The sequence below is a fragment of the Brachycentrus maculatus genome, unplaced genomic scaffold (assembly GCF_059751285.1).
Source record: "Brachycentrus maculatus isolate JH-2025_06_01 unplaced genomic scaffold, ASM5975128v1 h1tg000400l, whole genome shotgun sequence".
NCBI classification, from domain to species: Eukaryota; Metazoa; Arthropoda; class Insecta; order Trichoptera; family Brachycentridae; genus Brachycentrus; species Brachycentrus maculatus.
This window is the reverse complement of record NW_028281149.1, coordinates 150,143-202,500: the sequence shown is the minus strand read 5'-3', so window position 1 is coordinate 202,500 and position 52,358 is coordinate 150,143. Positions and strand designations below refer to the sequence as shown.

General features: G+C 37.2%; 3 protein-coding genes across 3 annotated transcripts in view; 2 read left to right on the top strand and 1 right to left on the bottom strand.

Moving 5' to 3' along the window:
- Positions 1–342, bottom strand: part of LOC148302886 (uncharacterized) — a 10,690-nt gene extending 10,348 nt beyond the window's left edge. Inside the window, exon 1 of the mRNA XM_088270900.1 lies at positions 82–342. Coding sequence (XP_088127026.1) covers positions 82–171 — 90 coding nt within the window. The 5' untranslated portion in view covers positions 172–342. The remainder of the gene's footprint in view (positions 1–81) is intronic.
- Positions 343–1,608: 1,266 nt separating this feature from the next.
- Positions 1,609–20,256, top strand: gkt (tyrosyl-DNA phosphodiesterase glaikit). Its single transcript, XM_088270886.1, has 12 exons — positions 1,609–1,769; positions 1,851–1,952; positions 2,272–2,577; positions 4,083–4,262; positions 5,943–6,045; positions 6,939–7,061; positions 8,777–8,872; positions 11,904–12,074; positions 14,715–14,883; positions 16,831–17,033; positions 18,293–18,503; positions 19,551–20,256. Exons 1-12 carry the CDS (start codon positions 1,745–1,747, stop codon positions 19,671–19,673), a joined length of 1,812 nt encoding a protein of 603 aa, XP_088127012.1. The 5' UTR covers positions 1,609–1,744; the 3' UTR covers positions 19,674–20,256.
- Positions 20,257–24,286: 4,030 nt separating this feature from the next.
- Positions 24,287–44,410, top strand: LOC148302884 (calpain-D-like). The gene is made up of 13 exons (XM_088270894.1): positions 24,287–24,377; positions 25,368–25,468; positions 26,456–26,734; positions 29,465–29,557; positions 29,681–29,740; positions 33,585–33,707; positions 35,010–35,119; positions 36,263–36,446; positions 37,188–37,387; positions 38,305–38,401; positions 38,478–39,433; positions 39,514–39,656; positions 41,809–44,410. Exons 2-13 carry the CDS (start codon positions 25,378–25,380, stop codon positions 41,969–41,971), a joined length of 2,499 nt encoding a protein of 832 aa, XP_088127020.1. The 5' UTR covers positions 24,287–24,377; positions 25,368–25,377; the 3' UTR covers positions 41,972–44,410.
- The last annotated feature ends 7,948 nt before the right edge of the window (positions 44,411–52,358 follow it).

The following is a 52,358-nucleotide window of genomic DNA, read 5'->3' as shown; positions in this document are numbered from 1 at the left end:
GTTGAGTAAGAAGACATTTCGTGAACACATTTAAAAAAGACACACATATTAGAATGTTAAAAAAAATATTTATTGACTTACTGAAGAAATTAAGAGATGCGGCTCACTATCACAGGACGGAATTTCAATACTTTTATCCGCCGACATAATATATTCATTCACATGATCCATTCTTTTTTTTTAAAATAGAAGCGCAATTATAATGTTCAACTTTTTTATTATTTAGAATTTAATAAAATAATTTTTGTCATAATATTATATATATTTTTATTATTATTGTGAACACCGGCTTTATTGTTTATAGGTTTTCAGTTTGTAAAGATTTTGGAATAAAATTCGTTTGACGTTTTTGACAGAACAAAATACAATCTGGTTCGCGTTCATTTATTAACCCTGGCTTATGATCGGACATTACCAGTACGTAGGTGCTTATCTATACTATCCTCACCCAATGGTGCATAAAGCTTCGCATCAGAATAACAAGATATAAATTTATTTTTTAAAAAGTTGTGTAAAGAAGCTCAGGATGAAAGACTGAGGAGGAATTGTAGGTATGAGAATTGTAATACCGCAAACAAGCACCTTGTGTCATTTTTAGAGGTGTATATGTACTAAATTAAAAATAAAGGAATATTCAAAGTAAGGTGAGTAGGTCGGATAAAAAAATGGGTAATAAAGTAAGGTTTGAAGTGGGAGGGGATGGAAGCGTGGAGTTTTATTATTATTATCTATTGGAATAGTTAAAATATTTCAAATATGACTATTTAAAAAATTTATTTCGTTATTTTAAGTTATTAATTTCCAAAAATCTCTTAATTATGCAATGAGTATACTTTTTTATAAATGCAATATTATTACACCATTTTCAAAATAAAAAGAATGATCATTAAAACGTGTTGAGAAAATTTGGAAAAAATATTATCAACATCTCATACGTTATTTTATTCTTATGTTTCAATTACGCGTTGTCTTACCTATATAGAAATCAAAATAACCATAACAAAAAAGTTAAAGATTTCTAATTGGTATAGAACATTATCTTTTTCTTTGGAATTAAAACATGGCCAAAATCGTTTCCAATAAAGACCACTAGTTTAATATCATATGGTTGATCCTTTATAATTTTGTTTGAAATATTGTTTGTAAATAAAAAATTTTTCCACCTTACATTATACAAATAATCATTTTCAAGTTTTTTGTTGTTGTTTATTGTTAGCAATTATTTTAATTTTTTTAAATTCAGTTTGATTTTAATTTTCGTCATTTGTTAAAGTAACCACCAAAACCCGTGTTTTTTTAATTACCTAACTCCAAGTGACTAAAATCTAGCTAGGCTTATGCCCCTTATCATAACTTTACTTTTTTACTCTTTATGTTTAAAGTTACTAAAATTTTATGTAATTCATGAGTGAAAATTTTAAGCAAAATCACTCGCTGTCTCGCTAGAGTCCAAAATCCGTGAGTAACATCAATAAATATTCGGGATAAAGTGGTATTGCTTGTCGGTTATCCCCGCTTGGCTGAAGTGATCATTTGATCATAGCCATAATCTTTGATCATCCCTTTACTCAATTCACGCATCCCAAACTTCAAGGTATAATAATCTTTGGTAAAGTTGGGGCTGTCAAGCTGACAGCTGACTTTTTTCACGTTCGCTCTCTTTTTCGGATTTCATTTGCTCTGAAAAATTCAAATTGACGTATGCAGTTTCCGATCCGATTAAACATTATAATTTATTTTTATTATGAAGAAACATCAACTTAAAAGGAGTAGGTTTTCAATCTATTTGCTTTTATTGTATGTTCCTTAAATAATATGCATTGAGTAACACGAATTATCCTATTTTTCAGGCGAGGATAAAATGAATAAAAGACAAAAAACCGAATGTAATTATGCTGAAAATTGTTATAGAAAGAACCCAGATCACTTTAGAGACTATGCTCACCCACATTGTAAGTTGATTTTTGATATTTTGGGTCGCAATCTGCGAAATCGGCAAAAATAACGATGGGATGGTTTATCATACGTTTCCTTTATTTGACGCGCGCACTTTTTTTGATACTTAAATTTGTGTCGAGAAATGTCCGCTTTCTTAGTTTTCATTATTTTTTGCGCTATTGGATGCGTAGATAATTGGCGTATCTCGTGTGAACACATGATGGCAATTTCGTACGTTTCAATATGGACGACTCGACATAATTCCTGCGCTTGTATGGACGGGCCTCGTAGTCGTGATCGAAGTTCCGAAAATGTTTTTTTTTTTTATTTCAGTGGAAAAAATCTTGTTAGAATACAAGGGATACGGGCCTTTCGATATACCGGCCAGCTTGGAGTTCCAAAAGCACATTGTGGAACAGCAGCTCAGCCTCATGGTGGACAGCAGCGCCGGCGGGGCGTCCGGCCAGCGCGAGGAAGCGAAGTCCGCCGAGGGGGGGGCCAAACAACCTCCCGTCGAGAAACAGAATCTGTCTCCTGCCAAAAAACAGTCAGTCGCTGACAGCCGACAAGGAACCAGCAGTGCTCAACGTCTACCAAATAAACCCGAGAATGCGGATTCTCCGAAAGTGCCAAAACCGGGTAACTTTCCTTGAACTTAATATTACCACAGTTCGCCATCGTAGTGTAGTGATTATCGCATTCGACTGCCACGCACGAGTTCCTGGGTTCGATTTCCGGGAGCCACCTGCCCGGACCTAAGAAGGGGATTTGAAATCCCCCTAAAACAATATCTCACTCAATAACATGAGAATCATTTGATCCATATTTTTTTAAAATCTTTATAATAATACTTGGGCATTTCTTGTTTAGATATACTTAAAACGTGGAATATTGAATTTATTCTTTCGATAAATATTCCCGCAATCTATAGCCAAATTCATTGATACCTGATCTGATGGTCGAATGGTCCGTGTCACCGTGTGTTATTTATGTTTACCCGAAATATTTGATTTGTTTCGCTCTGACTACTGCGCGCCACAACGGTGTGGAAGTGAGACAGCAATTACGAAGTGCATTCTTCCGATTTAGGGTCTTACAAATACCCCCATTGGGAGCTTGCGTAATTTTTAGATACTTAAATTATTATTATTTTTAAAACCCTTATCCGCACCCCAATGGTGCATAGGGCACTGTGTCTTATAAACGCAGTGTTATCATGATCGTTTTACACATGAAGGAAAGGTGATCAGCCCTCCGCATCAGGTACCAGTCCATGGTAACATTGAATAAATATTACAGTGAAAAAATTACTTATATTTGTTTTACCCCCCTTGGGAATCGAACCCGGGACCTCCAGAACGGTAGCCGAAGCGTGCTGACCATTACACTACGGAGGCGGACAAATACTTAAATAATAATAATAATAATAATCTTGGATGAAATATAGCGCCATTTTCGTAAAATACTACTTCAAGGGCGCTTATACAGATATGTACATATTATGATATGAAAATAATAATGAGAGATAAAAAAATATTGAAGGAAATGTTGTCATTCGGTTGAGTCTGAAGGGGGGAATGTGGACTTCTTCTCGGTCTTCTTGGGCTGGATGTTGGGCAGGACGCCGCCCTGTGCAATACTTGGGGCGAGGAAGGGTATAAATCCTCTTAATTTGAAGCGCAGATAACTGGAGAGCAGCCGGACTGGTGACAGGCCTTCCTGCAAGGATGCTGCACTGCGCTTTGCTTTTCACTTCTTTTCACCAACAAACCTGGCGGGTATGTCAAGCCCTTCGGAACTCAAATCGATTGCTGATTGAGACTTCTCTATTTCAGATGCTTGTCCGTAGCTAGGAAAGTAAGGTAAATGTGAAAAATACATCACGAACACCCAGACCAATTGAAAATAAATCTTTCTTGAATTCACATTGCAATTGGCGGGAATCGAACCCGCGACGCCAGTTTCGCAGTCGAGGGTCTTATCCAACTATGCTACGGCGCATGTCAAATCAAAAGATTATAGGTGTGTTTCTACACTTTGTTGTTAAAGCGTTACCTTTTCACCATAATCCGAGCCGCGGATTCTTTTAATTAATTAGTAAGTCTCGATGTATGTATAAATATGTATGTATTTTATTTTCACAGAAACTAGTCAACAGTCTTCTAATAATGAAAAGAAAAAAATAGAAGATTTCTTTGCGGTGGTAGCTCCCAAGGGACAGATGGCAGAGAAACACCGCCTCGCCGCTCCGTACTACATGTTCTTCACCACCATCACCTCGGCCCCCCTCACGCACACCCAGCCGCTGTCCATCACCTTCCAAGGTCGGCACGCCATCATCAAAACGGGTGGTCGCTCCAGCGCGGCCAATCACAAGCAACTCTCATACAACTGATGCGTCCACACCAGTATCTGCTATTTTGCAAATACAGAATTTGTGCACAAATTTTGCTTTGCAATTAGTTATTCATATCAAGATTTTGATTGATGTGGATGAAAAAGTCTAGTGAGATGCGAATTTTAACCCATTCTTTGCCGCGCTTACGCGCTCTCCAATGCCAGGCTTGCGATGCGGCCATACAAAATCAGCGTGTAAACGCACTCTGTGTGCTTGATTCTCCCTATGCCAAACACTTATTTTAATCATTCAAATTATGTAACACATATCGCTCACTCCTTTCAAGAACGTCATAAATCAAAAAACTTGATTTTTCAGGAGAACGTTTTTAAAGTTGAAAAATATAATACAATGGATTAAAAATAAATATGAAGCCACTTACTGAACTTTTTACAATGCAACAGATCTTTTTAGGTAAAACCTGAAGGTTTTTTCTCCATTTGAAAAATATTTATTATATTAAAAAAAAAAAAATAAACAATACCTTTTCATCAAAATGCAAAAACAACATTTTCTGCCCTGTAGCGGGTAAATATTAAGTTTAAAATATGCCTCTTTTGCTGGGATATAATACATTTTCTGGGCATTCCGAAAACATGCCCAACTCAAAATTCACGATTTTTTATTTATGACGTTCTTGAAAGGAGTGAGCGATACGTACATATTTTTTTATATTTGTTAGTTGCCTTTGAATATTTTCCTTTCCTATTATGTACAAGGATTGAAAGCATATTTGGTATTTGAAAATGATGCGGAACGCATCGAGACACGTGCCACAATAGATTTTAAGAAATAGCAGTATTTTAATTTATATATTAAATGTTAAAATCAAACACGGATTTTTTTAGTAAATTGTATTTTATTGTTAAAAAACACATCAAAATAAATTTTGTGACAGTTGTTTCTCCTTGTTATGGCATTTTCAAACATATCGCTCACTCCTTTCAAGAACGTCATAAATCAAAAAACTTGATTTTTCAGGAGAACGTTTTTAAAGTTTAAAAATATAATACAATGTATTAAAAATAAATATCAAGCCACTTATTGAACTTTTTACTGTGCAACAGATCTTTTTAGATAAAACCTGAAGGTTTTTTCTCCATTTGAAAAATATTTAGTTTATTTGAAATAATAATTAAACAATACCTTTTCTTCAAAATGCAAATACAACAATTTCTGCCCTGTAGCGGGTAAATATTAAGTAAAAAATATGCCTCTTTTTCTGGGATATAGTACATTTTCTGGGCATTCTGAAAACATGCACAACTGAAAATTGACGATTTTTGATTTATGACGTTCTTGAAAGGAGTGAGCGATATGTGTTCAAACGACATTCGTTTATAAATGCAATAACAAGGTGAAACAGTTGCCACAAAATGTATTTTTATGTGTTTTTTTTATATAATAAAATACAATTTAGTAGACTCAAAAAATCAGTGTTTGATTTTAACATTCAATATATAAATCAAAATGGAGTTCTACAAATTGAACGTCAAATCTATAAATAAATAATAATATTTACCGAGTAAAATTTAAATTAAAAATGGATAGATATCAACGCAAAGTGACTGCCGAATCAATTAAGGAAATATAATTCTTGTTCCAGAACTATTGGACCGTAGCCTGGGAGTTATTCAGAGTTCTTTGCAAATAAATTTTATGGTGGATTTGGGATGGCTTTTGGCTCACTACTACTTTGCGGGTTACAAGTAAGAATAATTTGTTCATTTTCTTTTTTTATTGAATCACTCCACGGTGAAGGTAGACAGCTAAACAATGACTTGCAACATTTTGAGTGTGTTTATTGTAACTGCAGACAGTTGGTAGAATTCCATATTGAATTGTTGGGTAATATTACATATCCAAAATTAAACACGGTTATTGGATTAAATTCTACTTTTATTTACATATATATGATGATATGTGACGCGTTTCCTCTTATTAAGACATTATCAAACACCTTGATAAGACGAAACGCGTCACATATTATCATAAATATGTTAATAAAAGTAAAATTCAATCCAATAACCTTGTTTAATTTTGAATATATATATATGTATATCACCCAAAAATTTTGAGTTTTTCCAAATACTTGTTAACAAATCTGAATTATCTCCAATTATAGGAGTTATTTTTCACATTATTTTTTCGACATCTGAATATAGATGAGGAAGAATATGGAAGTCTGGGCATTTACGGGGCTTACGACCGTCATAGGCTGGTTTGTGATCATAAGTGATCACTTAACCAGCCTATGACGGTTTTCAGCCCCGTAAATGCCCAGACTTCCATAAACTTCTTCATCTTTGATGAGATGTCAAAAAATAATATACCAACTAATTATTTTACAGTACTTGTACTTAAATATTTCTTTAAACCCATATCCGCACCCTATGGTGCACCCTGTGCTGCATCTCATATAAACGCAGTGTTATCTTGATCTTAACATCGTCATAGGCTGGTTCAAGTGATCACTTTACACACGTGTGATATTCACTAATTCTACCCCTGATTGACAACCAGACGGTTGTTATTTGAGTGGGTAATATAAATATGCACGTTTTTATATCTTTGTTTGTTAATTGATTTTGATTACTTTCAGCGATAAACCACTGACCATACTGTACGGAGAAGATTCTAGCGATTTGAGAACAATCAGTGCAAAGAAGCCAAATATAAAAGCTCACATGGTCCCCATGAAGAATGCCTTCGGAAAACATCACACGTAAATCTATTTTTCTATTACCTATTCAACACTTGGCCTTCCCTCGTGTATCGTTTTCTCCCATAATTATTATTATGTTAAGACTAACAATTAATTAAGTACCGAGAATTATAATAGAAGGACCCTCAGTCCATTTGAAAGTTTGAAAATGCCATAACAAGGCAAAATAATTGTCACAATTTTAATTTTAATTTTGATGGTTTTTTTAATAGTAAAATACAATTTGGCAGACTCTAAAAATCAATGAATGATTTTAGTATTTAATATGTAAATTAAAATGAAGTTCCACGAATTAAAACACCAAATCTATAAATAAATTATATAGTCATGTTGCATTTCTGACTGCAAGGTGGTTTTCATTTATATTCTCGTAATAAACTAGCGTTAACCCTTCCTTCCCGGTTATGTGTAACTAGTACACATTGCTTTTAATAACTTTTAACTTTTTAACTCAATAAATGTAATAAATGATAATTTAAGATTTTAGGTATTCCTCCGTAATACATTTACGCATTGGATGAAAACAATTTGTTACAATTACACATTGCACATTATAAATATATTTTTTGAGTATTCCGAAAAAAAATTACATTACGATCAAACGTATATCGTAGGTATATTCATGCTAAAAAAACTGCTACGCGTCGCTATTCATATCCCACTCTTGCTTTACTTGGTTATATCGGAACGCGAGACATGCCATCTCAGTTCTCAGTCGTGTTTCTAGTAATTAGGCAGTAGCTTTCGGGCAGCCATCCGTGGTGGTTGTCACGCTCGTTTGTAAGTGTGAGAATGATTTTTTTCATGTTTTCAGTTTTTAAACTTCATTAAACATACAACATTTTTAGTGTGTCCAAATACTTGTTTACAAAATCAGGATTATCCGCAATTACGGGAGTTATTTTCATATTATTTTTTGACATCTCATCAAAGATGAAGAAGAATATGGAAGTCTGAGTATTTACAGGGCTGACGACCATCATGGAACTGAATGTTACGCGTGTGTAAATTGATCACTTAAACCAGCCTATGACGGTCGTCAGCCCCGTAAATGCCCAGACTTCCATATTCTTCTTCATCTTTGATGAGATGTCAAAAAATAATATTCAATAAACATTACTTTTGACTTTGAATATAATAAATTTAGGCGATTATCTGTGAATGTTATTTTTTCAGATTTTACATAGTTCATTTTTACATGTGTAATGACTTCACAGCACCGGGACGCGTGGATTTTTTGGCACAGTAAGGGGAAGGTTAAAAGAACGTTTTAGGATTGGATGAATATTTGAAACTGTCCCGCCGCATGCCCAGATCTGATACAGAAGCATCTAGGCTTCCTGACAGATCTGCTCTTGTAAAGCAATTTTATTTTATTTTTTTTAACTAAGTTGCGAAATTTATTAAAAATGTGAAACAATATAAAATTGTATCCCGATTTTACTGTGAATTAAAATATACATTTAAAAGCTTTCAATATTCCTGTCACTGCCAATCTAAATAAATACAAGATTGTAAGTCCATCACCAAATTTTCTAGAAGTACCCCAGTGTAGGCAGTGAAAGGGATTAGTGTTTAGTTCAATTAGTCGGCTAGATCCGATTCCGACTCGACGTTGGCCGGTACACAGACGCCCACAACCCCGACCAGCACAGCAGACAGACACGGAACAGATCGGATGAATAAAGTAAGGCAGAATTTTGGTGTGTTTTCAGAAAGATGGCGTTGTTAGTTTACGAAGACGGATCTGTCAGGGTTGTCGTTTCAACAGCCAACTTGTACTTGGATGATTGGGAAAACAGAACGCAAGGGTGAGTTTCATTTATTTTTTCCTCAAGCTCAATGCACAGCAAGAACGTGCGGTGTGTTTAACCCTTCGCTGCATCGTGTATCAAATTTGTTACATATATCAATATCTCATAAGGATAATAGAAATTACTCATCGGGAATATTATGTATATGGCTTCATCATATCAGCCCGTTGAGGTCCACTGCTGGACAAAGGCCTCCCCCTTCCGCCTCCACTCCTCCCGATCCTGCGCCGTCCCCATCCACTGTCTTCCAGCAAACTTCCTGATGTCGTCCACCCATCTCATCGGTGGACGTCCTCGAGGCCTCTGGTTCCTCGGTCTCCACACCAGAACGCGTTTCGTCCATCTATCATCGGTCATTCTGGCTATGTGACCGGCCCATTTCCACTTCAGCCAAGCAATTCGCTCTACCACGTCACAGACCTGTGTCTGGCGTCGGATCCAATCGTTCCTTTTTTTGTCTCTTAATTCCTTTCCTCTCATTCCAAGCATAATTCGCTCCATGCTCCTCTGTGCAACTTGCATTTTATGGGAGGATTGCTTGGTCAGAGTCATTGTTTCCGCGCCATAGGTTAGGACGGGTAGAACGCATTGGTTAAACACTCTTGTCTTGAGTGAGTTGGGAATGGGGCTTCGGAATGTGGAATTAAGCTTTCCAAAAGGTATATGGCTTATGTATGTAATATGTTTTGAAGAAAAAAAATAACCATTGCATGGTGTTGCTAAGTTGATAAGTATTTTCTTGAATTTTCTTTGTTAAAAGTTTTAAATTCTTTTTAATCTATTATTCATCTAATGTTTAGAGTAAGATACTATAGAATTTTTATTATTATTTCAAATGAAAAAATCATGCAACGAAGGGTTTATCACTGTTTTACTATTGCTGTTACTATTATGAGGAGATGCATGAATGTGGAAGAGGCGAAGAGTGTTTGCAAAGACAGATTGGTGTGGCACTCTATTTTCTCTGCATACCCCTGCGGAGAAGCGGCTTGATGGTAAGTTATAAATATCTTTTAATTCACAACAAGTGATTCATTACAATATATACAATATATATTACCCTTATACATACATAATACACTTCGACAAGCTCTTTGTTATCTTCGGGGATGGGAGTACATATCCATCCCTGAAGATGACAAGGTGCATAAAAAATAAGAGTGGGTAAAAACAAAGTTAGAGTTTTATTTTGTAACGTTTATAAAATGTGCCTCAAAGTACAGTGCAACCGCTCAAAACGAGCACCTCTCATAATGTGTAATTCGCATAGCGAGTAAAAAAAAAGTGAAATAGTTGCTTCCAACAAGGGTTGTGTCGGGTTGCGGTCCCGTGGTTAATGTCGCAAACTCTTAAGTCAAGAGTTTCTGGGTTCGAACCCACTCTACCACAATTTGATAAGTATTTGTAATAATGAGCCGCTTAGGCTCTCAGAAATAGAATGAAATTGAAATATTTGTGTGAATAATAATAATAAAACCCTTATCCGCACCCCAATGGTGCATAGGGCACTGCGTCATATAAACGCAGTGTTATCTTGATCGTTTACACATGAAGGAAAGGTGATCAGCCCTCCGCTTCAGGTACCAGTCAAGGGTAATATTGAATAAATATGACAGTGAAAAAATCACTTATATTTATTTTACCCCCCTTGGGAATCGAACCCGGGACCTCCAGAACGGTAGCCGAGCGTGCTGACCATTACACTACGGAGGCGGACATAATAAACACAAAAATATTTCTCTTTTATTAAAAAAAAAATCAACAAATGTTCAGACAAAGGGCGAGTCTCTTTTTTATGACATTCGAAAACAAAAACAATTTTTTTTGCTTACCGATTAAAATTCTAGAAGGAATTATGTTCGTTATGAGAGGTTGCACTGTACTTTGAGGCACATTTTATATACTTTACAAAATAAAACTTTATTTTTACCCGCTCTTATTTTTTTTTCTTTGTCCGCCTCCGTAGTGTAATGGTCAGCACGCTCGGCTACCGTTCTGGAGGTCCCGGGTTCGATTCCCAAGGGGGGTAAAATAAATATTAGTGATTTTTTCACTGTAATATATTTATTCAAAATTACCATGGACTGGTACCTGAAGCGGAGGGCTGATCACCTTTCCTTCATGTATAAAAACGATCAAGATAACACTGCGTTTATATGACACAGTGCCCTATGCACCATTTGGGTGCGGATAAGGGTTTTATATATATATACTTATTTTTTATGCATTTTTCAATCGGTTTCAACAAGCACCTTGTCATTTTCAGGGATGGATATGTACTCCCATCCCCGAAGATGACAAGAAGCTTGTCGAAACTAGTTGAACTTATGCAAAAGTGAGTTATCATATAAGAAAGTACATATTGTATATACTGTAATGAATCACATGTTGCGAATTAAAAGATATTTATAACTAACCATCAAGCCGCTTCTCCGCAGGGGTATGCAGAGAAAGTAGAGTGCCACACCAATCTGTCTTTGCAAACACTCTTCGCCTCTTCCACATTCATGCATCTCCTCATACATACCTGCCGATATTCCTCGACTCCTAACCTAAAGGGCAAGTCTATTTTTTATGACATATAATAATAATAATAAAACCCTTATCCGCACCCAATGGTGCATAGGGCACTGCGTCATATAAACGCAGTGTTATTTCGATGGTTTACACATGAAGGAAAGGTGATCAGCCCTCCGCTTCAGGTACCAGTCCAGGGTAATATTAAATAAATATTACAGTGAAAAAATCACTTATATTTATTTTACCCCCCTTGGGAATCGAACCCGGGACCTCCAGAACGGTAGCCGAGCGTGCTGACCATTACACTACGGAGGCGGACATGACATTCAAAAAAAAAAACAAAATATTTTTTTGCTTAATGATTAAGATTCTGGAAGGAATTATGCTCGTAATGAAAGGTTCCACTGTATAAGCAAAAAACAAAATTGATTTTAGTGTGTATATAGTTAGTTTGTTGGGTTATGTTCTTCTCCAGTACATTTGTGTTATTATTGCTCTTTTCTTTCAGACTCTGGCTGAGTCCGAGCTGTCCCAAGCTGGCGGACCAATCGGACCCCCAGAAAGGGGAGTCCCCCACGGGCTTCAAGCGCTCCCTCGTCAGCTACCTGAGCTCCTACTCCATGGCCTGCCTGTCTCCGTACATAGAGCGTGTCAAGCAGGCTGACTTCTCCCACATCAAGTGAGTAGCGCTGGAACAGCTCAAATGAGGTATTGTCAGCTCATTTGTGATGAATAAATATTTTTAAATTTTTTTTTAACCCTTATCCGCACCCCAAAGGTGCATAGGGCACTGCATCATATAAACGCAGTGTTATCTTGATCGTTAACATAGGAAGGAAAGGTGATCAGCCCTCCGCTTCAGGTACCAGTCCAGGTTAATATTGAATAAATATAAGAGTGAAAAAATCACTTATATTTATTTGACCCCCCCTGGGAATCGAACCCGGGACCCCCAGAACGGTAGCCGAGCGTTCTGACCATTACACTACCGAGGCAGACAATAAGTAATTAAAGTAATGTAATTTATATTTGCAGCAATAACTTTGTGATTTTGCGTTTTATAATTAAAATATAACTTTGTTTTAAAACCACTATAAGTATTAATTAGTCTTGAAAAAGAAGCGGTTAGATTCAAAACCGGTACACATTATACTTTAGTTATGATAAAATATTTATGGTGATTTTAAAACAAAGTTATATTTTAATCAAAATTAAAGTACTAGGCTCAGGAATAACCAAAGAAAATTGAAACACCACTCCGTTACGCAAGATTCTAACAAGCATAGCATCTGTTCTTGAATAACAAGCATATCTCAGGTTTATGAGTTTCTAACAAGCAGTCCTTCTGTTCTTGAGTTTCTAGCAAGCATATCTCGTCTAACAAACAAACATAGCATCTGTTCTTGAGTTTCTAACAAGCATATCTCAGGTATATGAGTTTCTAACAAGCAGTCCTTCTGTTCTTGAGTTTCTAGCAAGCATATCTCATCTAACAAACAAACATAGCATCTGTTCTTGAGTTTCTAACAAGCATATCTCAGGTTTATGAGTTTCTAACAAGCAGTCCTTCTGTTCTTGAGTTTCTAGCAAGCATATCTCGTCTGACAAACAAACATAGCATCTGTTCTTGAGCTTCTAACAAGCATATCGCTCACTCCTTTCAAGAACGTCATAAATAAAAAATCGTCAATTTTCAGTTAAGCGTGTTTTCGTAATGCCCAGAAAATGTACTATATCCCAGCTAAAATGGTATATTTTTAACTTAATATTTACCCGCTACAGGGCAGAAAGTGTTGTTTTTGCATTTTGAAGAAAAGGTACTGTTTAATTATTTTTTTAAATATACTCAACATTTTTCAAATGGAGAAAAAACCTTCAGGTTTAACCTTAAAAGATCTGTTGCACAGTAAAAAGTTCAATAAGTGGCTTGATATTTATTTTTATCACATTGTATTATATGTTTAAACTTTAAAAACGTTCTCCTGAAAAATCAAATTTTTTGATTTATGACGTTCTTGAAAGGAGTGAGCGATATATTCTATTATTTATTTATTCACCAGTAACCCATCAGCATACCGGCCGCCATATCTTGGCGGCTAAGAATATTTAACATTAGCATATCAGCTGCGGTTTAAACCACGCCTCCGTCTGTGGTAGTTCATATTATAAAAATATTTTAGTGTGATATCTACAAATCAGTAAAGAAAGCTTTTTGTAATGCATTATTTCTTTATTTTTTTTTACAAATTTATTGACGACACTTGATTAAAGATGTCCCTGTAAGGATAGAATTATCCTTTTGATTGATATCATATCAGCCCGTTGAGGTCCACTGCTGGACAAAGGCCTCCCCTTTCCGCCTCCACTCCTCCCGATCCTGCGCCGTCCCCATCCACTGTCTTCCAGCAAACTTCCTGATGTCGTCCACCCATCTCATCGGTGGACGTCCTCGAGGCCTCTGGTTCCTGGATTGATATATCAACTAAAATCAGTTAGAAATCAAAACTTTACATCCCAGGTATAATGTTTTATTGAGTTATTTTTTCTTGTTAATTTATCACATTTCTGATCTAGACGCTCGATTAACGCCTTTGACGCTTCGAAGTGAGTCACACGCGAACGTTATGATTTGTCGGACTGATTTGTACCACAAAAATCAATTTGTTTAGGGCGTGCTACCTTTTTCTGCATTTAAATATTATTTCTATGTTTGTTCTCGTTTTATCAGGTGCAAAATATTAGCGCCTCATTGTTTGACAAACCATATCACCTCCCTTCCGGGTGGGGCAACTTTTTTTCTTGCCGGGATATATTCGATTAGTGTATTTGCAGACATATTTTGAAGATAAAACACTGATATGCGGATGGGTCTACTTTGCGGAAAGACATGTTGATTATTTAAAAAAAGAAAAACTTGTATAATACCACTTAATGAGTTTTATTAACATTACGCATGACTAGTTTCGAAAACTACAGATCTTTTCATGTGCAGTTGAATAGTAATAGTAATAGTCATGTGTAATGAAACAAAACTCATTAAGTGTTATTTTAAACTAACTAACGAGAATAGAACGCCACCCCACTCTGTCCTTGCAAACATTCTTCGCCTCTTCCACATTCATGCATCTCCTCATAGACACCAAACGATTATTTCGACTCTTGACCCGCCTAGCTTTCAAGTATTTGGCATAAGACATGGTATTTTACAAGTATTGAATTAAAAAAAAAAAGCTAGTGTTCTGTTGATGTGTTTCTTGCAGGCATATGAATGTTTGGCTTGCATGGCAGTGTTGTTGTAGGAATGTTGCATTCTTGGCAGTGTCTTTCTGGTGGCGTCCGTGCCCGGCAGCCACACGGACTTCCAGTGGGGGCTCGGGCGCCTCGGGAGCCTACTGTCCAAGCACTGCGCGCTGCCCGCCGAGGAGTCGCCCAGCTGGGACCTGGTGGTGCAGGCCTCCAGCATCGGCAGCTACGGCAAGGAGCCCAAGGTCAGGTTGGGTCGGGTTAGGTTGGGTCGTGCTACGTGGGGTCTAGTTAGGTCAGGTTTGTGCAGAGACGCAATACGGCTGTCCAAACTCAAAACACAGTAAGGGACATTTTTTTGGTAGTACGTTTTTTTTTTGCATTTTTGGACTAAGTTTGGACTTATTACTAACTGTGTTTTATATGTGCTGTGCTGGGAATTGCCAAGTGAGCTATTTATAATTTTGTTTTACTTATTTTATTATTTTTTTTTATAACCCTTATCCGCACCTAATGGTGCAAACGGCACTGCATCAAATTGACGCAGTGTTATCTTGATCATTACTTACACGAAGGCAAGGTGATCGCTCTTGCGCTTCAGGAACCAGTCCAGGGTAATATTAAATAAATATTACAGTGTTAAATCACTAATATTTATTTTCACCTCCCCCCCTGGGAATCGAACCCGGGACCTCCAGCACGGTAGCTAAACACGCTGACCATTACACCACGGAGGCGGACAGGCTTACTTATTTAGTATGCATCAATAGTTTTTATGAGTTTTATGAGTTGAACATATATTTATATGCTCCACTATTTTACTATTATAGAATACTCGTCTGTCCAAACTCAAAACACAGTAAGGGCCTTTTTTTTACTAATACGTTTTTTTTTTGCATTTTTGGACTAAGTAGATTCTACTTAGTCCAAAAATGCAAAAAAAAAAAAGTTCTACAAAAAACATGTCCCTTACTGTGTTTTAAGTTTGGACAGCCGAGTAGTGGTAGTGTAATGGCACCCCTCGCTGTTTTTTATTAGATGGGAAGTACATATGTGGAGGTCCTCATCAAAAAGTTACATTTCCAATAATGCACAAAAAATATCCTTTAAATGCAAATCTGTTCTGTGTACTGTATTCTATCAAAATCTTAATTAAAGTTGCGACAAAACATGACCGATCCTGTGTTAAACCAATATGAAATCATTAAACCGTAACAATTTTACAAGCTAGAATTCTTCATTACTTAAAATCATTTATAATGGAAATGTAACATTTTGGTGAGGACCTCCACATTTATTATTTACCTCGCTTATTATCTTCTTCTTCATGAGCCCTCTGTCCTTCGCTGCTGGAAATAGGTCTCTTCTCCTTCTTTCCATTTCCTCCGGTTGGTTGCTGCTTGCAGCCAGTTTCTACCCCCCACAGCGAGGATGTCGTCAGACCATCACTTTTGGGGTTTTCCGACACCTCTTTTGTTCTTCCAAGGTCTCCATCGTAAAATTCTAGGGATGCAAGGTTTATAGATCATCAGATTTTTGTTTCTTCTGACTAAAAAAAAAAAGTTGGATGTCGGTGACGTTGCCTACGCACACACACACACACACACACACACACACACACACACACACACACACACACACACACACACACACGATTGTTACATTGTACTGTCTAAAAGAATGGGTTCTCTGATAATAAGTAGATTTTTTTATGGGAGTTGCATTTATTATTGATCTTGCTTATTATGATAATTTTATATCCCCCACATCGCATTGTACGGCCAACCCCATGGAGACGACTCCCGGGCAGACCACCAAAGAGATGGGCCGATATCTGGGAATCGACGTCGCAGGAGGCTAATCCCTCTTAAAAACAGGCCGTAAGGCCTATAATAAGAAGAAGAAGACTACCCAATTTTGGGTGCTTTGCCAAAAAAAAAAGATCATTAAGTGGAATTTTGTTTGTTTTATCTTAAAAAAAAAATGTTTTATTTAAATCTGTGTTGGCAACAGAAGGGATAATCTAGTGTGGGCCAATCAGGAACTTCTCAGCATTTGCTCATTGCTGGGAGCATGTTGCGCGTTGCACTCCTCAGGAGAAGGCTTTCCGTTCCACTAGAAGAGGGCTGGGAATTTTGTGTTAGCTCGGTTGGCGGTAGCACTAGTGTAACACTGGCCCTCGCTGTTTGCAGCTGTGGCTGACGGGGGACTTCCAGAAGCAGATGTGCCGCGGCTGCGAGCTGGCGCCGCTGCAGACCCGGCGCCCGGCGCTGCGCTTCATCTACCCCTCGCTCAAGGCCGTGCGCCACTCCCACGACAACCTGCTCGGCGGCGGCTGCCTGCCCTACTCCAGCGCCGTGCATGTCAAGCAGACCTGGCTCAACGGCTTCCTGCAGTGAGAACCTTTCCTCAGCTACTACTTCACCTGGAATATTCCCTCGGCTATTGCTCCACGGTCATCACTCAGAGGAGAATATTTCCTTGGTTATTGCTCCATGAAGAATATTGCCTTAGTTATAGCTCCACGGAGAATATTGCCGTGGTTATCGCTACAGAGAGAATATTACCTTTGTTATTGCTGCAGGGAGAATATGCCTTGGTCATCACTCAGGGGAGAATATTTCCTTGGTTACTGCTCCAGGGAGAATATGCCTTGGTCATCTATCAGGGGGAAATATTTCCTTGGTTACTGCTCCAAAGGTAATGTTTCCTCGATTGCTCCAGGGAGAATGTGCCTTGGTTATTGAGAAGTGACAGTGAAGTTGATAGTGATTCCGATAGTGGTTCTGAAATAATAAGGGAAGCCATAAGAGGTCCTCGGGTTATACAAATGGTTTAGAGTGATTCTGACAGCGATGTTGCTGATAAGGACTGGTCAGACACTGATACTCCACAAAACTATCACAGCTTTTGTGGAACTTTTAAACTTTTTTGTGGGACAGTTAAAAATTTCCACAAAACTCTGAAAATGTGGATGGTTTTGCCTTTATGTTCATTTATTACAGATGAATTGTTGGACAAATTGCCGATGCATGCGGTTATAGGCGTATATCTCATACATTTACATATGGTTGCTAAGGTGTTAAAGACGGGAAGTGTATTTTTGCCTTCTACACCGCCCTCATTTTAAAGTTAAAATAAGAAAGAATTGTGCTTTAATATGAATATTATGTACCAATCGCTTATCTTTCAACTATATGTACACAATTATCAAATCCCATCCCTTTCAAAAATGTCAAAAATAAAAAACTTGATATTTTGAGAACGTTTTTAAAGTTGAAAAATATAATACAATGTATTAAAAATAATATCAAGCCACTTATTGAACTTTTTACTGTGCAACAGATCTTTTGAGGTAAAACCAGAAGGTTTTTTCTCTATTTGAAAAATATAAAGCATATTGTAAAAAAATAATTAAACAGTACCTTTTCTTCAAAATGCCAAAACATCACTTTCTGCCTTGTAGCGGGTAGCGGGTCCTGTAGCGGGTCTGCCTTGTCAAGTTAAAAATATGCCTCTTTTGCTGGGATATAGTACATTTTCTGGGCATTCCGAAAACATGCACAACTAAAAATTGTCGATTTTTGATTTATGACGTTCTTGAAAGGGGTGGGCGATATAAGTTAGTAAGTTAGTTGGCACTGGGGATTGTAGTGAGTGGAGTGCGCGGAGCTCGGGGCGACACCGCGCCATGCCGCACATCAAGAGCTACCTGCGCCTGTCTCCCGACGGCGCCATGGCCGCCTTCTTCCTGCTGACCTCCGCCAACGTGTCCAAGTCGGCGTGGGGCGTCTTCAACAAGGGCAACGGGGCCCTGCGGATCAACTCCTTCGAGGCCGGAGTCCTCTTCATTCCCTCCTTCGTGGTGAGTACCCTCTAAGAGCCCTCTCCGCGGGGTCATACCCTTATCCGCATTGCACTGCATCATAGCGACGCAATGTTATCTTGATCCTTAACCTTTTGCCGTTCAGTGGTCCTTTACGGAAGCGTGGATTTGCTTCGTTCAATGTCCACGGATCCCATACAGGAGCGGTGATTGTGATGCATTTCACTGATTTATGACAATAGTATTCAAAATATGAATATTAGCTTAACTAAATAATGTCTTTGAGATACAGATGCATCATTTTATTTTTGGTTCCGATAAATATTTTAGTCATAATGTTTATACCTGCATTACAAGGTTGACTCTTGGGAGATGCGTTGTGTTTTATTAGGCGGACCTTTATAAAACAAAGCTAAAAAGTCAATTACAAACAATCTTTTGTTTTGAAAAAGCTTTTTTAAAAAAAAAGAGCGAGCGCGACGTATATATACGTTTGAATTTTAATCTTATCTGAGCACACAAAAATTTGCCCTCCACCCTTTGTATAAAATTTTAAAGGAGTTGCATGTGGAGGGCACTATATTGTAAACAAAATAAAAGTGGATAAATGCGTCTCTTTGTTCTTCTCGCATATATTTATGAATACAATTTCAATACACAAATTCTTATAAAAAATACATAAATTTGGAAGGAACATGTGTCACAATAGGTTTTAAGAAATATTAGTGTTTCTTTATTCTTCTTCAAACCCTTATCCGCACCCCAATGGTGCATAGGGCACTGCATCATATAAACGCACTGTTATCTTGATCGTTAAAACATGAAGGAAAGGTGATCAGCCCTCCGCTTCAGGTACCAGTCCAGGGTAATATTGAATAAATATTAGAGTGAAAAAATCACTTATATTTATTTGGACCCCCCCCCTGGAATCGAACCCGGGACCTCCAGAATGGTAGCCGAGCGTGCTAACCATTACACTATGGAGGCGGATGAAATGATATTAGTATTTACTAAGTAAAATTCAAATAAAAAATGGATAGATTTTACCACAAAGTGACAACCAAAATGATTTTTTTCTGTTTTCAGACCAAGCAGAAGTTCTTCTCTGTCATGGTTGGCGACCCCGACCGGCTACCTGTCCCCTACGATCTTCCCCCGATTCCTTACACTTCAGACAAGACGCCGTGGGTCTCTGAATACCTCCAGTAGCTTGAAATCCTCTTACTGTCAATTCGTGTCGTGTACTTTCCTGATTATATTCATTGTATGTGAAATTATTGTTTTATTTTTATTATTTTTAACCCTTTCAATACGGTTTTTTATTTTAATAATTCATGTAATATTTATAGCACAAAATATTTATCGCTAATTAGTTTGACGGAAAAAGAAATATTTAAATAAATGATCATATTATTTGATCCTATTATTACAAAATAATAATTGGGACAAATTGTGCCAATAGTATTGGTGAGTGGGCCGTATGTATCCCGACAGTATGGCTGTCCGAACTTAAAACACAGTAAGGGACATTTTTTTTGTAGTCCGCTTTTTTTTTGCATTTTTGGACTAAGTAGAATCTACTTAGTACAAAAATGCAAAAACGTACTACAAAAAAAATGTTCCTTACTGTGTTTTGAGTTTGGACAGCCGAGTATTCTATGATAGTAAAATAGTGGAGCGTATAAAATATTTGTTGCACAGCACATATAAAAACACATAAGCGTGTTTTTATATGTGCTACTGTTTGCTAGCAACATCTAGACTGACAACATTTTATAGAAAAGAAAAAAAAGCAGACAGCAAACAGCAAAGCGGACAGGTTTGGACTTGTTTACGAGCCAATGACCGTACAGTACTAAAATCCCAGATCCCAATGCATTTGTAAGCATTTAAATTATTTTAGTAATATTATTTCGAGAAATAAAAAGACTTTGTGTTTTGATCCACTCACATTTTTATTAACCAACTAGTTTCGGCAACAACCTGTTGCCCTCTTCAGGGTTTCATTTGTTACTGAAGAGGGCAACAGGTTGTTGCCGAAACTAGTTGGTCAATAAAAATGTGAGTGGATCAGAACACAAAGTATTTTTATCTCTCGAAATAATATATCAATATGATCCACAAAGTTAATGCTTTCAATATTCAAAACATATTTTAGTAATTATTAGAAATTCTCTGGGACAATTTGTCCCTACAGTATTGAAAGGGTTAAATAGTCTGCCTTTATTTTTAAGTTTTTAATTTTCAATACTGGTGAAACACCATCAGGACTTGAAAAATTAATACAATATGGATGTTCAATTATGGGCAGAATGATGAATGTTACACCAGTGTATAAAATAATCACTCAAGTCAGCCAAACGCCAGGTCGTAAGCCCTGGGATTCTCAGACTTTCATATATCCTTCACCATCTTCTTTCATATATAAGCGATAGAAGTTGTTGACATTCGTTTGAAAATGCCATAACTAGGCGAAACAACTGTCAAAATATGAATTTTTATGCATTTTTTTTAGTAAAATACAACTTAGTAGACTCAAAAAATCTGTATATGATTTAAAAATAATTACATACACAAATTAAAATGGAGTTCTACAAATTAAATGCCAAGCCAAATAAAATTTAAAAAATATATATATGTTGTTGTTGTATTATAGGTGTCTCAACTTGAGACACCCTTAATGCGATAGATCACTTAACCATAGATGCTTACAGAGATAGGGCTTCGACACCACCGGGAATCATAGATAAACAGGACGGCCTGCCATTTATTTGTCAGCAAATCATTTGTGTGCCTGCGTGCATGTGTGTGTGTGGGTGTGTATAATTTATTACAGGTTGCTCGTAACGATTCATGTTTCTACTTGACATTTCTTTAATCCCACCCATTGCATTCAAAGAAATATTATCAAGTACATATAAATATAGATAAGATTGATATAAATTATCTTTCTTGTTTTGTATTTGCCAATAAGTCTTTCTTTAACGTTTCCCCTCCGGTGCTAAAATAAAATGCGCGACCCGGTAGTCACTACACAAAAAAAAATACCGATTTGAAATGGGAAAAATACGGACATTCATAGCTAATCCCCTCAATTAATTATAAATGAAGTCAAATATTATAATAATTTAGATTTATTTGCTGAAAACATTAAAAAACCATCTGGTAACACTCACGGAACTGGTCTACTCTTGTCGGGAGCCCAAAAGCTACTGCCGGTAGTCCGCTAGCCGCTGAGCTTTGAGTTCCTCACGCTTGCACAGTGCAAGTATGCAAGAGTGAGATGCGAATATAGTGTCGCAGTTCCCGTACACTCTGCACGCGCTGTTTATACGCGAATTTGTTTCCGATATTCACAAAATACCTCCGTTGTACCTGATAAATTCTGATTGTTATTAATATTATTTTTTAAATCGATGCGTAAATATGCTATGGAGGAATATCCTTAATCTTAGCCTTGTATTTATTATATTTATAGGGATATGTATTATGGTTATTAGAAGCAATGTGTACAAGGTACACAACACCGGCAAGGGAGGGTTAAAATGTAATCATTTTATCAAAATTTAACTCGAAATTTTCATTCCAAATCAATAGATAAGATATAAAAACCTGTCTAAAAATTAATTTAAAATTCAATTTCATTTGAGACTTGGATACCGCTTATCTTATCTCGAATAATGCTTAAAAAAGTGGTGTTACCGTGAAATGCTTGCCAGAGCTATTAAAAAAAAGCAAAGTAAGTACTATAAAATGCTCTAAATTTCATGGACATACAAACGAGGTTGTCTTGCAACATTCTCAGTAAGGCTGAGAGTTTGTGACATCCTTCAACAGATGAAAACTCAATGGGCTTCGCGCCAAAACGGCATCGCCCCAAAAAGGTCCCGTGCCAAAAAGCCTTCGCGCCAAAACATATTAATGATAAAGTAAGTGGGTAGATTTGAAATAAATTGCATCATTCGGCCATGTCGTATTTGATTGCATGTCATAAACCATTTTCTTTCACACTGTTTTATAGTAGACTGTGTCTCTCAGAAGAATGTTCGACAAAACGATGTATGACAGATGTTCGAATAGTGAAATAAGGAAGGAATACGAAGCTGAGATAAGCATTATCGATAAAATTAAGAAAGGTGTGTTGAGATGGTTTGGACATGTAAAACAAATGAGTGAGGAAAGAGCGGCAAAACAAATTTATGAGGCGAATGTAATTGGAAAAAGGAGCAGAGGAAGACCGAGATAAACTTGGCACAATCCTGTATGCCAAATACTTGAAAGCGGTCAAGTTAGGAGTCATAATAATCAGCGGGTATGTATGAGGAGATGCATGAACGGGGAACAGGCAAAGAATGTTTGCAAAGACAGAATGGTGTGGCGTTCTATTCTCTCTGCCTACCCCTGCGGGGAAGTGGCGTAATGGTTAGTTAGTTAGTTTCTGTTTTATAAATAAGTATTGTAAAATGCGCCCTCGGCACGGGAAAACTCAGTAAGGGCACATTATTGTTATTTGTAATTATGTGTTTGATGAAAAATAAATAAACAGGTACAAATAAAGAAATAACGCAACGAATTATCATATTCTAGATTATTCATATCTTTTGGATGATAATAGCGGTGTGAGATTGTATATTGTATTTGAATTATGTGTCATGTGCACTTTGTAATTAAAATTTATGTGAAAAATGTTGCCTCAAGAGTTTTGATAGTTTAAATAGTAGACAGTTAGGTATGGTAATTTAAGTCTTTATTTTTTGGAAAATATCTGTTCTATTTCTCCGTTTTTTTTATTATACAATCATTCCAAAACTAGGCAGCTGTCAAATAAAAAAAAAATAGGGTTAGGATTATTTTTTTAAAAACTTTTACCCTTCACACACATTGTCAATATACTTTTGTTTAAAAATGTAAAAATAAATATTCAATTTGAAATTAAATGTTTTGTTTTTTTTTAGTGTGAAATTAAAGATGATTTAGCAAATTTTAAATTGTGCCTCCGCAGTGGTTCCAATTAGTTCCAAGATCAGTTGTTCCCAATTAGTTTTTCCTGCATACCGCTTCAAGGAAGAACCCAAACTCGCTTACCCCTTATTGCGGGGTGCTAAGTATTTTTTTTTCAATATTTACTACTATCAAAAACACTTCAAATGACAATGAAAATCAGTTTAATGTGACAAATTTGGACATTTTTCTTTGCACCACTCTGTAAGGTCTGGATGTTTTTTCGTCAGCTTCAGTCTCTGAAGTCTGTGACGATGTTTGCTTTTTGTTTTTTTACAGATGTGAATTATCTACAACATTTTGAGTGTGTCCACAAAATTTATTTTTCATCCCGCCAATAGATGTCTCTAGTGAAGTTCTAGTTATTCAAGAATAATGTTTCAAAATTGGTTCATATATATAGAACTTCCAAGAATTTGAGTATTGTGGTTGTCAATAATGGGTAGAATTGGTGAATGTAACACGTGTATAAAGTGATCACTTAAACCAGCCTTTGATGGTCATCAGCCCCCGTAAATGCCCAGACTTCCTTATTCTTCTTCATCTTTGATGATATGTCAGAAATACCTCAGTCAAGAGCAATTTAAACACCCTTGATGCCACTTCCAGTTGGGAAACACTGCTCTAGATGAAGCCCCAAACTTTAAATAAATCTTTTTCTTCTGGCCCCTCTTGCCCTTCTGCCCTACGCACCTAATGGTGCATTAGGCACTGCATCGGGTTGACACGGTGTTATCCTTATTGTTAATTTTATGATGCAGATCAGCCTTACGCTTTGGGTTCCAGGGCGATGAGTGGTAAATCATTTGTTTTGGCCCTCCTGGGAATCAAACCCTGGACTCGAGCGTCGTAGCGCTATGGTAGCAGAACATAATATTACGAGTAATATTTATTAATTGTCACCCTGAACAGGTAGGTACCTAAAGCTTGTGATAAATAACCTTGTCTTCAAAAGATAAACTGTCATATCAACGCTGTATTAATTAAATGCCCTCCCATACACCATCAGGTTTAAATATGAGTCGTATGATCCCATTTTTGAGTATTATTTATGAAATCTTGGGTTCGATTCCTGGATGGGCCATTACTTTTAATATTTTGTGTTTCAGGGTAGAGACCGACCGGAGACATTTGGTCGTAACGTAACATGTTACGATGCGAGCATTCGTATAGTCAGAACAGCGAGCCGAGCGCTCCATCCATAGTTTCGGATGCCCGTTGATGCTCGCCGCGAGCGATGTTACGACGCTACGTTACGACGAAATGCTTCGGTCAGTCTTCACCTTGTATTTGATATATTATTTTTTGACATCTCATCAAAGATGAAGAAAAATATGGAAGTCTGGTCATTTACGGGGCTGAAGATACACACGTGTAACATTCACCAATTCTACCTATTATTGACAACCGCACTACTCAAATTCTTGGAAGTTTTATATATAGAACTTCCAAGAATTGGTGAATGTTACACATGTGTAAAGTGATTACATAAACCAGCCTATTACGGTCGTCAGCCCCGTAAATGCGCAAACTTCCATATTTTTCTTCATCTTCGATGAGATGTCCAAAAATAATATGAAAAATACTCCTATAATTGGAGATAATCCAGATTAGTGAACAAGTATTTGGACACACTCAAAATGTTGTATTTGATATAATTCAATGTTATTTTTTATATTTTATTTAGTGTTCTTCTTTTTGTTGCCGTAGACTTCTTTGACTACACCTCAAGCCAGCTTTCAATTCAATTCAATTCAATTTCAATTCAATTCAATTTATTCAATAAAAAAATAATATATACATAACAAACAAAATAATATATACATAGCTTCTTAAAATGCTAATGTTTCCACACTTAGCTGATCCTTGATCCTTGATTTTGTGTTTTTTTTTCCTTTTCAGTTGAAGAAAAATGTCTAAAGCGAAGAAACCAGTTTGTGAATACGGTGAAAAGTGTTACAGGCTAAGTCCTGAACATTTTGTTGAAACGTCACATCCACATTGTAAGATGATACTTAGTATTTTGTTCAATTATTTATCCGTTTGTCATTCTTAAATGATATTGGGCCTTGTTTCACATGATAATAGTATAAAACTATTGTTTTATTCTTTCTCTCCGTATTCATGTTTCTAAAAAATGTTACGAATGGTAAAACTGAGTTCAAACAAGTTTCCCAAACTTTTGAGTGTATCCAAATACTTGTTCACAAATCTGGACAAGTATTTAGACACGCTGAAAATGTTGTATATAAATTAACTGGTTAAATTATAAGCTAGAAGAAATTGAAAATCATGTTTTCAAGCGTTTCTCATGGATGTGAATGTAATCCAGGGTTCAAACCTTACATACAAATCGAAAGAGTTTCTGGTTAAAAAAAGCTTTCCTCGTCCCACCATATATGGCTATTGTGAACTCGCTCATACTGTGTTATGCATAATGATCAAAATATCTAAAATTTTCAAGAATTTGAGTAGTTTGTCAATCACGGGTAGAATTGGGGAATGTTTTTTTTTTTTAATTTCTCTGCTTAGTAAAAAGCTTCTCTCATCTCATTTTAGTTTATTCAAACAGTTTGTTTCAAAACTAAACAATATAATTAGGAGTTCCAAGAATTTGAGTAGTGTGGTTGTCAATGGGCAGAATCGGTGAATGTGAAATGTTATAACCAGCCTATGACAGTCGTAAGCCCCGTAAATACCCAGACTTCCATATTCTTCTTCATATATATTGAGATGTCATTTTTTTTCTAATTTCTCCTAATTGGAGATAATCCAGATTTGTGAACAAGTATTTGGACACACTTAAAATGTTTTAGGTATTTTTTTTATTTAAATTTCACTTGGCAAGTACCACATTTAAAAAAAAATGTATTATGACGCGGGTTCGATGTATTCCGCATCAGACGCCGCACCAAGTGAAATTACCACTTGAGTGACTGCCGAATCAATTATTATAATGATTTATTTTAATATGGAATTGTTATTTTCAGTGGAATCTATTTTAAAAGGCTATGAAGGTCGCGGGTCGTACAATATTCCGAAAGAGTTAGAAAAGAACAAAGCCGTTGTTGAACAGCTGAATCTTATATTCAATAGTAGGGATGATTCTTCCGATGAAGACAACGCTAAATGTAGAAGAAACCACACGAAAAGGGAAAATAAGAGTCCCAGGAAGGAGAAAATAAAGAAGCGGGATACATCGACGGAGAGTGACAGCTCTGGAACCAGTTCCAAGCCTGTTAGGAAACAAGGCGACGACACAGTTAGAGGTGAACTTAATTTCCTTCGTGTTCCTTTTAAATTAATCAAAATAGAAATAACAAATACATTTTGGTGAAATCCCTTTTTGCAAATCCAGACTCGCGCAAAGACACTCATTTTTCATAGCTCCAAAACTGTTTGATTCATTCCACAAAGACTATGTGTTAGACATTAATTACCTTAGTTGGTTTCGTTTTAAAATTTTGCTTAAATTATTTATTTAAAAAAAAACAGATCTATGTACCTTCTGCTTTTAAACGCATATTCAGTACATATTTGCTATTTTTTTTTCATTCCTATCTTTTTGATTGTTTTGTTTTCTGTTAAAATCAAATATTTGTAGTTTATATTAGCACTTTTGATCTAATTTTATTTCTGATATCTATTGTATTCTTTCCAGTGCCTTTTATTATAACCTAAAATAAAATGTATTCCCACACACAGGCCATACCTTTGTGGGATCTGTTTTTGTATTAATATTTTATATTCTTATGTACTTGTAATAGATCATTCTCATGATGTGTAATTATTGGCTTATAAATTAATATGAAAAATCACAAGACTATCGGTAACATTCTTATTGAAATCTGTAGGGAAGTAAGGGAGATGTGAAGGTTTAAACTTTAGGTATTTTAATAAAACGAAAAACGGACACGGTTGTACGTCATCAAATTTTACGTCATCGGGTGTGTTATGGGGCGTATCTCTTTATGTATCCGCTTTATAGAGCTGTAATAGTAGTAGTGTGGATTCGTTTCTGTGACGTCATTCGTTACCAACTTACGAAGGCGAATTTTAAAAAAGAAAATGATGAATGAAAATATTGATTGTATGTATCAGCTGTTATAAACACAAAACTAAGTTTCATCATGAGTCTTACACAATCCTTTATAGGCTAAGTATGTTAAATTAAATACTCCTCCCGGGTGATAATACCCTATTATCCATTATTCTCCGGGTCATTGCCTTGTGACTCACAATTAAATATCTTTAACCCTCATTTAACTCCTGCATAGGGCACTGCATCATATAGATACAGTGTTATCTTGATCGTTAACACGTGAAGGAAAGGTATTCAGCCCTCCGCTTCAGGTACTAGTTCAGCGTAATATTGAATAAATATTAGTATGAAAACATCACTTACATTTATTTGACCTCCCCCTGGGAATTGAACTCGGAACCTCCGGTACGGTAGTCGAGCGTGCTGACAATTACACTACGGAGGCAGATACATTAAAATATATTAAAACTCTGTGGTATTTTTTCATACTATAAACAGATGGAATTATTTGTTTGTATTCTAAACTCCGTTTGACAGCTAATTCTCAACCAAATGCAATTTTTTCAAACGCATCCACAACCCATTATTCCATAGTCGGCTGTTATCTGTCATAGTTCGATGTATTGCGAAAATAAACATTTTTTGAGATGAAGATCGGCAGCAAAATCAAGATTTACAAAACTTGTGTCCGGCCCATCATGACGTATGGAATCCAAAGTACAGCGGACACCGCTGCCACAAAAATCGCGCTTAGAGTGTCAGAAATGAAGACTCTAAGAAGCATATCAGGCAAGAGTCTTCGAGATAGAATAAGAAACGCCAGGATCAGGGAAATACGCGAGATTGAAGATATCGTTGGTGTGGGTTTGAGGTGGGTGAGGCAACAAAGGAGACAATGGTATGTGAGGAGAATGGAACCATCCAGACTCCCCCACATCGCACTGTAGACGACTTCCGGGCAGACCACCAAAGAGATGGATCGATAGCTGGGAATCGACATCGTAGGAGGCTATCCCTCTAAAAACAGGCCACAAGGCCTACACCAAGAAGAAGAAGAACATTTTAAAATATAATATCGGCTAGTAATAGGAAAAGGGGAAATAAAGAGAAATAAATAAATGATAACTTTCAAATCAAAATAATAATTTGGCTTAAAATATAATTTTAATTTATGTATTAATTTTAAATCAAACACAGAATTTTTGAGTCTACTAAGTTGTATTTTACTAACAAAAAATACATAAAAAATTATATTGTGACAATTGTTTCGCATTGTAAGGGGCATTATCAAACGAATGTGAAGATCAAATGGACTACGGTCCTTATGTAGCTATACAATTCTAAGTGACAGTTTTAACACGTGCAGCAATAATTTATGGGAGACAACAGTAGCTAATGGGGGATGTAGGTATGTACCCTTATATTTATTTTACATACCTACATCCCTACATCCTACATACCTACACCCTACATACGTACATACCTACATCCCCCATTAGCTACTGTTGTCTCCCATAAATTATTGCTGCACATGTTAAAACTGTCACTTAGAATTGTGTAGCTACATAAGGACCGTAGTCCATTTGATCTTCACATTCGTTTGATAATGCCCTAACAAGGCGAAACAATTGTCTCAATATAATTTATTAGGTATTTTTTTTTAATAAAATACAACTTAGTAGACTCAAAAAATCTGTGTTTGATTTAAAATTAATACATAAATTAAAATGGAGTTCTACAAATTAAACGCCAAATCAATAAATAAATATAATTTCAATGATTAAACATGTCATCACCTTACATTTTGATAGAAAATCATACGTAAAGTTACATTAATCTGCTATTAGAACCAACACACTTCATTGCCTGGAAATGATTTTTAATACTTATTAAAATGACCATTAAAATGTTATTTCGTTAAGCTGGTATAGTAATAAACGACATTGTGTCTTCACAGGGGGCGGTCAGTATGGAAAGCCTTTGTGCAAATACGATGACAAGTGTACTAGAAAGAATCCAGACCACTTTGCAGAATTTTCTCATCCACATTGTAAGTTATTTTTGCTGACTTCTAATGTTTGTGATTTAATTTATGTATTGTTTGTGATTTTAACAGATTTTGGTACAGTTGAATGTGGCAATACATACTTGATTCTTGTTTTAAACTTTTCAGTGGACAATGCGCACGGAGTGCATAAAGATGTTTCAAAAAAGGAAAAGCCTAAGAAAAAAGGTTGTTATATTTTCATATTCTTTATTTTAGCTAGTATTATAGTCATTCGTTGGATGTTAATGTGCATGTTCCCAACTCTTCTTCTTCCTGGCTCATCTCAGCTTATGTCCTTGTAGACTGCTGGGGTCAGCTCTCCTCATCCTCCGGTTATAGGTCCCTCTGTCCTGGACAACGTCACCTAGGCCATGCCTTGGAATCATGTTATCTTTCTGCCTCACGCATGAATTGAATGTTCCCAATTGTAGTCAAGTATTCCATATTAATGCCCGTGTTCACAGTTGTAGTCATTTATTGCATATTAATGCGCATATGCGCAATTGTAGTCGTTCAAAACTATATAAATGCGCAATTTCACAGTTGTAGTCAAACATCCCACATTTATGCGCATATTCACAGTTGTGGTCATACTACTACTTTTAAAACTGATCCTAGATACACGCTGGTTTTCCATCTAGTATTTCTAACCCATAACTCCGCTATAATCCACTACTACCGCCTTTGCTACGGTAAAATCCGTTTGAACTATTCTTTTGCCGGGGTGTCCGTACAAGGTACGGGCAAATCCACAAAGGCCCATTTTTTCGTGTCCTTATGTGGTGCGGGCAAAGGGTAAAAGAAAATTGTACGCGAGATGTTCAATAATGAATTGTACAACAGACAAGAGAGACAGGCGCCGGGGCGTAGTTCGGTAGACACTCAACTGCAAAAGTGGTGTCGCAGGTTTCATTCTCGCCAATTGCAAAATTAAATCAAGAAATATATTTATTTTCAATTGCTCTGGGTGCTTGTGATGTATTTTTTTTTGTATTTTATTCGGGAATTGTAAAGCTTACATATAAAAAATGATATAATAAACGATAGTTAAATTAACAATAATAAACATTACATTACATTAACAAAAAATAGTTACGTTAAAAAAAAGCCAATTAAACAATTCCACATTTATGTTATAAAACTATTAAAAAACATTCAGAGATTAAACAAAAAAATGGTATTATATAAAATAATAGATTTAGCAGGAAGGAGAAGGAAAGGAGAGGAATTAATAAGGGTGGTTAAAGGATTTTTTTTTCTACGTAAGAAGTTTAAAAATATATTTATAAATACACATACATACATAAACATACGCATACATACATATACATACGCATACATACACACACACACACACACACCTAGTGTGCTATCAAGTTTTTGTTTTTCATTGAAATTTGGAAACATCCTTTGAGGCTAAATTAAAAAAATCACTTCAAAAATCACTCAAAAAAGTATTTTATATGGAAATAAACTAATTTTCTTAATTATTTTTGCATGTATATGTATGTGTGTGTGTATGTGTGCGTGTGTATATGTATATGTATATATATTTATATATATATATATATATATATATATATATATATATATATATATATATATATATATATATATATATATATATATATATATATATACCTACATATACACATATACATACATATACATATACATTATATATATATACAGAAAAAAAATTGTCATGCACCATTCACCCCCCACCCATAACATAACTAGGTTATTGGTGGAGAGTAAACAGAGTATGACAACTTTCCTCTTTACTTTACTTTACTAACCTCTTTTTTTATTATAGCTATGCTTTTTCCGAAAATATCAATGTCATTAAATGTCTTGTTGTATGAGTCTATGATTCTGTTTAGGGTGGTATTTTGTAAAAAAACTGTGTTGCACTTTGGTACATGAAGAAGGTGAGTAGAACGCTTACATCTTTGAGGTACCCTAAAATGAATACGGGCTACTAGGTCAGGGGAATCAATTTTGTTGGAAAGGATCTTGGTGAGCAACATCAAGTCGGCCACGGTTCGTCTATCAGAAAGAGTTTGCAAGTTATAAAAAGCGCATGCTTCACGGTAATCCTGAAAATTTAGGTGAGATCTACGATTTAAATTTTTTACGAAAAGTTTTTGGTTTCTTTCAATTTTATCCGAGTGTACTTGATAATAGGGTGACCAAATAGGAGATGAAAATTCAAGAATACTACGCACGTAGGAAAAATAAAGTAGTTTCAAAGAGTCAATATTTAGAAAAGGCTTACAGGTTCGAAGTAAGAATCCAAGTGTTTTATATGATTTATCAGTGATGCTTTCAATGTGTGTAGTATAATTAAGTTTACTATCAAAAAGGATGCCTAGATCGCGAACCGTTTGTACAGACTTGATGTTACTGTTATCGAGATTATATGTGTCTTTCTATTATGCTATTTTCATACATTTATCAGAATTAAGAGATAACATATTGATTTTACAGTACTCAGACAGTCTCGAGAGGTCTTCTTGCATTTTTAGACAATTGTGAGGACTTGAATACACCTTCATACCATCAGCGTACATAATAAATTTAGAATTAAAGCATTTCCCAATGTCAAAAACGTAAATATTGAATAAAAGAGGCCCCAGGTGACTGCCTTGAGGAACACCCGATGGAAGTAGGGAGAAATTAGAGGAATGTCCGCCAACAACTACTGCCTGACTTCGCTTATGGACATAGGACATGAGCCACTCAAGAAGATCACTATGAATTCCAATTGATGCTAATTTATTTACAAGTATCGAGTGATTGACACGATCGAATGCCTTGGAATAGTCAATGTGATCCCATGGCCATATACTCAGTTACGTCAGTTGTGAAAAGTGCTAAATTTGAGAGTACTGAACGATTTCGCATAAAGCCATGTTGTTCATACGGGATGTGAAAAACAACATCGTGTAACAAGTGCTTATAAATAAGTAGTTCAAATATTTTACCGAAGACCGGTAATATCGAGATGGGTCTATAGTTTTCCACTTTATGCTTACTTCCACCTTTATGCACAGGAATAATAAGTGCCTTTTTCCAATTGTCAGGAAAAATGCGTTCTTTCAAAGATCGATTGAATAATATTGAGAGTGGAGTAGCCAGTTGTTAAGCGCATTTAACCACAAATAATGGAGGTAATTTGTCGTGACCAGCGCCTTTGTTGACATCTAATGTTTTTAACGTTTCAAGCACGTCAGTACTTGAAATAGTAAAAGAAGATTTAAAAGAATTACATGTTTGTTGTAAAGGTATATGCATTTCATATACTTCAGTTGAATCACTTTCAGTATAGACAGAGTTGAAGTATTTAGAAAAATTGTCAACGACTTCCTGGGCATTAATAGATACTTGATTTTGGTATTGCATGTTTAATGGGATATCGTTGGAGTTGCGTTTACTTTTCACGTAGGACCAAAAAGACTTAGGGTCATTTAAGATAGCTTGTTCACAATCAAGAATAAATTTCTGGAAACATTCCTTTTGGACTTTTTTTTGTCTAGTTCGGAGTAAGGCAAAGGTTTCGTAATCACGAGCATTATTGTAATTTTTCCATTTTTTGTGATATTTAGATTTCTCTTTAATTATTTTTATCAGTGATGGGCTGTACCAACGAGGGTAAAATTAGGGAAAGTAAGTTTTACATTTACTTTTCCTAATTTTACTATTTCAGTTGGCTTGGCCATGTACTCTTAAGCAAGCTTGCCTCTTTTACAAGGCATCACGCCGCCCAGGACGACCACTGCTGACAATTCGTTGGCAGTTCTCGTCAGAGCTTTGGGACGCGGACCTGACTTGGGAGGATGCGAGGGAGCTGGCAGCCGACAGAAAAGCCCGGAGACAGAGTGGACCCCATATGCTCCACCTAGGGAGCGGATATGGTTTAATCAATTGATTAAATTAATTTTACTATCATACCTGCAGACAAGCCTCTAAAAAGTGAAGAGTTTCCGGGTTATTCCTTTAAAAAAATCTTGAATGAAGTAAGTGTTAGTGTCTACAGGATTGTGGGAGTGCTGCGTGTGCACCTTCAACAACAAGGCGCGCGCGACGGAGTGCGCCGTGTGCCGCGCCCCGCGCGCCCCCGCGCAGGACCTCATCCAGGTGGTCGACGGGGGTAAGTGCAGAGCTCCAGACAGCTACGGCTCAAATCACCCACTTACCACCTTCTTCAACCCTTTTCGATTGGTCTGGGCGTTTGTAATGTATTTCTCACATTTACCTTCCCTATCCTTACTACCCTACCTGCAGACAAGCATCTAAAATTGACGCTTTTCGGGTTATTCCTTTAAAAAAAAAAAATATCAAAATCAGCGCATGCCAGATTCTTTGCCTAATTTTTTCACATACTTGAAAATTTATTATACTTATATTTAGACCAGTTACCGGGGTGTGAGTTACTACACCGTGATAAAGCTTGTCAGGAATTTGGTCCGCTCCATTTTTCCCTATGCTGCTGAAACATGGACCATAAAACCAGCAGAAGGGAGGAAGACTGACTCGAAATGTTTGAGTCAATTTTCGAAATGTGGTGTTGGAGGCGCATGCTCCGAATTCCATGGACAGCTAGACGCACCAACGAGTCCATTCCTCAGGAGTTACACTACGATGGCTAAATGGCCAATGTCTGTACACTGCGGATTCTTCAGCTCCTTGAATACGTTGCGCGTGCAATTAGGATAGCCTGGAATGACTGGTTATGATTGGAAGCCTGGAGGGGAAGAGAAGGAGAGGAAGATTCTCACACGGTGGACCGATCAAGTTAAGGCAGCAGCACGAGTGTTAATGCGCTCGTGGCAGCGAAACGGTTTAGAAAATTAGATTATCAATTAAAGTAATGTAATTTGAGTTGTCCGCCTCCGTGGTTTTATGATTAGCATGTTCAGCTACTGTGCTGGAGGTCCCGGGTTCGTTTCCCAGGGGGGTGATAATAAATATTTGTGATCTTACACACTAACATTTAATTAATATTACTCTGGACTGGTGCCTGAAGCGCAGGAGGGATCACCTTACCTTTATGTAAGTAATGATCGATATAATACTGCGTTAATATAATGCAGTGCCCGATACACCATTGGGTGCGTAAAAAGGTTTTTCATTCAAACCCTTATCCGTACCCCAATGGTGCATAGGGCACTGCATTATACAAACACAGTGTTATCTTGATCGTTAACACACGAAGGAAAGGTGATCAGCCCCACACTTATGGTACCAGTCCAGGGTAATATTGAATAAACGTTAGAGTGAAAAAATCACTTATGTTCATTTGACCCCCCCTGGGAATCGAACCCGGGACCTCCAGAACGGTAGCCGAGCGACCTGACCATTACACTACGGAGGCGGACAAGGTTAGAAGAAGAATTTCGATAACACTTAGGGATTTGGACATATTCCAAATGGTGTATGATGGTCTGTGCAGTGTTTGGGGAGAAGGGCGTCCAGGAGAGCTGTCCCACGGAGACGCTGCGGCAGGAGGAAGAGAGTTTGGCGTGGGCGCAGTGGCAAGAAATACTCAACAAGTGCAAGCAAGTGAGTTCTCCCTACCTCACCTCGAGCCGCCAGCGCGACACTCGTGGGACATATCTGTGGCTGTATGTTATTCATTACATATGCAACTTCCGTTTTCTGTTGTTGTTTCATAAACATTTAGTTTCTTAACTTACTGAGGACGAGTATTTTTTACACCTGCGGAGCACTGGCGATGGGATTCGCTAATTGTGTATATATATTCCAGACCTTAACAAAAAGATTTGTACATAATATTCATTTAAAAACATTAAATGATTCCTTATTTCTGACTTAAGCTTGAATGAGGCTGGCGCAGAAGGTAAAAATCAATCGATGAAACGGGTAGTAATACCTTTCCCGTCCGTAGTGTGTTCATTTCATACTAAACAGATTGCCCCCAGTGATATATTTTATTTTATTTGTTTGGGAATTGTACAGCTTTACATTAAAAATATATATAATAAAAAAAATAGTTACATTAGTAATACTAAAGCCAATTAAACGATTCCACATTTATGTTATAATTATTAAAAACAATTAAGATATAAAAAAAGGAATGTGCATTAAGGAAAAGGAGAGGAGAGGAATTTATGAGAGTGGTTAAAGGATTTTTTCTCTGTAACAAGATTAAAATAAGAATATATTTATAAATATACATACATACACATGCATATACATACATACACACATACACATGCACACATGCACACATATATACGTAATTCATATAGAAAAAATACAAGAAACATATGTAAAATATCTTCTCTGTCTTATTCCTCATTACTGAGGGTCGTGACCCTTTTTGAAGTAATGTGAAACATAAAAATGTACAGGGTTACATACGCGTTCCCGTATAAGCTCATAGCAGCTATACGGGAACTAGAACTATTACAGGATCAACATTATGGTAGATTGCCTAATTTTTATTCTGGGTCCGGAATGTTTGGGCGCTTGTGCACTACAGGAATTCTACCGTCTGGCAGTCCAGTTAAAACAGATAATTGCGGCTTGTGCTTTTGGCCGTCTTTCTTCGGATCGGTGCGCGTAAGTTCGATCACGCTAAACTGTCGCAGTCCCTTTTATTTTTAAAAACCGGACTGACGGATGGTAAAATTCCGTGTAGTGAACAATCGCTCATTGAGTGATTTTTTGGATTGTTTCTAGCGTAAGGGCCAGTTTGTGGACGAGACGTTCCCCGCGAGAGAGTGTTCGCTGCGGCGCGCCCCCCCGCGGGGCCCCGCCGCTGCCGTGCGGTGGCTGCGCCCCGCCGACGTGCTCTCAGACCCGCAGGAGGCCCACCTGCCCTGGACTGTGTTCCGGCACCCCGAGCCCGGTGACATAAAGCAGGGTGAGCGGTCACACTACCACCCGATCCATCTACACTTGAAACTACTCCAATCTCCCTGGCACATTCGGAACAGACAAATCCTTCTTCTTCGTCTTTTTCTTCTTCGTCTTTTTCTTCTTCGTCTTCTTCTTCTTAGTTTAGGCCTTGTTGTCTGTTTGTAAGAAGGATTAGCCTCCTGCGATGTCGATTCCCAGCTGCCGATCCATCTCCTTGTTGATCTGCCCGGGAGTAGTCTGCCTTGGCCATACAGTGCAATGTAGTGGAGTCTGGATGGTTCCATTCTCCTCACATGCGCATACCATTGTCTCCTTCGTTACCTTCCCCACCTAACGACATATTCAATCTCGCATATTTCCCTTATCCTGTCTCGTAGACTCTTGCCAGATATGCTTCTTAGAGTCTTAACTTGTTACACTTTAAGCGCGTTTTTTATGCCAATGGTGTCCGTTCTGCTTTTGATCCCTTACGTCAAATTCTAATAATCTTAATAAAATAAAATAGAATAATAAAAAGACACCAATGTATAACCTGAAGCTGTTCCAAAACTAGTTTATTTTATTATACTAGTTCCAAAACTAGTATAATAAAATAAACTCAAATGGTAAAAAAACAGTGTTTTTCTTTTACAATTTCATCATGTCTTACTACAAGTGAATGCCGAAACAATGAATAAAATATGGAAATGCACAAATATTCTCACTTTTGGAGTGGAGTTGTAATAAGTTGCGGTTGCGGGTGCAGGGTCGCTGGGGAACTGCTGGCTGGTGAGCGCCCTGGGCGTGCTGGCGGAGCGCCGGGCGCTGCTGCGCGGCGTGCTGCTGCAGGGGGACTGCGCGGAGGGCGCCTACCAGCTGCGCCTCTGCAAGGACGGGCGCTGGAGCACGGTGCTCGTGGACGACCTGCTGCCATGCGACCCCCACGGCCGCCTGCTCTACTCTAAGGTGGACCCATACTTTACCCGTTCCGACTAGTTTGCGCAAGTAGGCGGGAGACCGAAGAGACATCCATAGTTCCGACTAGTTTGCGCAAGTAGACGGGAGACCGAAGAGACATCCATAGTTCCGACTAGTTTGGGCAAGTAGACGGGAGCCCGAAGAGACATCCATATTTCAAAGCTCGGAAGAGGTTTTATGGGGCATATTGTGTTTTATGCCCTCAATATCATAAAACACAATATCCTAATATTAGCATATCATAATATTATCATTGTCAATCTAACTATTTTTTATATTTTTTATGTACGAGCTGCGTCCCAAACACATAAAATAAAATAAATTACTGTTAATTCAAATACTAATCGCGCCAATTATCCAGTTTGTTTCGCAAATCCTCGACTAAAGTAACATGGTGGAATGTAAATTTCTCTTTTTTCCACTCATTTCTACATGGACAGTTTCCCAAAATATCCATATGGACTTTGAAGCTGGGGCTTGTGTCAACGAGAAAATAAAATGATGGTGATCGGGATGTAAATAGAGGTCCGCGTGACTGGATCTAATTTGGGCATTTAGGCGTCCTGTTAACGTCTCACTACACCACCATAGATTGTCATACTTGTAAATACTTTCCTAGCTACTTTCATATGCGAGGTTTTACAAGGTCAATAACAGCTGTTCCCAAAACTTTGACTCGTTAGATTCATCAAGATGAAGAGCACTGTGTGGGTGAGTGAGAGAAAATTAAATATCGTAATATGCGATAGTGAAGAAGGTCTACGGAAAAAATAATTTATTATTAAGCGATTTAAGGTGCAAAAAGGTATGCGAAACTATGATGTAGACACATATGATTTCGTATGTGTATGACTATTCAAAAGCGTATCGATACAGATCTTAACTTTACCGGTACTGGTGCGCAGGCCGAACGGAAACAGCTGTGGGTGCCCCTCATAGAGAAAGCGATAGCCAAGCTGCACGGCTCTTACGAGGCCTTGGTCGCCGGCAGACCCATCGAAGGTACGTTACGCTCGGTAAGGTGGCGCCCGGAGTCGGTTAGCAAACGGAGTGCCGATATTGTCCCGTTCCTCCGCAGGTCTGGCCACGCTGACGGGCTTGCCGTGCGAGTCCGTGTCGCTGGAGGGCGGAGGCAAGTCGGGGCGGGAGAAGCTGGACCCCGACCGCGTGTGGGAGAAACTGTTGGACTCGAGGGAGTCGCGCTTCCTCATGGGCGTCTCGTGCGGCAGCGGCAGACGGAAGGTGGACGACGACGAGTTCCGGCGCCTCGGCCTGAAGCCGCGCCACGCCTACTCCGTGCTGGACGTGCGCGCCGAGAGAGGCCTGCGCCTGCTGCGCCTGCGCAACCCCTGGGGGCACACCTCCTGGTGCGGGGCCTACTCCGCCTCTAGCCCGCTCTGGACCGAGCGCCTGCGCCGCGCGCTGGGCGAGCCGGCCGGCTCCGAGGACGACCGGGGCGTTTTTTGGATTTCCTTCGAGGACGCGCTGACGTACTTCGACTCGGTGGACATCTGCAAGGTGCGCAGCGGGTGGCACGAGGCTCGCCTGTCGGGCGTGCTGCCGCCGCTGGCCGCGCCGCGCCACCTGTCCTGCCTGCTGCTCACCGTGCTGCGGCCGACGGAGGCCGACTTTACGCTGTTCCAGGAGGGGCGGCGCGAAGATCCGCGCTCGCGGCTGGACCTGTGCGTCGCGGTGTTCCGGGCGCGACCCGGCGCCGCACCTCGCCCCGGCCCCCTGGCGGTCGCCAGCCAGCGCCGGGTGAGCGACTTCGTGGGCTGCCACAAGGTCCTGGAACGGGACTTGTACGTAGTGTTGTGCCTGGGCTTCAACCACTGGCGAACGGGGACGAAGAAGGCCGACGCGGCGACCTTCCCGCGGCACGTGCTCGCCGTGCACTCCTCCAAACGCCTGCTGCTGCAGCGCGTCACTCCGCCGCCGCGCATCTTGGCCGACGCGCTCATCGAGCTGACGCTCGCCCGCGGCAAGCGCGCGGAGATCCACCGGGGCCCGACGGCCTACTACTCCCTGACCGAGGTGAGCCGCCCGGAGCCGAGCGGGACGCGGCGCGGGAGGCGGGGCTGATCCACACCGCATACTGTATTCTCTTCTTTCAGGGCTGGGGAGGGCTCGCGGTGATGGTGGAGAACCTGAGCCGGGACAAGTGGATCAGGTTTCAGTGCGACTGCCGGAAGAGCCGCAACATGGTATCGACGCGCGGGGAGCTGCAGACCGAGGACTGGGTGGCGCCCATGCACAGGTGAGGCTCGCTCGAGTAGCGACGTATACATATTGCACTCCGTAACACTTTATCAATTAATGATATATGAGTAAGGTATTGCCTTTTCTATAAAAATACCAGTGAGGTTCAATAATAAGGAATGTGGGGTAAGAATAACACAACGACCTACATCTGTAGCTGTCACACTTTGACTTTTAAGTTTTGAATATCTATTTCTCTCATTGTCATATTTTTGTATTACTTCCTAAAATATGGCCGATGCGAAAGATTCTTTTACACGGTAGTTTATATCGGTGTAACAAGAATGAGGATATTCTAGATAAGACACACTCCATCCTTATCACTCTCGTATGATTTTCTATATGAATATCATTCCTCCGCTTTCTTTATTTGTCCTTTAAAGTCTCGCTCATCGGCTTTTGTCTCTCTGCGTCAAAGATAGGAATAAAGAAAGTTATATAATTTATATGAAATCACCATAAATATTTTATTATAACTTAATTATAATGTTCCAGGACTGATTAATACTAAAAGTAGATTGTATTTTAGTATTAGTCAGTCTCAGAAAAGAAGCAGTTAGCTTCAAAAGACATTATAATTATCTTCTAACCCTTATCCGCACCCAATGGTGTATAGGGCTCTGCATCGTATTGACACAGTGTTATCTTGATCATTAACACATGAAGAAAAGGTGATCAGCCCTCCGCTTCAGGTACCATCCAGGGTAATATTGAATAAATATTAGAGCGAAAAAAACGCTTATATTTATTTGACCCTCCTGGGAATTGAACCCGGGACCTCCAGTGCGGTAGCCGAGCGTGCTGACCATGACACTACGAAGGCGGAGGTTTTTTTTTCACATTATATTTGAGTTATAATAAAATATTTATAGTGATTTTAACCTTCCAGCGGGCGCTGTCATAAAATTGATGACAAATGCTCCTTATCGCTTCCTCCACCCTTACCACTTAATTGCAAGCATCCAGCTCCCAGCTCTTCCAGGGTCAGTGTCTCTCTAAACTACAGCTGTACCTAGTGTGCTATCAAGTTTTTGTTTTTCATTGAAATTTGGAAACATCCTTTGAGGGTAAATTAAAAAAATCACTTCAAAAATCACTCAAAAAAGTATTTTATATGGAAATAAACTAATTTTCTTATTTATTTTTCATTTAAATCGTTTCCTTTATAGCTAAATGTATTTTTTATTTATTTTTAGACGTGTTTTAACAGGAAAACATGTCAGACCAACTGAAGAGAGGAGAAAACAATGGAAGAATTTTTAATTGGAAAAAAATCATTTACTCAATGGTGAAAGACATATCGCTCACTCCTTTCAAGAACGTCATAAATTAAAATCATCAATTTTCAGTTGTGCATGTTTTCGGAATGCCCAGAAAATGTACTATATCCCAGCAAAAGAGGCATATTTTTAACTTAATATTTACCCGCCACAGGGTAGAAAGTGTTGTTTTTGCATTTTGAAGAAAAGGTATTGTTTAATTATTTTTTTTAATAAACTAAATATTTTTCAAATGGAGAAAAAACCTTCAGGGCTTACCTAAAAAGATTTGTTGCACAGTAAAAGGTTCAATAATAAGTGGCTTGATATTTATTTTAAATATATTTTATTTTATTCTTAAACTATAAAAAACGATCTCCTGAAAAATCAAGTTTTTTGATATATAACGTTGAAAGAAGTGAGCCATATGTTAGTGTATTCAGTTGACTTTGTTAAATGGGAGAACTTTAACAAAGTCTAAATAAGAATTAAGTGTACGCTACAGCAATGTGTGTTTTCTTAACACGTATGCATATATATATATATATATATATATATATATATATATATATATATATATATATATATATATATATATATATATATATTTATATAAATATATATTTATATTTTTTTAAGTACGTTTATCATATATAAAGAAAACCCAATTTACATACAGAAAACTTTAAGACATAAAATTTATGACACGCGCTCGGAAATTTCTCAACGCGCCTGCTGGAAGGTTAAGGTGGAAAGTTACATTTAAATTATAAAGAAAGTTGTTTGAAGCCGCCAAGGCGAGGCACTTTTGGGACTAAAAGGTGATGTGTATGACTGGAGTGTTGGCTAGATTCAGCGGGTGGGACAGTAGTTGTGGTTGTGTGGTTGCAGGCAGGTGGTGCTGGTGCTGACGCAGTCCGACGGGGAAGAGGCGTTCTCCTTCGTGAGCAGCCACACGTACCAGGAGAGCGATGCGCCCGGCCCGCTGCTCCACCGGCCCCCCCTGGATCAGCACGTGGAGGGACTGCACATCCCGCGACGCATCCTAACCTGACCCGCCCGACCCGCCAACCTAACCTAACCTAACCTAACCCAACCTCATCTGGTCATATTTTCTTTCCCAATATGAAATGTTTTTTAAATATGTAATACCTTCTCTCTTGTACTTTAGTATGTAAGAGCATTCATTTTTTACCTTGTGTATATGGAGCCAAAGTATGGTAAAGTACCTAACCTAACCTAACCCAACCTCATCTGGTCATATTTTCTTTCTCAATATGAAATGTTTTTTGTTTTTTAAATATGTAATACCTTCTCTCTTGTACTTTAGTATGTAAGAGCATTCATTTTTGACCTTGTGTATATGGAGCCGAAGTATGGTAAAGTACCTAACCTAACCTAACCCAACGTCATCTGGTCATATTTTCTTTCCCTATATAAAAGGTTTTTGTTTTTTAAATATGTATGATATGTATTTGTCCACCTCCGTAGCGCAGTGGTCAGCGCGTTTGGCTACCGTGCTGGAGATCCCGGGTTCGATTCTCAGGGGGGTCAAAATAAATATGGCCGATTTTCACTCTCATATTTATTTAATATCACCCTGGACTGGTACAAGAAGCGCAGGGCTGATCACCTTGCCTTCGTGCAATTAACGATCAAGATAACACTACGTCGCTACGATGCAGTGCCCTATGCACCATTGGGTGCGGATAAGGGTTAGAAGAAGAAGAAGTAGAAGAAATATGTAACACTAGAAAGTATGTAATGCCTACTCTCTTGAACATATGTAAAAGCATGTATATTTCACCTTATGTATATGGAGTCAAAGAATGGTAAAGTACCTAACCTAATCTAACCCAACCTCATCTGGTCATATATTCTTTCCCCATTTGATTTTTTTTTAAATATGTAACACTAGAAAATATGTAATGTATTCTCTCTTATACATATGTAAGAGCACTATATTTCACCTTGTATATTTGGAGCCAAAGTGTGATAGACTACCTAACCTAACCTAAACCTATCCTAACCTCATCTGGTCATATTTTCTTGTTGGTCTCTACATGTTTTTTTTTTTTAAATATGTAACTGTAGAAAATATGTAAAGGTGGAGACTGACCGGAGTCATTTCATTGTAACGTAACACGTTCTGAGCGCTGAGTGCATTCTGAGTGCTCATCAGAAATCGGATGCTCGCCACGAACGACATTATGACGAAATGGTCTGGTAAGTCCCCACCTTAAAAAAATCTCTTTTATACCTATCGCTTACTCCTTTCAAAAACGTCATAAATCAAAAAACTTGATTTTTCAGGTGATCGTTTTTAAAGTTTAAAAGTATAATAAAATGTTTTAAATATAAATATCAAGCCACTTATTGAACTTTATTCTATACAACATATCTTTTTAGGTAAAACCTGAAGGTTTTTTCTCCATTTGAAAAATATTTAGTATATTTGAAAAAATTATTAAACAATACCTTTTCTTCAATATGCAAAAACAACACTTTCTGCCCTGTAGCGGGTAAATATTGAGTTGAAAATATGCCGCTTTTGCTGGGATATAGTACATTTTCTGGGCATTCCGAATGCATGACAGCACAACTGGAAATAGACGATTTTTGATATATGACGTTGTTGAAAGGAGTGAGCGATGTGTAAGAGCATGATTATTTTACCTTGTATATATGGAGCCAAAGTATCGTAGAGTAGAGCGGCTGAACTGCCCTGCTTTACTTTTTTTTTTAAATATTCTTTACAATATTTCTTTGAAAATATAACACTGTCTCTTATTTACTTAGTATATTATTAACACATTGTCTTCGGGACACGGCATTTGCGGTTTTTCGCGGACTGTCGGTTTTCGGCGGGAAATGGCAATATACGGGTTTGTTATCAGCGTGAAATAAAACGCCTTGAAGGGTAATTTGCTGCCTGGGTGCTAGGCGATGGTCTGTCCACGTTATTTGAGTATTTGTCCGGATTGGCTAGTGTGCCGCTTGTAAAGGCATCGCCAGAAATCTAGAGTTTTTATGCGATCTCAATCTCCAGTTTAGTTTGAGTCATTTCACGTATTGGGCTATTTTTCATACCGCTCGCACTGTTTTGTTTACTGTTTGGTATTTTATTATTTGAATTTATTAGCATTGTATAGGGAATGATACCTCGGAGGGGAAGACTATTTTTTATAGTTAACAATGCTTCTAAAATTGTGAAATACGGAATACTTAAATAAAAATTACAATTATAAATTATTTTTGATGATCAAATGTCATATATGATTTCTTTGAAAATTTCATTCGAAAATATTATTTGGTTTAGAAATTGTGTAAATTTTAAGAAAGCGATATATTTTTGCGCTAATCGCGAAAAAAATCCGCCATAGTCTAGAGTCTATTGTTCAAAGCGCCTGACTACAATATGTTAAATTTACCTCTTATATATAAGCAGGGTACAAATTATGAAAGGAAACAAAAAATAAAAATAAAAAACCTCATCTGTTCAATCGACTACTCTTCCATTGCTCCACTGCAATTAAATTTTAATGAGATGACAAAAACATGAAAATTCTCATACTTCTAACAAATCAATTCTTTTAACAAATATATGTTTGACCATTTGAGTGATGAGTTTTATTGAAGATTTTATTTGTAAAAAGGGCAGATTTTTAAAACATATATGTTTGACCATTTGAGTGATGAGTTTTAATGAAGATTTTATTTGTAAAAAGGGCAAATTTAATTTTTTTTTTCTGAAAATGTAAGGCATTAATAAAATAATAACATTTTCCTGTTTTTATGATTTTTTAATGTTTTTATTGAATGTTGAAGTAAGAGAATTTTTAACTACTTTTAACTGATCCTAGATACACAAAGTTTTTCCATCTAGTATACATTTGTCCGCCTTCGTAGTGCAATGGTCAGCACGCTCGGCTACCGTTCTGGAGGTCCCGGGTTCGATTCCCAGGGAGGGTCAAATAAATATAAGTGATTTTTTCACTCTAATATTTATTCAATATTACCCTGGACTGGTACCTGAAGCGGAGGGCTGATCACCTTTCCTTGGTGTTAACGATCAAGTTTTTTGGATCCTGGAGTGGAAAGAGCTAGACGAAGGACATGATTTCCATATGGGAAAAGAAATGGAGGAGGAATAGCACGGAGGAAATGAATAATGGTAGCAACGGCTGGGGCACTCGGGTTACTGTATTTGATTTTTAGAATTCAATAAGGGATTATGAGTATGTTTAATAATAATAATAATAATAATAATAAATCTTTATTCCAGCTTGACTAAGTGGTGGGTGCAATACTAAGTCAGCCATATATCGTAGTCGTACAGGAGAAAGTGACCAACTACCAAAACGTAAAATGTTCAGGAGGGTCATTTAAGTCACTTTTGCTTGGCAACAAAATAAACATCAATGCAGTTAGTCATTTTTAACAAGTCAATATATTGGGTTGATGCAAAAGTTTTGACCGTTTTTTACATATATTTTTTTTTAATTTTTTTTTTCTTGTGTATTATTTATTTAATAAATTATATAATTTCCATCAGTTCTTATAACCTTCTCCCATCTTTCTATCAACTTATTAATACCAGTAGTATAAAATTCCGTGGATTTTAATGCTAAAAATGAAGTAAGGGATGTTTTTACCTGCTCTATTGAATAATTTTTTTCATCATTTAATTTTTTTTGCAGTGATCGGAATAAATAAAAATCAGAAAGAGCAAGATCTGGAGAATACAGTGGATGCTTGATAACATCCCAATTTAACTCATTTAGCTTGTGTTGGGTCATCATAGCCACATGTGGTCGCGCGTTGTCGTGATGAAACACTGCCCCTTTTCTGTTTACCAATTCTGGTCTATCCTTTTGAAGGTCCATGTTCAATTTGGATAATTGCTGACAATATCGTTTTGCTGTACTTGTCTTATCATGTTCCAAGAGTTCAAAATACGCAATACCCTTATTATTCCACCAAACACAAAGTATAACCTTTTTTTATGGATTTCGGCCTTCGAAATTGTTAATGGGGCTTGTCCAGGTATAGCCCAATGTCTTTTTCTTGTCACGTTGTTGTACACGACCCATTTCTCATCTCCCGTCACCAAACGATACAAAAAAGGTTCATGTTTTTGTCTCGCACTCAAAGCAACGCGCGTTGAAACACGATCCAATAAATTGGCAGCCGACAATTGATGAGGTATCCAAACGTCGTACCGCGAAACCATTTCCATACGCTTCAAATGTCTTAATGCGATTGTTTGGTTGACTCCCATCATTGACAAAATCTCCCTGATGGTTAGACGTGGATTGGTGTCAATTATGACTTTTAATTCGTCGTCATCAGACTTCAATGGCCGCCCGGTACGTGGTTTATCAATGAGTGAAAAATCTCCAGATCGAAATTTTGCAAACCATCTTCGTACCTGTCGAACTTTGATGACATCTGCTCCATACACTTCACAAATGTTTATGATTGCCACACTCGCGGTATTGTCTTTACGGAATTCATAAAGTAAACAATGACGTAAATGCACTTTATCGAACGACATTTTGAAAAAATACAAGGGGTTATTACTGTACTCTGGCCAGGCCAAAACTGAATAGAAAGTAGAGGAAAAGCATCCTTTATACAATGGAATCATAAAAAAGAAGATACTATTCAAAATTTATGAAAAAATTTTTTTTTACCTGGGATCATAAAAAACGGTTACTTTTGCATCAACCCAATATTATACTTCCAAGTTTAAAATCCTTTGGGATTTTTTTCAGGGCATTATTAAGTTAGTAAGATAATAGTCAATGATCGTGTTTTTGTAAATAATGCACTTGGTCACTTTCTCCTGTATGACTGCGATATGTTTTACCACATTTTTTTTATAAATTGAAATTAAAATAATAAACAAATAAAAATATAAATAATGAAAAGAAAGGGCGAAAGAAAAAAAAGAGAATTTGGAGAGATGTAGATGAAGATTAGCTCGCTGGCTGGACATGCGGCAGCACTGTGCTCCAGTGCCACCAATTCAAATAACTGGAGAGCGACATTTCAAATGTAAAACTAACCCTTGAAATTATTAAACAGTGTTTTTAAATAAACCACGCTCCTAATTGACGTAGGTCGGGATAGCAGGTTATAAGTAGTAGGTAAAATCCATCAAAATACAATACAATCTGTAAGGTTTATATTATCCACTGACACTTCGTGATGGAATTGCATTTTTAATTTATTATTAGATTAAAACCAATATTTTTAGCTTTTCCACTTTTTTTTTATTTGACCAGCGACCGGGTTTCGTCGTTACCGACATCGTCAGACTGGTCTGATGATGTCGGTAACAACGAAACCCGGTCGCTGGTTAAATAAAAAAAAAGTGGAAAAGCTAAAAATATTGGTTTTAATCTAATAATAAATTAATTCAATCTGTAAGGATTGCAAAAATTGCAGCATTTAAAGACATAAACCAATTCTGTAAGGGGTGCCTAATACATCGCTCACTCCTTTCAAGAACGTCATAAATCAAAAATCGTAAATTTTCTGTTGTGCATGTCTTAGCAATGCCCAGAAAATGTACTATATCCCAGCAAAAGCGGCATATTTTTAACTTAATATTTACCCGCTACAGGGCAGAAAGTGTTGTATTTGCATTTTGAAGAAAAGGTATGTTTTAATTATTTTTTTAAATATACTAAATATTTTTCAAATGGAGAAAAAACCTTCAGGTTTTACCTAAAAAGATCCGTTGCACAGTAAAGAGTTCAATAAGTGGCTTGATATTTATTTTTAATACGTTGTATTATATTTTTAAACTTTAAAAACGTTCTCCTGAAAAATCAAGTTTTTTGATTTATGACGTTCTTGAAAGGAGTGGGCGACATATCACCAGGGCTGTACATTTAAAATATGAATGCTAGTACAGTGGAACCTCTTATAACGAGCATAATTCGTTCCAGCATCTTACTCGTTAAGCGAAACATTTTTTCCAAACAAATCAGTGTAATATACGATAATGCGTTCCATGCCGAAAGAATACTCATTTTTTCACTATATTTTATTGACATTTATTCAAATAAAATTACATATTTGCTAGAGAGTGTAACAGCTTGGAATACAATTTGAATTTGAAAAAACATGTCAGTAAAAATATAAATTTATGACAAATCGCTCACTCCTTTCAAGAACGTCACAAATCAAAAAACTTGATTTTTCAGAACGTTTTCAAAGTTTAAAAATATAATGCAATGTATTAAAAATAAATATCATGCCACTTATTAAACTTTTTACTGTGCAACATATCTTTTGAGGTAAAACCTGAAGGTTTTTTCTCCATTTGAAAAATATTTAGTGTACCTATTTAAAAAAAATATCAAACAATACCTTTTCTTCAAAATACAAAAACAACACTTTCTGCCCTGTAGCGGGTAAATATCAAGTTAAAAATATGCTGCTTTTGCTGAGATATAGTACATTTTCTGGGCATCCCGAAAACACGCGCAACGGAAAATTGACGATTTTTGGTTTATGATGTTCTTGAAAGGAGTGAGCGAAATAATAAATTGTTTTAAACTAAAAAATTGTCTAAAGACATTAGTTTTTGCTGATGTTTCAAAATTTGTCGAAATTGTGTCACAGCATTATCATTGAATACATTTGTAGCACGAATAGCCACCTCCTTATTAGGGTGATGCTTCTTAATATAATAATAATAATAAAACCCTTATCCGCACCCCAATGGTGCATAGGGCACTGCTTCATATGAACACAGTGTTATCTTGATCGTTCACACACGAAGGAAAGGTGATCAGCCCTCCGCTTCAGGTACCAGTCCAGGGTAATATTGAATAAATATTACAGTGAAAAAATCACTTATATTTATTTGACCCCCCTGGGAATCGAACCCGGGCCTCCAGAACGGTAGCCGAGCGTGCTGACCATTACACTACAGAGGCGGACAAATATGGATCTTCTTAATATAGGATGCGAATTTCTCTTATTGCGCTAGAAGATTGTTGCTCGGCTACTTCCTCCTCCTCCACTAATAAGCTCTCCTTGCTGCGAAACACGATGCAACTTCATAAGCTGCTCTTGGCTGTGCTCTTTCACGGCTATCCGCCTCGAGTCCAGACGCGGTAGTCCCGGCTCACAAGTGAATGTCATGAAAAAGGGACTTGCCATTTTTTTTCACTGTATTTATATTTAATAGTTCCTGATGGGACACGGGTTTACACTTTGGTGTAACTGGGCTAAGCGCATCGACTCCATTTAGAGAATTGAATTTACTTCACTATCACTGTATTGAGGAAAGACAAATCAAACACTTTTGTAGGGAATGTGGCAAATTAAAAACCATACGCGAAATCTAAGGGACTTGCCCTCTCTGTAACTCGTTATGTGAAATATCGCTCGTTAAAGGAGCAACTTTTTTACATTTTTTTGCTTGTCACGCAAATTACTTACTATGGGAGGTGCTCGTTGTGAGAGGTTCCACTCTATTGTCACATTTCTTTATCAGTTTATCAGCAGTTCTGAGTACAATTTTAATTTCCGTTAATACTTTTTTTTAAAATTGATAGTAATGTGATAAATATGAATTGGCATGCAAAATCCGATAAGTACTTCTTAGAATTTTATTTTACTTACAATTTTAGTTGATTCCTTTTATCAATTTTCACCTTATGTAAGCAGACACATGTACACAAATATGTGTATGTATTTGTACATAAATTCATAATGTCACCTTGAAGGTGATTGATAACTAGCTGACTAATAAGGCACGGGTAGGAAGAGAGGATAGAACGTCACACCACTCTGCCTTATTATTCCTGACCTGTCCACGTAATCTCAGCACCGTTTTGTTGATGACTTGGATTACAAAATGGCGACATGGAATTAAATTGAAGAAAATCTCTCTTTATTAAGGCTGAGATCTCAAACGTACAAACTCGGAACGCGACCGGCCGCGCTAGGGGCCAGTCGTGTTTCTGCGCAAAATTTTTTTCAGAATATTTTTTTTCTTCAGAATATATGTAAAATATTGGAACTGGATTTTTTAAAGAATGTATTTAAAAATAAAACTTTTCACCTTTCAATAACTCTTTTCTTTTCAAAACCATTTATTTATTATTAAAAAACTATTTTTTTCAATACAAAAACAGTGTTTTAAGGCCTTACTAGCAATAATAGAATTCAGTAAGCGTCCGGCCGCGCTGAGAACCGGACGGTACTTCACGTCCGATTTGGTTTTTTACGATTCATATAGATTTTTTCACTCCTTATCTTTCATTAACTCTTTTCTAATTAAAACTATACATCTATTTCGACGAAAAATGTATTTTTTCAACACAAAAACGGTGTTTAAAGCAAAAATTTAATTACGTGAAATGTTATGTTAGAGAAGAATCAACAGGTTTTATTATACATGGTTTTTTAATTACTCAGGCCTTTTTATTTCATGTAACTCGATGGACCGGCTTCCGGCACCTTTTTTCACGAATAAAATAATAAAAATTCAATTATCAAAATCAATTTGACGAAACAATGTTTGCGCTTACGTGATTGGAATCTATATTAATATGTTTATAATTTATATTTTTAGCAATAACTTTGTGATTTTCCATTTTATAATTGAAATATAACTTTGTTTTAAAATCACTATAAATATTTTATTATAACTTAATTATAATGTCTACAGGTTAGCTTCGAAACCGGACTCCATTATAATTAAGTTATAATAAAATATTCGTAATGATTTTAAAAGAAAGTCATAATTTAAATACCGTAAAGTGGGTATACTTTGCACCATGGGTGATACTTTGCACCACCTTCTGTAAAGAAATTGTAGAGCTGGTCATCTCTGATACATGTCATTTTTCATTCTACTTTCTATTGTTTCTGATAGATGGCACTTCAATCTACTTTTTAGTTTACAGAAGTAACAGTCGGTCGCTATTGCTTCAATGCGTTTTTCCTGTCCGAACGTAAAGAAAGTTTTCTGTCTGAAAATTGTGTCCGAAAAAATCCAGTGGAATCAGTATACTGAAACTAGTTACAACAAGTGAGTGGTCTCTAAATCATAGGTAGATAGGCCCTGCTTTTCTCAAATACTGTATTTTTTAGTTACGTTGTCAAGTTTATGTAAAAATAATATTTTTTTAAGAACTGACTTGTATTGACCACATTTGGGGTAACATTGCACCAAGTGCAAAGTATCCACAAAAGGCCATAGTTAATTAATTTGATGAAAAGTCTTAAAACGGATAATACAACTTAACATGTTTGCTAAATATCTATTGGTTTTGTGTACTTACTTAATTCCTGATGGTATATTTTTTTCAAAAATGTCAAGAACACACAAACAGCGGCCTTATGCCAGACGATACTGCAATTTTACACCGAAGAGAGTGGAGCAGTGTGTGGAGGCCATTCGAAATGGTACAATCAGTCAAAGAAAGGCTGAAGAAATTTTCAAAATCCCCAGAAGGACGATTAACTATAAGCTCAAAGGTCAGCACACAAAACCTGTGGGAAAACCTCCGATATGTGACAAGTGCGAAGAGCAATCCTTCGTAAACTGCATAGTAGACATGAGTGAGTACGGTTTCCCAGTGAGTGTTTTTAACATTCGCTACATTCTAATAGCCTATTTGGATAGATTTGGCAGAAGAGTACGAATATTAAAGAACAACGTACTAGGCTCTAAATGGATAAGATCATTTTTGCAAAGACATAAAACCTTGACTGTTGCTAAAACTAGTCAGTTGCTTAATCGGTTGCCATTAAAAGCGTATGACGATGACGTGCGCCAGAGTTTTCAACAGTTTTTGGAAGAAAACAGATTCAACCCAAAGAATTCAGTCTTAAAACGCAGGAAAACAATACCGATAGAACCAGGTTAGAGCATTGCTCACAATCCAAATGTCGAAATGAACGTTGACGAGACACAAATGCTACCTGAACCAACTACATCAATGATCCCACCTTCCACATCGAAACTTCCAGCATATCTAGCATTAACTGATTATAGTTGACACGGAAGCTTTGAGGAAGAGGGAGAAGAACAAAAACGATGACTGAAACCAGTTATCGTATTTGTTCTTCCGTTTCATTAGGACCAGTAAAAAAGAAGGTGGGAAAATATGTCGTATTTCATTATGAAGGAGAAAATTTTCCGGGACAGATTTTGGAAATAAAGAAAGACAGAGCTGTTAAATCCATGCAGGAGAGTCTCAAAACGTGGAAGTGGCCGATGAAGGATGACTTTCTTCAATATTCTTGGAAGGATGTAGCGGGTTCCATAAAAGAACCGAAAATGCAATCCAAAAGAGGTTTCTTTACCGTCCCGGAACTTGACCATATTTAGACCTAATTTAATTTTGATTCCTATTACCTATATAGTACGATATGTTTTAATATCCACCTTTTATTTTATATAACTT

Excerpts from the sequence above, each read along its gene's own strand:
- gkt (XM_088270886.1), top strand. The coding sequence starts at position 1,745 with ATGAAGAAACATCAACTTAAAAGGA. Across the intron at positions 12,075-14,714 it reads GCTGACTTCTCCCACATCAA|TGTCTTTCTGGTGGCGTCCG; the intron begins GTGAGTAGCGCT and ends CATTCTTGGCAG. Across the intron at positions 14,884-16,830 it reads GCTACGGCAAGGAGCCCAAG|CTGTGGCTGACGGGGGACTT; the intron begins GTCAGGTTGGGT and ends CGCTGTTTGCAG.
- LOC148302884 (XM_088270894.1), top strand. The coding sequence starts at position 25,378 with ATGTCTAAAGCGAAGAAACCAGTTTGTGAATACGGTGAAAAGTGTTAC. Across the intron at positions 26,735-29,464 it reads AGGCGACGACACAGTTAGAG|GGGGCGGTCAGTATGGAAAG; the intron begins GTGAACTTAATT and ends GTGTCTTCACAG. Across the intron at positions 29,558-29,680 it reads AGAATTTTCTCATCCACATT|TGGACAATGCGCACGGAGTG; the intron begins GTAAGTTATTTT and ends TAAACTTTTCAG.